This window comes from Zonotrichia leucophrys, chromosome 2 (genome assembly GCF_028769735.1).
Source record: "Zonotrichia leucophrys gambelii isolate GWCS_2022_RI chromosome 2, RI_Zleu_2.0, whole genome shotgun sequence".
Taxonomy (NCBI): Eukaryota; Metazoa; Chordata; class Aves; order Passeriformes; family Passerellidae; genus Zonotrichia; species Zonotrichia leucophrys.
The window spans coordinates 139,715,340-139,787,428 of NC_088171.1; the positions used below are offsets into that span (position 1 = coordinate 139,715,340).

Consider the following 72,089-nt stretch of genomic DNA (forward strand, 5'->3'; position numbering starts at 1 on the left):
AATAGTGTCAGATCATTAATTGGGACCACCTGATGTTGTCATGCTGTTATGTGTTGTCCACTATTTAGGTCAAGGCCAAAAAATACCAAAAGAATTCCAAGCCCTTGTAGTTTTGATAACTGAAAAACCAACTCAGACTGTCTTGCTTAAACTTTGTTGGATTTTTTTTATCTGTTTGAGTTTGTTGGTTCTACAGCTTGTCTGCAATTTTTAGAGGGGCTATAGATCAGTGGCTGGAACACACTATTTTGTTCTTTTACCGACCTGCATTCTTCCATGATGACCTTTTCATTTCTCTGTTGAGTAGGTGAGAGGCAATGGCCTACATGCTATCTTTTAATCTCAACCTCTGTTTCTGGAAAGACTAGCATTTCTTAAAGACACTCATGCTCACTGAAGAATTATGTTTTAGGTGTCTCCAAGATGCATCTCAATTTCCTTTTGACTGTGAGCCCAGAGAAAATGTAATATACCCTTTCTAAATTCCTGGCCTAAGGGTTAATTTAGTTGTGAAAAACCACTGGCACTTACAGGAATCATTGAAATAGATCTTTATTTTTTAATGATGGCATTTGTATTTCAGATAAAGGGTATGATTTTTAACTGAAAACTTGGATTAGGCAGGCCAACCATATTCAAAGTGCTATGGTAATGCTGTAGATTTTGGAGTGGGATCTTAAATGTGGATTTATGATCAAGGACTGTCTCTAGGAACAGTTCTCAGGAGATAAATTGATAGATCTGTGGTGCTTAGGAAAGGGGGAAAGACACCTTCCCTTAGGTGAATATATTTTTCCTTTAACGCACTGCATGCTAGAACTGCATCAAAAATTTGATATCATGCATGGGAGGATACAGAGCAGTATCTTACACCCCTGTAATGAATGCAGAAATTATAAATTTGCTTTTCCATGTAACACCAGCTTCCATGCCAGTGTTATTTAGACAGAGAATACACATCAGTTCATCAAAAACTTTCCTGAAAGGCAATAGCCTTCTCAAAATTATCATTTCACAGCAAAGAGATTAGCAAAAAATGAGTGCAAGAGCTGTATACTCTTTCCAGTATACAGCATTAAAATATATGGGAAAGAGATGAAAAAACCAAGCCTTAAAACTTACCTAATCTTATCAGCCCTTTTATTTCTAGGTGATATGAGGACTTAGAGTCTAATTTCCTATCCAACCACTTGAAAAGTTTCAATTACTGTTTCTTTCTATAGTGTGGTTCAGGTTTAGAAATAATCTCTTTTGTTTTGGTTTGGTTTTCATTCCATTTCAGCACTATATTCTATGCATTAACAATTTGCTCCTTCTTTTTCTCTGAACTTGTAAAAATCTCTCGTGGTGCTAATTGGTGCTCCTGACAATTTTTTCTGTAGCTTTTATTTCACCCTGAAGAGGCATATGTAATAGGAAAATGCTGCTGATATTAGTTGCAGAAGTGGCTGGTTATTCTTAGCAAATTTTCCATTGTGGTCTATTATGATCTTTTTGATTGGCTAGAAGATTCACAATGAGTGCTATCGTGAACAGGAGAAAAAAACTGCATCAATTAACACAAATTAGCATTCCTGATGGAAGTTTGCAAAAAACACAGACGTGAATGGGAAGGAACACAGCAAACTGAATCCCCAGACTTCATTTCAATTTGTACTGGTAGAATTAAACCTTACATAGCCTAGAAATTTACACTGAGATCAGCTGCTGCACAGATTTGGTCTTGGATTTTGTAACAGATAAACAATAAACTAAGGATGCACTGATCTATGTCTCATCTGTACAAAGCACTGTACGGTCCCTTGCTTTTACTTATTTTTCTGTATTCTGGGATCATACCACAGAGGACAGAAGCATAAAATTAATTACAAGCTGAATCCAAATTATTTTCTCCAGAGGATACAAACAAATGATTTTGTCCAGACAGACATCCTGATAAGTTTCTGACACCTTTGTCTGCACAGCTCTCTATTTTCCCCCATAACTCTCAGTATAAATGGTTTCCAATATAATTTCCTGTATTTATTCTAAAAAAGTAACATTAAAAAAAAACTACTTTATGGTCAGAGATACATTTACTGGTGCCACTGCTACATGTTGTTCAAAGAACTATTTTGTGCAAATCTCCACTTCCCAGGATTACTACTCTTCTCCTGACACTGGTGTCAAAAGAAACAGGCATAACTAAGAGTGTCACATGAAGAGAGGAGGAAGTTTCACTATCTTTTCCAAATGTGTTTTAAGGAAAAAGCCACCTGTGTTTAGAACTTGGAACCTCAAAGGAGAAAAAGGAAAACAGATACTTTAAGAGAAGAAGCTGGGAAGATTCAGCCTATGCTCAATATTGAGGGAATATGTCAATATATGGAACTGATCTCCTTGGCTGCTTAATTGATGAAATAGATGGATAATAAACACAATCTGGGATATTGCAATTGCTGGAATGAAGGTCCAAGCCAAGGCACACCAGGAGAATCCTTGCATTTAGCCCTTCCTATAGATACCACAGAGGGTCACACAGTAATTTATATGCTGGATGGATAGTGGTAGCAGTAAAGCAACCATGCATTCATCAGAGGCTAAAAAAAGGAAAGTTTCTCTTTCTGTAAATTAAAGTTATACCTCTTTCTCATTTTAGTAATTTCAAGTAGGTATAAGTAGCTGCTGAACCCATCTGTTCACCATTAAATAAAGCACCATGTAGCATTAATTTAACCCTTTAAGTTGTTTTAATTCAATGAAGACCAGTAGACCATCATGAAAATCAGAGTCCATTTCTTGAATACTGTCCACAAATAGAATTGTCTTATAAGAAAAAAAAAATTAACCAAATTTGAAAAATAAAATGACAGACAGGATAATCAAATATCCAGCTTTTTCTCAGAAATAGCTGAGCAGACCATGATTCTTCCACATTACAAAGTGACATAAGGAGAAAGTCATGCTGGTATGTATAAAACATTGTGTTACATGGAGACACAAAGCAATTAGTGAGAAATCAAATATCACTAAGAGGTGACAAGTTCAAAGCAAGAAAAATGAAATGCTTTTTTGCATTTTTTGGGATACTTTTGCATACATTTTTGGGAATTTTCCCACAGAACTCCGAAAATTTGATTAATCAGAAAAATTCATGGATAAAAATCCATGAAGGGCCATTTATCTCAAAGCTAAAATAGCTGAATGAAGATGCTGATCTGGGAAATTTAAAATGCTTTTCTTCAAAGCTGTGAATTTGTGGAAAAGGGAAAACACCCAAGATTTCTGAAAATAGGTACACAATTGGGAGATAGTAGTAAAAACATTTGGTTTGTTTTATTATTTCTGTCTTCCATGCTCTAGACTGTGCTAAAAAACCATACTCATCAAAGTCATTTTCTTTAGGGTATCATCTGAACAATAGGAAAATACCTGATTTCCTGAAGGACTGAAAGGCAGTGTGTGCTCCCCAACAACTGAGCAAAGTGGCTTTGGGTAAGGGATGAATTTCACTGCATCATCCAGCCCCTCCAAAGTGTGCCAGTCAATCAATGTGCTACAGCTGGTAGATTAACCCTGCTCACCAGCTCCTGGAAGGAGAACCAGTCAGCCCCTGCACTTCTGTTTCACAGAGCAGTGCAAGGAAATTGCATCTGTGCCATGTGCTGGGCATGTTTTTCATTGGTTTCTGTTTTGATGAAAAAAAGGAGAAGTCAGAGAATTTTGCAACTGGGAAATGTTGCTGTACAAAGAAAGAATTCAGGAAAAAGAGTATTGGTTTCAGGGGGTTAAGTAGAAAGATTGGTTGAGGGACTACCATAATAGGATAAAGAATATGTTTGACTTTTTGGTATTTTGTTGCTTTATTGAATTACGTGGCCCTTGTAAAATATTTTCTAACTGTGGAAAAACTAAAATCTCTTTCAGAAAAAAAAGTATATTCAATATAGAATTTAAATAGTTTAATTGGAGAAGAACAGAAAATCCTTTCTTTGTTTTTTTATTATTATCTCTTTATATTTTTCAATTTCCTCTCAATTAAAATTACTAGAGGTGTAAAAACTTTCACAAACATTTCAGTGAACTACATGGCCTTTTATGTCATCAGTTTGTTTCTCATCAATAATTTATGAGGCCTAAGTCTTACTATGTTCATAGAAAATCAGTTTTGGGCTAATAGGACTTTTAAATCTTTTCATGAAACAAGTTTAGTTGATTAAATTATATTTCAGCAGTGAATTATATAGAAGAAAGGCCATCCTGTCAACCAATAGATAAAATTACTTAGATAACAATTGGCTACATGAACAGTAGGTTTTAGAAACAGAATGCATTCTTCTTGCAATGAGTTTGCAGACATGTAATTATTACAATGCTTAGGTTCATAGAAAAACTCTAAGGAAAGTTTAAGCAGGAAAAAACAGTGAAGAGAATGATCTGTTCAAAAGAAATTAATGAATTGTAAATGAGAATTTTAACGCAGAATAGTTCAGCTTCTTATTTGAATCTCAGTCTCTTACCTTGCTACATTGGTCTTCAATTTGTGAATAAATATTACATATTCACAAATGAAAAATTACGATGTAAAAATATTGTAAAGAATAAATTATTGTAACACTCACTAACTAATATTTGTGTTAGCCAAAATAATTAAATGCTTTTGGAAAAAATACAGCATTGAAACAAATGTATAAAGAAAGACTAAGAGGACTTCAATTATGAACCCTGCAAGTCAATAATTCTTCATAGTGGTTCATGAACAAGCAATTTTCTAGAAAATCAAAACTCTAATTTTTTTTCTTATTTTTAAGAGTACTTAGCCCTTTTGAGGTCACAATTCAAATTTTATCAATGTAGCTGAGTGTTTTAATAAATCTTATGCAAAACTTACATGCAAGCAATATAAATTTTTATACAGTCACGACAAATACTAATTTGCAATGTTGATCATGCAGGGAGTGCAATCAGAGGTTAAAATTATTAACTTGTCAAGTGGCATAACAAAGCCTATCATATCTCTAATAAGTAGGTAGCACTGGATTTTCTTTATTTTTTGACAATGTCAGATGAAACAATGTGCTTTGAAAACATAGCAATATTAACACATAAATTCAATGTTCAAGGAGCATTTTTCTCTTGTTTTCGCTCATAATATAAAACAAAATCTATTCTCTGGTAAAATACAAAATTATGAGAATGAATATTCTGTATCACAACTGATATTTTCTGTAAAAATATAACAGACATTGCAGGAACCTTACCCCACTGGGGCCCAGCTCACAGCACTGTCATAATATTGTTAACTCATTTCACCCAAATTTACCAATGCTTAATATGCTGCAGTAAAGAAAATAATTATAGAATTCACTTAATTTACATAAATGTAGACTGTTATTTTTTTCCCACAAGTCTTAGCCACTTTCAGTGCATAGAGGAAAGGTAAAAGAAGCCTGAAATTTCCAACAAAAAGAAGTACATTCTTATCCCCTAAGGACAGAAGGGTGCTGTTTTAATACAGAGGCATCACTGGAATTGCAAATACTTTAAAAAAATGAAAAAAAGCAACACATTAATTCATTTATGCTGGATGTGTAGAATCTTTTTGGTGCCTGACACAAAATCAGAAGGCCCCTCATTTACGATGTGTACTTGCCATTAATGTCTGTTATTCTTGGTGCTTTGTTAAAAACCACCTCAGTCACTGTCTCCTAGACTAGGACAATGGTCTTTCTGCACTGACATTTACAGCTGTAATTTTTTTGGTGCTTCAGAGAGGATTCGTTTTCTGTGATGGTTCCTTCTCTCTGGTTCCTTTGTCCATTTATCCTTTCCACAGGACAACAGAGTCCCGTTGAACTTTTTCTATATCAGTGGTTGATAATTAAAATCAGTCCAAAGGCACATAACGTAACCAAATTGCCAACATCTTCTTACCTGATTCTTGTGAAAAGGAGAGTCAAACCACAGGTTCAAGTGCCTCAAAATAGTTGGATGATTGTATGTAAAATTTATTTTCCTTTGTATCCAAATGAAAATATAATTTTATTTTGTTGTTTCTTATCTTTTAAAAATCTAATGGAAGCTCTTTTACTTGTTGCTACAAGAAGCTGCCTAATTCTGTCTAAATTTCTCAAGTGTTGTTCATAAAACTAAATGGAATAGAAAGTGTTCCTGGTACTTCTAATTATAGGCTAATTTGAATGTCGTTGAAGGGAAAAGGAATGTCAAAATAGTGAATGACAAAAGAGAACAAGAAAGGTAGGCATATGACCTTGATTGCAATCTAGAGTTGTCACTAAACATTACACAAATCCTTAGGAGCTGTTGTTTCATATATCATTTGTGACAGTCTCAATAAATATTGAATTAGATGTCCTGTGGTGTACTTAAAACAAAATGAAAGTGCATTTAAAGTACCAAGATAAAATAGTACTTATTATGGCGCTAATAAAACCTCATGTAGCTTTAATATGATACCTGAACTCTGTATACCTGAACGCAGAATTCCCATGGCTCATGTGCTGTGTATTCACATGTACTGTCTATTCACTTCACAAGGGGTTGGGTTTGTTCACTTTTTGGGATTGCCATAATGTGCCCATTTATAAACTTGGAGCTTTTATGAGTTTCTCTTGAGTCTTACCTGTCTTCAGATGTTTATAGCTTCACTCATGCTTTTAGTTCAATATTTTTTTTATTTTGTTCAATATCTTCTAGAAAATCAGAAAATTTCTATAATGTGCTTTTTATGTAGCTTCAGAAATAATCTCCTAGTTGATGTAGTGCTACAGGTTGACCTGAATATATAGACACCATGTGTTTATTCCTATGTTGATCCATTTTTGAGAAGAAATTGACAAGAGAAAGATTCCTCTCTAGGTATTCCCAGAATCCCTACTATGGGTACTGTAGAAGTCTTGCTAAAAAATTTTTTTGGAGAATAAATTTACTACAATTTTCATGGATGGAACATTCTGATAAATGACTAAAATTTCAATTTTTCATCTGTTCTTCATTGTGATTATTTGTTTCACACCAGGTTTTGTCACCTTATAATCTTCTGTCATGGTTTGAGCCTGGCACAGAGCCAGTGCCCCCATGAAAATGCCCTCACCCTGGTGTCTGCTGTGAGATGTGACCAGGAATAAGCAAAACAGGCTCCAGCTTAAACATAAAGAACACTTTATTACCTAAACTACAGGAAAATAGGGAAAAACTATAAGGAAAAGAAAAAAAAAATTGAAAACCTTACAAAAAAAAACACTTTCCTCCTCCCCACTACCTGAATTTCCCAATCCGATACATTCTCCTAAAACACCAACTGCCCAGCCCGGCACGACACTTTAGTATACTCAAACTTCAGTTCATGAAGAGGAAAGGAGTCTTTCTTGTTCTATAGGCTTCCCCTGGAAACACACTGAAACCTCGTGTGCTTCCATGTCACTTCGGCACCGCCCGGAAAGTCCTTTTGCCGCTTGTGACAGCTTCCTTCCATGCCCAGTGCTCTCACCACTGTGCATGGACCAGAGCTGCTTTTAGGGTTTTCTTTTATGGATGCCTTGTCTCACTCCAAAAAGGCACAGTCTCTGCTTTGGGACATCTGTCTCCCCCATATTTTTCCAACCCCCTGGGGCCGAGGGGTCCCCACGATGAACCCTCCTGGTTCTGAGGCACTGCCTCCCCTAAGTGCAGTCTCTGTGTCACAGGAACAAACTGAGTCCATGGCCACAAGAAAAGTCCAGCCAAAAGGCCACTCCAAGCATCTCTCTCTTCACTCAGCCAGTCTTCTCTCCGTCCTTCGGGCCAGGTCCTTGTTTCATCTTATCTCTTATCTCCCTTCTTAGTCAGCTCCGAGGAGGATCAGCATTCTTGCAAGGCCCCAATCATGAAAGAAAGGGGGTTAAAAATCTCAGTCTCTGCCTGTCTCAGAACGACGATACTCCCACACGCGCTGCTGCTGCGGCCGGCTGGGCTGCACCCTTCTCCCCCCTTTCTCCTCCTGGGCCGGCTGCTATCACATTTCGTCTCGCCGACTCTCCTCTCTCTCTCTCTCTCTCCTGGGGGGGGGATGGCTGCCCGATGTCTCTTGGGGCTCCTCCACCCTTCCATCCTTGAGGGCCTTCTCACCCCCATCTCTGTCCAGGCCCCGGGCCTACCGCATGGCTGCCCCTCCCCCCGCCCAGCAGCAGCGGCTGGACAGGGGAGGGAGATCTGACCTCTTCGCCTCGACGTCCCAAGAGAGCTTCCCAGGGCCGAAGCTCTGCTTTTTAACCCCTGTGTATTCTCGGAGGTGTGTCCAAACCCCACTGGCTACACCAGGTGTCAGTATCAAACTCCGAACATCCATTGGTTTGACCACAGCATCCCAGAATTCCCACTTCTTCCTGGTCAAACCACCACATCTTCTAAAGTTCTTTTAATATTTGGTACAAATCACCTCTCTTAGAAGGCTAAAACTGTGATATTTCCATGTCTCTTTCCTGTTTTGTGGGAAAATCTTTGGTTTGTATTCAGCCTTTCATCACTTTGACATCTTTTACCATGGGAAAATAGGAGTTTTACAAAATAGCTCTGTAAAATGAACATTTTGCAGCATCTGGTCCAACAAATTGCTATAATTGCTGTAATTGATCATATCTAGTTTTTGGTCCATTTCAGGAAACTTCTAGCTATTGTCCTAAGCTTTGCTCCAATAACACCTATAGAATAATCAGGTTTTGTGTTGAACTTTATTTTTCAAGTTTTTTTTCCATACTATGAAATTTCTGGTGTTCTTCCAAAACTTCTCTCTTCTTTCAATGGCAACACAAACTTGGAGTTTCTCCATTAAAGCTTGTGACTAAAACACGGGCTTAGTCTTGCTACCGAAATTTTGAGTACAAAAGCTATTTTGGATATATATATTCTCATTCAAAACAAAAACAAAATCAAACAAACAAAACCAACAATTAAATTTATTTTCCAAATCCTGTTTTCTTGGTTAAAAATTTCAGACAAGGGAGATGTCTACTTTATAGTAGCCTTATACCTACCTCTTCCAGTCAGCATCTCATATGTACTACTGTTTTCTGCTTTCTTAAGTTTCCTTGAGGTTGCCTTTCATCTCCATCTTTCTTCACTACAGGCCTTCTTTTTAAAAAAAAACAAAGGATGACAGTGTCTTGTGGAGGGATAGAATGTAAGAAAATAAAGATAGTGCAGAAAGTAGTCTCAAACCTGAGGAGCTGCAGCTGCACAAATCACCAAAGATTAGGAACAGGCCTGCCCTTAATAGGCCACAGCTGTGTTCAATAAGAAGAGTACTACAAAAGAGTGGGTTAGCTGGATGAGGTGGGAGTTTGAGTTTGTTGGTTGTGTTGTGAAGAAGAAGTTGGAGTCAGTGCTGTGAGGAGCTGTCTGTGAGAAATCACCAAGAAGGTATGGGAGCTTTGCTATAAAATGACAACAGTGTCCTTTTTCACCCTCACCTCTAAAGGCTGGGAGACATCTCTGTCACTGAGACTGTAATTTCCTTCTGTCTAAATTCAGGGGAAATCCCTTTTCAGGATTGTAGCACTAGATCTAAATGTGAATTTCCCCTTTATGAGGGCCCCTCTCCAACACACTGTTTTGCACATTGAACAGATGGCATGTGAGGATGTAAAGGTAAAAGAACCCCTAAACATTTTGGTTTATACTGTTGCCAGGAACGTGGCATAATTTGTGTGGTTTTTTGGCTGACTGCTGATAACTGGAAAGTGTTTTAGCAGTAGACATAGCAGGTGTGGTGCTGGCATACTTTGAACTCCAGCTGAATTGTTAAAGTAAACCAGAAATACTGAACAGATATTTTCCATGTAATCAAGCAGGAGGAAATGTGCAGGTAGTGTATTATTCACCACTGACTTGAATGTCTTGAGCATAATTGAAATTATTTCTTTTTCTACTGCTGTTCCACATCTATCTGGTCACAGAGATATGTTTTAAATTTTTTGACAGGGAGGATTGTTTGACAGGATGGACTGTGTTATTTTGAGGTTTAACTCTGAAGACATGAAGGCGCACTGGGCTAGAAATAGTTAGTGGGTTTGTCATTAAATGAGTAAAAGTGCAAGTTTCCGATATCTTCAAACAAAATAAATACATGTTCCCATTGTGTCAGTTGCAAAAATTATGAGTGATCCAGAAAGAGAATGAAAAAAGTCTTCTTTTGAGTCAGTGAAATAAGTAAACATCAGAATGTCAGATGAGTTGCCACTTATGTAAATTTTGATATTTATAAATTAGGCTTGCTGAAACAAACCTTATTGAAACAAAGGGACTTTGACCTCCATCCATCATTGAACAGACACAAATTTACTGCTGCATTTCAGACATTGGCAGAAGGGCAAAAACTCTTCTCATGGAGGATAGATGAGCTGTATTCAGCAAGAGAAAGGCCAGAGCAACTCCTGCTTTATCAACCCTCTGCACCCTGGTGTGTGGGAAGCTCCACACCATGAACCTTCTCCCACCACATCCGAGTGGGCAGAATAGTAATTGCAGCACCCTGTTCCATGGGACCATTTCTTTGTTTGCATTCAAGGTCCCCATAAGTTGCTGAAGAATGAAGAATAAAACAAAACTGATAAATGCTGTAAATTGCTGTAAATGCTGTGGGGCAGTGGAACTTCCATTTTTTAATGCTGAAGGCTGCTGGGGAATGTGTTTGTGGAAGGAGGAGATACATGTGTGAAAGCCTCAGAAGAAGTTGTGAAAATTAGTTTTAAATCAGTTTTAAAATCTAGGTTTTGTTTTTAAAGGTGAGGCTCAAAATAGGAAAATTGTTTTTAATGCTTTTCTGCTTGAGAAAAAGAGTTGTAGAAATTCACTGATAAAATCACAGTCACATCAATTTTTTCATTGGGTTGTTTGGGCTTTTTGTTTAGCAACTGGATCAAATAGGACAATGGAGAACTAGCATATTAGAAAAACCTTCTTATATATGATTTTTAAAGGTTCTAGACTTTAAAGCAACAACAGAAATCATTCTGTTACTACTTCTGTGTAGTGGTTTTGCACATTTTTAAAGTATCTGCCTTAAAATATCCATATATCAGAAAAGTCAGAGACCGTGGTAGTCTTGATTGTCTCATCTCTCTTGTTCTGCTCCTCCCTCTTGCAAATAAGAAGGGGGGAGAGGGGGAAATGAAATAATTTTTCTGCAAAAACTGAACTCTCAGTGGTGTCAGAAGCTTCAGTCTTCTAATGGTTTTACATGCTAATGTTTAAGTTTAGAAAGGGATGAGAATGCATGTTCAGAGTATTATTAAAATAACTGAGCAGAATAAAGTGAAAGATATGGTATCCACAGTTCTCATAAATTTGAGGTTTCTCTTATACATATTCTCCGCTTAGGCTAGGAGACAAAAAGCATTGTCAATTTTATCAGAACATTTAGATCTTTGCCTTTTTTATTTTCCTTTCTGTGTAAGTACTTTGTAATGTTTATGTGATGCTCAAGAGAAAGAGCTAGATGTTTTTGACTTATGTTATCAGTATGAGGGGGTGCTCTTAAAGTCCAAAATTCTTGGAAAAGCAAAATGAAGATTCAGGCCCAGGTTTTAGTAATTTGCGTAGAAGTTATCTTTTCATTTTAAAAGCTTATTTTCCTGTGAATTTTTACTTCCCCATTTTAAGGTGTTGTTCTTTAATACAATTAACAAGTTTTTTAAACACAATCTTTTATGATATATTGTCTGTGATCTTTATCATACACTATTTCAGATGTAATAGGGACATCAGCTTCCCATAGGAAATTTATTTTCCAGTTTTACATTATTCATTTTGTGTTTTCCTAGCAAGAGCAGTTTCTGTGCAGAAAATATTTTCATTTTTTCTTTAATTGTAGCACATAGTTACTTGAATGGGTTACTTCATTCTTTGAGGTCTACGGGGACTGAGTAGTGTTTAGAGCCCTGGCTGAATAAAGAAAACACTTGGTACACCGATGAAAAAATCTTTGCTAATTTTGTAGTTTCTTCAATATGTTCCTTTATTTGAGATATATTTCTTTTATTATATTAGTATTCAAAGAAGAGCTTTTCTCTCTGAAAGGCCTGTTCTGGGTTTTTTCAGTTTTCATGGGTTTTTTTGACAGCATTTTAAGATCATTAACCAATCTGTGCAGAGATATCCCCTCTTTCTATTGGAATTGTTGCACTTGCTTTAAAATGAATAACACTCAGGTTGCCTTCCCAACTCTCCAATTAGGCCTCCTGTCTTATTTCCCTGGCCTAGAAATATTTTTGTCGCCCATATCATAAAAAAAGATATGAATGAGGTCTTAGTAGGAAAATCAATTTTCCTACTAAGACCTCATTCATATCTTTTTTTCTATTCTGGCTTTTTTTGGGGTGTTTTTTTTGTTTTTTTTCTTCTCTGTATTTGCCAGTCACATATTATTGAGATGTGGGATGGGCAGCAGATCTCCCTCAGATTTAAGTGATTTCTCAGAGCACCTTCATTACTGAATGAAGCATAATTCCCCACAGAAGCATATCACTGCACAAAAATGATAAAACAGCAAAGATAAAAATACACACCCCAGTGAAAATCAGGATGGAGAGAAAAGAGTATAACAGCAAAGCAATAAATCTATTGGCACTTTACATGAGTGGGGAATAAGGAACGTCACCACTACACTAAAAGGAATGCATTAGGCCACTCAGTTTGGATGTAGAATAACTTAGCTTTTATTTGGTCATTATTTTAATAAATAGTGAAGTTTTAGTACCTTAAACCAGAAGAAAGAAAAGTCTCTTGAGTTAAGAAAGCTAAGCATCTAAGTTAGAAAATGTACAGTTTTGATTTTAATTTAAGGTATGTAAAGGAAGTTTATTTTGAATTTTTGGCATTTTGAAGACTTCAATAATTCATGACTGTTTTTATTGTAAAAGAGGCTTTTTGTGATTGAAAAGTATTCCTTAATCATCTTTTTCAACCAAATCAGTGTTTATCTTCTAACCCCATGTCCTGTAATGCAGTAGTAAAATTGAAAGACAAATAAATTTGCTATTAAAAAAATGGGGTTTTTTTCTTAAAAACCAATTGAAAGGTAGAAGCAGAAAAAAAAATATTTGTGTTGAGAAGATCAGCCTTCTGACTAATGTTAATATTATTTTTTCATCTCTCTTTGTCTTCTGACTTTTTCCCTGCATTTGATCACTGTGCTGTGACAGCAATGATTTTTTTGTTCAAATAGCTTTACTATAACCTTTGACCATATCCAAGAGAGGTCTAGGTATCCAAAATAAAGACTTGATTTTTTACAGAAGGAGTTGACCTTGTGGAAATATGTACACACAACCTCAAACAAACCCCAGTATTCCACTGGCCTGCTGTGGATCAAAATTCTTTTCTTGGTTTAAATTTGTATGAAATTGTCCATGTAACAACAATCTGCACAAGAAAAAAATGTTGGGGAAAAAAAAGCAATAAAATGGGTTTCAAATAGTGAACAATGTTGTTGTAACACACACAGAGATTTCTATTTCTTCTCCCTAAACTCACTAAGATGTTATTATTTTAGTTCAGGAAGGAAAACAGATGTCAATATCTAATATCCTTGAAAATCACTTTCCCACTGTGCACGACTATATTACTCTCTTCTACTCTCCCATTTTCCCTTTACTGGATAGATTTTATTCTCTTTTTCCTCTCCTGCCCTTATTACATGTCCTTATATACTTAATATTCTTTGAAGATGTCTCAATTTTTTCCTGACTACAGTTTATCTTTTAGGCCTTTCACAGACTGCTATTTCTGGTTCTTTATATTTGGTGTACTCACAACTCTGATAAATTTCTCATTTTACTTATTATCTATATATTAGGGATATGAAATCTGATTCTGAGTTATAACATCATAGGCTATATGTTACTCATTTCAGCAGGGGCAGGATTTAAATCATGTTTCCCTTCTTTCCTAAGAGAGAGGGGATTATATGTTTAGATATGCATTTGAAAAAACAAGTTGTTCGGACCATTCTGTTCTTCAGCTGGAATGCAATGCTTAGCTTCATTCAAATTTATTTGAACTTAAGTGTTATGGTTTCCATGGAAACACGTCAGTCTTCCTGAGCATCAAATATTTTCCTTGTTGTAGACGTTAGCTCAGCAAAGTGAGCCCATGGTTTAGTGGTGGGCTTGGCTGTGCTGGGTTAATTGTTGGACTTGATGAACTCGACAGTCTTTTCCAGCGTAAGTGATTCTACTACTCTAAGATGACCCTGGATACACTGAAAATCCAGTCTGGTGAGGAAAATGAAGGAGGGAAGGGTTGCTTATTTTTCCCTGGTAAACAGCTTTGTAACAATATTGGTTTTAGAATAGAGGAGAAAGGTTTAGGTAATTGTGTGGCCTGTGCTTCAGCCTGTCTGTAGTCACAAAAATGAATTTAAAAAAATCAGTAGTGATCTTATCTTACATGTGTGATCACCAACTTGATGTACCATGACTTTCTGTCAAATATGAAGAGGAAGATATTCTAATATTTCAGTCATGATGCATTATTATTACTTCACAGCTATCTGAAGGGGTGATAGCACTTCTTTTCATTCATCAAATATTGAATGCAGTCTGAGCTTGAATGCAAAGTTCCTCTCTCTCACAAAGCTGGAGCTCCACAGCCTGACTTCATGTCATGCACGTCTATCCTGCCTCTACAGTTCTGTTAGAAAATCAGACAAGTCAAACTACAGCAACACAACACACTGGGCATAGCACTGCACAGCTTCAGTAAAATTTCCAGTGAAGTTAGGAATTAATTCCTTAGTCTGTAGAAGTCCATATTACTATCTAACTACATGAAAGGCCCCAGAAAGTGTAGCCACCACAACTATTTCAACACCACTTGACCAGGTGGGTGCATCTCTAAGAGCAGGTGCAATGACAAAGCATCATGCAAGACAGTGGGTACCTGCTTCTGTTACTGGTGTTCATTAGGAAATATTAGAGAAAACAATAATTCCATTTTAAGCTGATGTTTTACACAAATATAAAGTTATATTTACTGATCAGGTCCAAGAATATGCCCTGAGTATTTTGACTAACTATACTGAGCAGCTGCCAGTTATCTTGTCCAGCTAAACAGTCATGATTTAACAGTAGATTCTTTGCAAATTCCCTTTCTCTCAGTGGGAAAATAAATTAAAAAAAAAACAACAAACAAAAAAAAAACCCTGTGGTTGCATAGATGTCCATATTTCTATGCACTTTTTACAAACTAGATATTGTGTAACCAGTTTTAACATGAGTTGTATTCACAACACTCCCTTGAGAAAGGCTTCCACAAACTGAATTTTTTTTAAAAACTGGGAAATGTTACTATCTTAAACTGCTGCTATTTAAATTTTTTTAGAAAGGCATTACTTTCTTAGGCGCCTTATCAATACAATCAACCCACTCCATGAGCAGTACACGTACAAAGTTGTGTTATTGTACAGAAAAATGCATTCTTTGAAGATACTGTTGGTTTGATAGCTAATAGTGAAGACAGGGAATGAGAACTTTTTTCTAAGGTGGAATAAATATTTCAAATATATATATTTAGAATATCCAGGAAAGAAGAAGAAATGCCTGACAAGAATATGCGTCTGTAAAAAATCAGCAGTGTCTAGACAGGTATTCCCTACTAAGTTCAACTTTGAGGATGAATATGATTTTAATAATTGAATGTGTGATTTGGCATGAATTTAACTTACCAAAATGGAAAGAGGTAGTTCAAGAACTTTTCTGATCTTACTGTATTCCAATGCATCTGTCCAGGGAATCCCAAATAGAGCAGAAATCATCTATTAGTTGTATAACTAGCTGCTTTAGCCCAAGATAACCCAAATGCAAGAAACTCAGAATTTCACACTCAAATACCTCAGAGTCAGGCCTCTCTTGTAAATCTAAAATATCTGTGTTTACTGAAGTTTGTAATTCCACTAGAGTAGGAAAATCAGACTTAAAGTGGTCTTAGGATGGCTATAGTTTCCAGATATAGTTAAGAGATTTGGTGGTTTGATTTTAGTGTTTTTTTCTAAACTGATATGTGTGAACACGGCCTTCCACTGCTTAAGTCATTGATAGTACTGAGGATTAGAATGAAATGCAGGGAAAGGCTCCTAATTATACAGTCTGGTACAAGCTGCTGAAGAGGAGTTAGAAGCAAAACTCTAAAAGGAGAAATAATAAATTTGGCATAGAATACCTTGATAAAAGTCTGATTTACATTTGAAAGCCAGCTGACTACTGCTAGAAGGATCCTTTTTTACAAAAGAGAATAAACAAGAATGACATTAAAGGTAATAGAATTTTAAGCCATGCAGAAAGAGTCAAATCAGAGAAAGAATTATTTTTAACATAATTATTTTCATTTCCTTCAAAGTCTACTGAACCCACTGACAATATTTTTATGCAGCCATGCTTACATTTTAACTCAAATTACTTTGAACTACCAGTGTGTCCATAAGTAAAAAAGCAGTGTTATTTCCACTGCTAAGAGGAGAGGTTATTTTCTGTAGCTCAATGTACTTTTATTAATCTGTGACTTACTTTATCATGGGTTAACAATACGTTTCCTTTCTTGACAAGACGGCTTTCTCAGCATGCACACTGCAAGTTCAGTCATCCTTGCCTCACTTGGTTCATACCTTCCAGTCAGGAGCTCAGTCAACCAACTCTTTTTGCTGGTAAGATTTTTTTGGCAACTCCAACATCCAATTTTTTTTCATTTTTTTCCTAGTGTGGACGTTCATTGCTGAGTGAAGTTTTCACACCTTTGTTATGCAACTACCACATTACTAATTTTTAGGAAATGGGTTCTCTGTCCAAAGCACATATAAGTTCCATTAATTTTTGTAGCATGGATATATCAGTCAAAACACTTAAAACAGGAAATTAATCCATGTGATTAATTACGTAGTCCTGATAACTAAAGTATGCTGACATTTGTAATAGAATTAGGATTTAATCATAAAGGCTGTGAGTAGTCAACTTCAACTATTTGTAGGAAAACTTACTCTGTGGTTCTGAATGGTGAGAACAGTTTTGGGAGTGGTTGTTGTCTATGATTAATTTTTCTTCTATGTGTTGGAAGGTTATGTTGTGATGTGATATACTGTGCAATCACACTCATAGGATAATAGGCAGGCTGGAAGGAGAGAGGAGGAAGATATTCATTCATTAGAGGAGGGTTACAAGAGCAGAGACTGAGAGGACTAAGAAAAACACGAAGAAGGTAGTCATGATACTGAACAAGTAAAAAGAAAAAAGATGATAATTTCTTTCAGGTGTTCCCTAATGTTTAGTGCAAGCATGAAAAACCCACTGACAGTTGCTGGCTTGAACGTAAACTTGAAGAAAAACCCACTCTGAAAGACTGCTGGAGAGGGAAGACATTTGCTTGCATAACTCTGACCTCTATTCTGTTCAGATACTCTGAGTTTTCTCCATCTAAATTAACTCATTTTGAAGATAAAATTCCAATAAAACACAACTTTGATATTTTCCATGTCCTGTTCTGAAGTAAATGTGCAGGGTGTTGTATCTTAGAACTGTGTACACTAAAGGTCTTGTCTCAACACATCACTAGCCTGATCAGTACATATCCAAGAGAAGAAGAGATTAATAGATTTTGACAGGTTACATGCTGAAAATCAGAACTCATAATCTGGCAGCTGGCAAATACCTCTTCTGGTAGCTGTTTATCTAGAAATGCCCCAATACTCTCCTGCATGCCAGAGTAACAATTACAGTTCAAGTTCCAGTCAGGACCACTGAAGTCCTGACTGGAAAGGTCAGGCTCTTCCACCTAGTGACAGAAAAAGGTCATAATGTTATTTTTGCTGAGGATATTCTATTCCAAGTGTCTTTTCTGCAGTTTCTTGGGACATATCCTTAGTTTGTTGAACTAGGAGACCATTCTGCAGCGTGTCTGAATTATTTTAGCCTACATTTTATATATATATGCATTCAGAAAATTTGTTTTCCTTTCAGAACGTGTAAAAATATCAATAAATCACAAGCACATCAATCAATATGAATAAATAGTTAGAGTTAAATTTGTAAAGCTTTTAACTTTGACATAAGTCTAGTTCTCCTTTTATAGAAATTTTTTAAATCTTACAAAATTTTAGACTAAAATTTTTTAACTTAAAATTTTGATGTGCTGATCCTTTTTAGTCAATCAGTAAACAAGCAAATATGTAAAATAACCCCATATCAACAGGGTTCTATATAATATTTTGATGCTATATATAACACCTTATAGGGGAGGGTTTGGATTTTTTCTTACATTATGGCTGAAAAACACCATAAAGTGATGCATCCTATTTTGTGGAAAGCTTTCATTATGATCTTCCTACACTCTAACCTCAAAAACTAGTCACTTTATGCAACTGTCATCCTGCGTATTTTTATCTTTAATTTTGAACATGATTGCATGCTATTTGTGAGTTATTATATCTGTTTAGTTCATGAATCATTTGCCTTCCAGAAACAATCTCTATATGAATATTTCTGCAAAATCTCAATTCAAAAGTTATCTTCTGTTACATGATAGAAAGACCTTTAGGGGAAAGTGTTGCATTTTTTTCCCCTCTTCCAATAATCTGCCTTGGACTCATTGCATTTGTTTATATTTTAGTATGTCATATTTTATAGATTTTTTTCTTAGTGCATCAACAAAATCTAATATTAATGAAATTTAGAAGGGAAATAATATTATTGAAAGGCAAGAAAGGAAAAGAATATCTTCATCCAATCTAATTTTTAACTGAAAGTTTCATATTACTTTTATCCTCAGTATGTTATTCATTTTTCCTTGATTTAATTTCAGTCTGGTTTTACTGCATGTTTAGTCTTAAAAAATTTCTTTGCATTTGAAATCCAACAATCAACATCTTTTGTATTTTAGAAAAGCATTGATATGTGTTTAGAACATAAAATTTATGCATATAATAGCCATGATGATGACAAAGATCATAATCAGCAAGGATATATTTGTTTTATTTATCCCATATTAAAATTGTAAAAAAAAAGCACTATACCAGATTATTAAAACTTTTAATTGAGAAGTCATTATAAATCTCCTTCTAATCCCGTGTTATATTTACCATGACTTGGAAATTACATAAAACTGTGATGAAAAGCTTCAGAAAATCATGATTGTTTGGTTAATAAAGAATATTCAAAAATTGTTCTGAACTACTCATTAAAATATTTTTTTCTTAATAATCTGTGCTTTAAGACAGCAGAGGTTTCTTTCACTAAAGCTGAAAGGTCATACATGGGAAAAAAACCCTGTAAGTACATTTTTGAGATGGTTAATCGTAATGTCAATGTACAGACAGTGAAAAAGACTTAGGGGTAATTAACATTCTGAAAGGGAGTTGCTTGTTCCTTGTATTTAGTTTTGGAATGTACTAAATTAGTTTATTGCATTAGAAAGACTGACAAGAACAGAAGGTTGGTGAGCCACTGCAACAGGATGCCCAGAGAAATCATGTCTGCCCCATCCCTGGAGGGTCCAAGGATGAGTTGGGTGGGACTTGTGGCCACCTGGTCCACTGGAAGGTGTCCCTGCCCATGGCAGGGGGCTGAACTGGATCATCAGAGACCATGCCTTCCATCCAGACCATGCTATGATTCTGTGAATCTGAAATATTCATTGTCATAAAGAAGTAGTTGTTTTGTATGACGATGTGAGAAGCACCATCTATGTGAATTCCTATCAGACTGAAGTTGAAGTAAGTGGACAGTAATTCAGTATTTTCTTCTGTAATTATTAACCAGGGATTAATGATGTTCAAGCAAAAAGAGTTTTTTTCTCTTCTGCAAATATCATTTGATCCTTCTCTTATCTCCAAATAATAAGTAGAACCACAAGGGAGAGCAATTTAAGAGTTTAAGAGATATCGCCTCAGTATTGTCTAAATAACTCTGTTGTTATTCCTTTGAGAATATTAGAGATAGTCCTACTCAAGGACTATCAAGTTATTAAATTTAAATCTAGTTTTAAAGGAAATTTTAATGGTAATTAAAATATTAAATCAAGTTTTAAAAGAAATGCTTAATGTTAATTAAGAGCATTTTAAAAAAGTAATTATGCTGAAAAGTTCTTTATTAAAAAACCTTAAAGTAAAGTTACTGGGGAAAAAAAATCTCGAAGGAAGTCCTGAATTCCTAAATATACCATCTTTACATAATACCCCAGCACAGTAAGTGCAAATCTCTCTGAGGTAGTCCATTTGGATCTTCCTATATCAGGTTACAGTCAAGAAGACAGCTGTATTGCTGTTTTCTCTATCTGGACTCTTGCTCACTTACTCACAAAAACCTGTATTCCTGCTTTCTCAGCCTATACTAAATAATGATTGATACCTTTATTTATTTTTATTGTGTACCAATCTCCTCAGTCTTCACTTTGCAGCACATATCTGCCTTCTTTATTTGGATTTTTTGTTCTAATATGAAAGAGCTAGGAAATATGACTTTATAATCAGATGAAACGGTATGAAAGCCACTATTTCCCTGGCTGTATAATCAGGGTAGGATTAAATACAGCAATCACCTCCTGTAACATGTTGTAAAATTAGGTCATTTTCAATGACACAAGAAGTGAGTGTCCATTCCTAAAGTGGTCTCGGCTAAGTTGAGTTATTTACAAGCGCAGTTCAGTTTAAAGGACTATGTTCAACTTCATAATCTGTTTTTTCTAGATATGAACTGGGACCTGTAAGAATTAATTTTTTTATTGACATAGACAAAGACTTTTCAGAGGATAGGCTGAGTACATTCAGAGGTCAGTTGCTTTTGGAATTTTATGTTTTACAGTGTGACAAATCAATACTAAGAAATGCAAAGAGGATGGAAATATTTTGGCTGGCTTTATAAATTAGATAAACAAAGTAATAGCTTTGAGGAGCACAGGATTCTCTGATCTTTCTCAGTGTGTGCTGCCTGTATTCTTATTAAACAATCAGTGGTAAACAGATGGCTTTGGAAAAGCAGCTCTTCCATGAGTATGAAAGTTTGTGCTCAACACTGTGTCTGTGCGTGTGTGTGTGCACTCACGTGTGTGTTTTAGCTGACTTTTATTTAACTGAATACTGAAAAATATTTTTTTTTTTAGTCAGGTTGGGTTGATCAACACTAGTGCATCTCCACTCTGAAGGAACCTGAGTTATAAAAGTTGCTACTGTTCTTTCTGAATTTACTAACAAAAAAGGCAAACTAAACAACCACAGTCAATAACATGTGACTTAACCTTCCCAAATAATCTGTTTTACCATATCTAAAGCTAACAATTTACAAAGATTTTCTTACTTCTGTACAATTTCTGAGCAGTTCCTTGTGAAATCAGATAAAATGCAAAAATTTTGCTTTGAAAAATTCACATGCACTAAAGCTATTATCTTGAAAATTTTTGATTTGATTGACTTTTAAAGAAAACATTTTTTGTGTGAATTTTCTTACCATGATTTAAAAAACCTGTAATAGGAAGCAGTAGTAGAATTTCTAACAGTCTAAATTTCTGTATTGCTGTGTGTGAAAGGTACAATTATTGACAATGTGAAGGGTGGGGAAATGGTATTTAAAGGCAACAATTTTGTCTTTTCTGTTTTCTTCTACATGATTTTACAATATATTATTCAGAGTGTAAAGGCAAGTGCTCAGAAGCTGGAAAGCCACAGTAGAGTTGCTCTTATGCATCTAACTGGGAATTTTACAAGTGAATTATTAAGAGGATTTTTTATAAAGGATTTCCAACTTCTGAAAAACATACTGAAGAGGAAGGAATTGGGGTGGGTCAAAATTAAAGAGTAAGGCAATTAGGAATAAATTATATTTATAGTATAATCTGACTAATTTCAGCTTTACAATGATCTGAAACTCAAGAAGGAATCAATCAAGAAATAATGATATTCCTAAGGATTAAGAAAAACTGCTATAGCATGAGAGGAGAAAATCTGGAGGGATAAGGAACAAAATAAACCACTGGAAGAAGAGGGACAAGAATGAAAAAAAAGGCATATCTAAATTAGTAGAATACAACCAAGAAATGCCTATGTGAGGTGATCAGCGAAAACAGAAGGTTGGTGATGAATGAGAAGACCTGCAATTTTTTGAAGATTTTCTCAGCTTATACTATTAACATAAGTAGTATCAGAAACTCAGTACCACTAAGGACATGTATAATTGTGGGAGCTAATGTGAGGACAGGAATGTTTGGATGCTGGAATATTGGTAAAAGTCTCAGATAAAGCAGACCTACAGCTATTCTTATGAGCAACATAAGGAACTGTGTGTTCTTGAGCATTAAAAAATATCAGAAATTGTGAAGGAAGGGAAGAGTTACAGAGGATTAGAAAGTTATAAATGTATTTGTTTTCTTTGAAGAAAAAACAATAAGAAAAAAATAAAATGGTCAGGGACTTGTAGCTCATTCAGGCTACCTTCAGTATACAAAAAATGCTCAGAAATCTGGAACAAAAACATAAGCCATCTATTTTTAACAGTCAACGTTCATCTGTCAACAGCAAAACAAATCAAAACAGCTTAATGTCTTTTTTTGACGGGAAAAAAGTTTGCATGAGAGAAGAGTAGGAAATGTCACAGAATTAGAGATAAGAATACCTACAAAATTTTCATAGGGAAGTCAGGCAAACATTGTCTAGATGAAACCATAATAGAAGGGTACATAGACAGTTGAACAATGTTGAATAGTTCTTGAAAGTTTTATCAAGCAAGGCATTCAAAAAGTCTGTTCCAGGTTTCCTACTATTCAGTTTTGTAATTAAACATTTAGACACTGTATGAGAAAAATGTTAACCAGTTTGTAAAGTACATGAAAATTCAAGGAAAAGCACTGAGCATTTTAATACATTAAATTACTTAGAAACAATCCAGTGGATAGTAACAGAGCTGTTCAAAAAATAATTGGGATTGTTTAAAGCAGAGAACTGAGAGGATGACATGATAATGCTATGTTAAAGGCTGTCAGTAGGAAGAAATTACACTGCTGTGTCCACAAGATATAGGACAAAAAGTAATGGTCACAGACCAATCCAAGCACATACACTTCAAATGATTATATTGATCCCTGCAGTTACAGGCATGCACAGCCAGAATTTAGAGCTCTCTATTTTTCTCACTAATTGAGGAATATGGCATGACACCTATAAATTGGGTCTGTAACCATTAGTTACACCACTGTACTGAAAGTTGGAAAGAATTGCCCTGAACTGGGATATTATCTCATCTGTGAGATCATTCCCCCTGTTTTACTCTTTTGGGGTTCTCTAACTCATACAGATACAACAAAAACTGCAGCAAAGGAAAACATGAGAAATTTGTGGTTTATGGTGTCATGGTTTTAAGATTTATTTTGCAAGTCATTTATGTACATGCCTCCATGTATTTCAGAGCAGCTGGTTATTTCCAATATGTTTTAATGTATAGGTTTATTCGTTCTGATGTGCAAGTGAATGTCAAGAAACCCTTATTCTTTCTGGTAGCTCTCACAAATGTAGAAACCATCAATCAGTAGCACTCACTTAATTCCTCATCTAACAGACTGTTTACCATGGAATGTTTGTGATGTTGCCTGTCAGTTCTCATTACCTTTAGATCATCAGCATTTCAGGAATGGCACTGCCAGAAGCAGTTGACTTTGACAATAGAGTGCATTTAATAGAGCACTCTTATGTGTAAGTTAGCCATTTCACAGAGACATAATAAATTATGTTAACATTTAGAGACAATTAAAGCTAGGCAACCTCTAGGGTTCTGTGGTTTAAACTAGATTTGACCAAAGATAATGAGCATTTAGTATCAAGCAAGCCTCAAATGTTGTCAAATGTTATATTCCAAATGAAAAAAGTATCCTTGTGGTTTAAAAAAATGACATACCCTTTCTTTTAAACTTTCTTTAAACCCCAACAATAAAAATATTATTTTTCTTTGAATACATTCTTTCTGCTAGATGCTAAGGTCTAATCATGGTATCTACACTACTTTTTAGTCAAGATAGATACTTTATTGTGCAGAAATTTTGCATTTCTCTCTTCACTGTTGTCTTCTCTTTTTAAAGTGGTTTGTCACTGGAAAGATCCTCTCACATCATGTTCCTCTTTAACTTCTTGGAAGTTCATATACATTATTTAAAAAAAAATCTAGTTTTCCAAAATATTATTATTTTTTGAGAAAATTTGCAGACCACTTACACCAGAGATACAATGAGATCTGTGTCAAAGTAGAAGCTTCAAGTGTCTGTTGAGTTAACAGGGAAATTCTTCCATAAATTTTCTGTTAAATGGCTATTCCTGAGGGTAAATATTGTTGCACAGACCCTCTGCACACTCTCTGGTGTGTCTCAACCAAGACTGAGAGCACATTACATATATAGTGGCTTAAATATGGGAATTTCAGCTTCCTGAGTCACTCCAGCAAATCAACTTATGCCAGTCTTTGTCAACATTTTTGCCTGTTTTTATTAATAGTGCTTTGTTTATACCATCCTCCCTTGCATTTAAATTTTTTGTGACTATGCACTTATTTATTAAATTTTGGTAGTCTTTTGCAAAATATCATGCAGTGGTAGAAGTTAAGAGAGAAATGTTACTTGCATGCTTTTGAGAAAATAAGATTAAATTAGTGATGTCAGAAAAGAACCAACTTGCACCTTAAGGAGATATTAATAACCCATTTAGTTGTTAAATATGGGAGTCACTGAAACCAGTATCACAACGGTACTTATACAAGGAATTACTTGTTTTATTTTCCAGGTAGTTTACTTCACATTATATTGAAATTTCACCCAGATGTTTCTTTGTCTAGAAGTAACTTTCCTTTACTTTTTTGATTCCAAGTATGGTACAGAAGTAAAAAAAATTCTGAGAATTTATACCCTTGTTTAAAAAAGAAGAAAAAGCATAAAGAACTTTCCTGAAATTTTCTCTCAGCTTATGGGACATGCACACTGGAGCTAACCAGTAGTTATCTGACAGAATACTCCAATAGCACACAGTTTAGAGTACTCTGGTGAAGTGTAGTATACTTGTTGGGTTGGCTTTCAAATAACCTGGGATTACCAAAATTGAAGCACTCCAAGTAACTGTTTTGCAAAGTGGTTCTGGATGCAACTGAAAGTGAGTTTATGTCCATGGTCTCATGATTTAAATGGATTTTGGATTTTGCATTTTTTTCCTTAGAAAGGCATTTCATATAATTCAGCACGTGATTAACATCTGCATTGTGCATCTTGTGGGTTTCCCTTTTATTATAATTTTCATTCACCATTATTACTGTATTTTTACATGATTTTTGGTTATTAAAATATTCCTATCTCAGTCTACAGGTTTTACCTTGATTCTCCTCTCCATTCTGCCAGGGTGGCAGGCAGAGAGGGGTGTTAAGCAAGTGGCTACATGGAGTTTAATTTCCAGCTCAATTTAAATCATTACATGGTCATTTAAAGAAACACAAACCCGGAGTTGGTGAAAGTTGATTTTATGGATAGCAGAACAAATGAATAGGATATAACATGCATTTCTGACGTATAATGGTCGGTAAATTGCTTATCCTAGAAACATGAAAAAGCACAAAAGCTGTGTTTATTATGAAAGGCCCAGGCTTACAGCAACACTATAACATGTTCCCACCAATATCTAAGAATTGAATTCACATACTGTTGCCCTATATCTAACAAACTAGATTCTAGGCAATCTGTCTTGATTTTTGCAGAAAATACACCTGGATAGTTTATAATAACAAAAATAGACAGAAAAGCATATTTTTATGAAGATTTTAATAAACTTTCAAACATAGATAAATGCAGTAGCACGAGTACAAAGAAAGAAGGTAGTAACATTCAGTGCTGCAGTAGAATAATGCTGTATACAAAAGTCTATCTATCTTTACTGTTGTCCCCTGTTCTGAGTATTTTGTTATCACAAAACAATATAAATTTTGCAACAAATAACCACTTAAGAGTACTTTGTGCCCTATGTGATGTTTCACTGCAAAAGTGCAGGGTATGATATCACCACTAAAAGAATACAGTCCTTAATATTTTTGTGAATATGCTCATTTAACGTGAATGGAATATCCTAGTATAGTCCTATAGAAATGGCACTGAGGTATGTTTAGATATTTTAAATATATAAACTCCTGAGCTGTGTACAGCTGTTTGCAGCACTGCTGGGATATTCTTGCTTAGATGACCTTGGTGAGCAGACAATTACTTCAAACCATTAAAACTGTTTGGAGAGAGAAAAACACTTCCATTCATGACAAGCAATAACTTGGACAGAAACATTAACTGAAAGAGTCAAATAGAGCCTGCCAACAGATTGCCAGATGTCCAGATTAGTTAAAATATGATGACAAAACCTAGATATATTCTGTCAGCCAAATCCTGGGGTCAAAACCATTTCCCTTGGAAGATAGAATTTCACATTCAAAGGTAATATTCTCTCAATCCTGGTACTGTTTCTTTGCAGATGTGGGTTTTGTGTAGAGTTACAGCAGCCTAAATCTCTCTTTAAATTGCTTGGAATAGTAAAAATGAGAGAAATTCTTAACTGCAATAGAAGTAACAACTCTGTAGAGGGTCAATGTAACAGTAAAATAGAAAAGGCATATTTAGGCCACTCTTATATATGTATACTTAAACCTTTCTGATCTGCTTTTGATGCTGATCTGTGAGACACAGCTATTTTCACAGTGCAATTTCCAGCCATTGCAGGTAGCAGCCAGCTATACTGTGAAGCAATCTGGATTTCATCTCTGTTGCCTAGGATGGCTCAAGAATTGAAATGAATGTTGAGACAGATAAACTCTGAGATAATGGTGTATTTCTGAGAGCCTGAAATATTCTTCCCAACTTAGAAAATGCTGGGTCAGGTTTTTAAATGCAAGTGTATGTTTTAATCATTGGGAAAGTAGCAAATGAATTAATAACATCAGAGGAAAGAAAGAATTCAGCATGGAATATTAGCTAAACACTCCAGTCATCTCAGAAAGAGTAGAGAGGTGTCACAGTGTGCCCACAAGTGTATGCTCATTTCTTTGTCTTGGTCTAGAAAAATCACTTCAGTGGAGAATATTTTTGACTGTATCAAAGAAGAAAATACTTCTTGCATCCTGTAAAAGTTTGAATAACAAACTTCAAGAAGATTAGAATAGTCATACCAGAATTGTCTGTCTGTCCCAAAGCACATCTTCAACAAGACAGCAGAAAGTGCTTGAGAAAGGAGAGGAATAAGGCAAATGTGTCTTGACTGCTCACTTCCCTCAAATACCTTTCCAGCCACTCTGTGGCCATGAGACTTTCAGAATGATATAAGTGAGATTCTTTCTTTAATACTTTCCAATTTTACATTGTCAGTTATGCCTGAATAGCAATTGTTGATGAAAAGAAAATTGTTCAAGGTATCTAAAGAATGTGTACATGATTTTGTCCCTTCCTAAACATACATCACTTGGCAGTGATAGCATCATCTTTTATTTTCCATGAAATGCCCCCAGAAACGTTCATCATTCCTGCTTCATGTGTTTGTTGTATAACTAATTTTTAGAATCACAGAATATCCTGATTTGGAAGGAACTTCCAGGGATCATCAAAGTCCAGCTGCTGGCCCTGCACTGAACAATCCCAATAATCACATAATGTGCCTGAGTGTTGACCAAATGCTGTGTGAACATGTCAGGCTTGGTGCTGTGACCACTTCCATGGGGAGCCTGTTACAATGCTTGACCACCCTCCAGATAAAGAACTTTTTCCTAATATCTAGCCTAAATCTCACCTGGCACAGTTCCCTGCCATTCCCTTGGGTCTTATCTCGGTTCACCAAAGAGATTTATGCCTTCCCTGCCACTTCCCCTGGAATCTTTAGACCATGATGGGGTCTCCCCTCAGTATCCCCTCAAGCCAAGTGACCTCACACACAAGTGCTGTTCCTCACACAGCACCTGCTGCTCATATGGTTTCCTACTCCTCAGGCACCTGCAATAAGGTAGGTACAGTTTGATCTTTTTGATACGTTTTTTCTGGTAAAAATGACTTGTAAGCACCCTAAATTTTCATTACATTTGCATGACAATCACTCCCTGCACATATTAGCACTTTTGTCAGTGTGAAAATGTTCTCCCCAAGTGCTTTCATGAGGTTGATAACTCTCCAGAGACATTGCCTAGGTATTCATGATTGTAAAGCTACATTAACTACGTGCTGAATTTTCAGTTCCAGTCTCAGTCACCATTTTAAAATTTTCCAAAGTATTCTGTAAAAGAGGCTGAAATTCCAAGATGGGGAAAAAATAGTGCTTCCATTATAATGTGAAGTTGCCTAATGTGTTCAATTTTGTACTAGGTATTCTGGAAAGATGGAGTCTTCCATAGTCCATGATTTGTTTTGGCACAATCCAATTTGTCATTTAGGGTTTAACCTGTTCATTCATCTCGTATTTCTTTTTTTCCCTTCCTGCTGGAAATAAAAAACAACTAGAGAGGAAAGGCATTAAAGATTTGCTTAAGAAGATCAATTGCACTTTGATGCACTTCCTTTGCTGATTAAATTGAAAGTTCACATTTTATCAGTTTGACATATGCATAAAAATGAGGTATTCAAAAAAAACAAATAAGAAAACCCAAAAGCTCATAGAAGCATCACACTTCTTTTTCAGATTATTACACAAGGGTAGACAAAAAGTAGCAATGGCAATTTTTTTTCCAATGACAGAATATGTGGCAGATTAATGATTGTTATTTGAATCTACATTTTAGTTCATTTTCCTTCAGGACAAAAGTTAATAGGATATTGATGCCATTTGAACTCAGAACTACGTGTTCTGTAAACAAAGATTGTGTAAATTCTAATAGGTCATTTTGCCACCTGATCTCTGTACCCTCAAAATGTGGGTATATTTTCTGAGAACTGTTATAGAAAATAGAAATATCTAAAAAAGGCACATGCACTACTGCATGCTTTTTCCACTTCCCAAAGATGAAGTTTCACTCCCTTGTTTAGAGAAATTCTGCCTCAGGTTCTGTAAGGACTTAAGTTTAACAGTATGTTATACTTAATATAGCATTGCTTTAGTAGATGTTGATTTTTTGAGCTTATTTAACTTATTTTTCAAGTGGACATCTTCATTATAAAAATATTGCTGTTCAGCCAACCAGAGTGTCAAGATGACAACTAGTTAGTTAGTTGGTCCTTTCCTTCTTGGAAAAGACTAAAACTGAAAAATCAAACAAGCAAACCCAAAATATATATATTCTTATATAATACAGAGCTGTATTTTAATTAATAAAATCTAGATTCTGGATATTGGATCACAGTGTCTTCATTTGCAGGGCATATTATCTTCCTTCTGACAGTCAATACATAGGATAAATTACTAATAGTTGCCTGTAACTTTTTATGCTCTTAACTTTGGGTTTGTTCTGTGCAGTTAAAAACAAGTCAAATGACATTATTATTTTTAGTGACATAATTTACAGAATGAATTATTATGCTATATGAAAATAAATATTTTATTTGTAAAAAAAAAGATAATTCCTTTATTTTAAATACTGGTTTCATTTTTTTTTAAGCTGAATATGATTTAGCAAAACTATCATACTTTTTCAAGGCATAGAAAAGTTCATTTATTCAATTTGAAAAAGTCTTAGCTGTGGTGTGTATGAGATCCTATTAAGAAAAAATCCCTAGTAAATCCTTACATTTAAGAAAACATCAGCTTTTAGCCTTTTCCAAAAGGGCTTCCATTAATGCTTCCTTTACTCTCTTGTATGTCTTTATTTGGTTTGTTATCTCAATCAAAATCAGTTTAAGAAGTCTTATTCTGTTAATAAGTTTCTCTATTTTTTTCAAATGATTGCAATACTAAACCTCATTATTACTTTAACAAATCTTATTTTTCTGAGTTTGTTCATCTTGTTGGAGAACTTTTATTATCACATTATTATATCACATTATATAGTAAATCACATTATATAGTAAAGAAAATAGAGTATAAGTGCGAGCCACTGCAACGTCGTTTATTACAAAACACTTTCTCACATATTTAGGATTCATTGATTTTTCCAAAACTCAAGAGTGCCATTTCCAGTCCTGTTGACTTTGTGGGTCCTAGATTCATGTGTCTTTTATTATCCATAAATTAAAATAAAAATCTTATAAAAATATTTTATCTATATGTCTTGTGGCCCCATAATGGCTGATATAGGCTATCCCTGCAATAATATTGCTTATTTATGCTGTACCCAGGGAAGGACTCTGTGCAAAAGAAAAATACTAAATCATGGAATTGTTTGAGAATAGAACTCTTTGGCATCACCAAAGCTCGCCATCTTCCTGCTGTGCCAAATCAGGAAACACCTCAAAAAAAAAAAAACTCCCCCCAAAAAAACCCCACAAAAATCAAAACAAACAAAAATTCCCGACATACAAGCAAATAAACAACTACAAACAAACCATATGTCAATGTAAATACAGAATACAGGAATATGTTACTCTTTCAAGATAAAATGTTTTAGTATTTTTGAAAAGTAAAATTCAGAGCTTGAAATTATAAATGCAGTTGCTTAGTGTTTAGAGGTGAAGAACAGAACAGAAATTAGTAATGGTGGTGTCAGAATGCAAAGTTTCAGGTTCAGTCCTTTAGAAAGAAGTGTAAAAAGGATCAAATGATGATATAAAGTGATTTATCTGCTGATTCTCTGAGTATAAACAAAAAACAAGTCAGCTAAATCAGTTTTGTGGGGATCTCAAGAGCACTAATGGGATGACAAAGACTGAAACACCAGCTTAGGCCTGCTTAGAGATCAGACTAGTGATTTTCACATTCTGAGTTGCTTCTGTTTTTCCAGAGGATTTTTCTGTTTTGTGTCAAACCTTGTGAAAACACAGTGAATTCTAATTACTTGAGCTAATGGATGATGCAAAATGGAAACAGTTTTTGATCGCGCTAGGGAGTCATAAAAGGCCTAAATTCAACATGTTAATTCAGCATTGCTGCAAGAAGGTTCTTAGCTGCCTGTGAAAAATATTGAAACACTTCTGGCCCAAAGGCAGCAGGACAAAATGTTCTAGGAAGTTATCAATCGGTAATTTCTCAGACTATCTGTGGTAATGCCTGCACAAACACAGGAACAGGCTAGAAGTACTTCTCAGTTTCTATTTTCAAAATATAAAGAAATATTTACTTGATAATTTATCATGGAAATACGTTGGTGTCTTCAGTCTTTAGGAGTTATCTGCCTCTTGGACTACCACATATTATCAATTAGTCTACAAAAAAAACTAAACAATCCTTTCCCCTACATAAATTGTGCCCAGTATTTAAATGATCTAAAAATATCTTTTTAAAATTGTTTAATTCAAATTCTCATTAGTGCTTGCATTTTATCTATGACAGTATGTTTATAATGTGTTAAAAGGGCATTTTTAAGGGACGATAATAAGGTTATCTCTCTGGTTTATAGCACTCTATAATATAGAGTGGTTGATCATTTTAAAATGAACTAGCAACATGATTTTCAATATTTTTTGCTTTGTTGCTTTTTTGTTGTTTTTCTGAATAGGACTGACAGTGCCTTAACAATTTTATGCAAAACTGCTCTGTCTGAAAACTAAGACACTAGTGAGTTCATTCAGCACTGCAGATGGTAAAGAACACTTTTTGGCTAACATTGCTTCCCATATTATAGTAGAGTAGGGGGACAAAAGGGGAGAAAGGCTCTCTCTATGTTTTGATTACACTTTCAGCATGTGCAGATTCCTTAAAGATTCAGGAGTTGTAGTTTAAAAATACACTTACTTCAATTATTCCTCCTTTTGAGAAAAAAAATAGCTTTTTGCATTGCTACTAACATTCTTGATTTAGCCAGGTTGCGCAAAAAACCATTGTTTATATAGATTTAGCTCTTAAAAAATAAATAGAGTTTGTCTCTTTTAAATTGAAAATCTGAACTAAAATGTGTTGCGGTACTTCAATCCAAAGAATAGATGTCTATAATGAGTCTTTTTTTCAACCTTATTAGGTTGAAAATTAGGTAGAGATAAATTAGGTACATTATTAGGTAGAGATAAATTTATCCTAAATTGTTTTGTTTAAAATTAACTTGACACTTGTAAAGATCACAAAACTAATCTCACTCAGTTCTCTTTGTATCTCCTTATATGTTCAGTATAAATCCCATGAAATTTTGATGTCAATGAATTTCTTTATTTTGTTTAACCATGATGTGATCAAAATCCATCTTATTTTGATTTATTTTAATTACTAGCTCTGAGTAGATGCATCTATTGAAGTCTCTGGTGAAATTTCCTTTTTCTAATTTGTGCAGAGATTAGATTTTACTTCTTAAAACAAGAAGCTTGCAAGTTGCTTGTTTTGCTTTACATTTCTTTTATTTGGAATCTGGTATTCTATCCAGACAAAGATGGGTGCAAAAGGTTAGTGATACCCATGGGGCAGACTTTTCATAGAATTCATGAGATGATCTCAGAATAAATCCATTGAGTTCATATATTTGCCTGAATTTTTTAAATCCAGGGGTTTTCTTCTCAGGCAGCTCCCTCTTTCCAAGGTTCCGGGGTGGACCTTGGCTCTCTATCAGACCCCTACTCAACTGCTTTCTCATTTGCCCTCATTACTGAAACAGTAAAAAAAAAAAAAAAATTAAAACCCCATGTCTTGAGATACAGGCACTTTACTATGTAAAGTAAAGGTGTGCAGAAGCAAAGCTAAAAGAGGAATTAGTTCATTAAGTCCTGTTTATGGACAGGTGTCCAGACATGTCCTGGGAAGCAGGTTCTGAGTATGCATTTGGGTAGTTTTGGATGACAAATGCCATTACCTCAAATGCTCACACTCCTTCTCATTTCCTTCAGCTTTTATTGCTGAGTGAGACATCATATGATTTGGGACACCCTTTAGGTCAGTTGGTGTTGCAGTGTGTTGCGATTTCCTGTTTTACTCCCTAGTCCTTTCCCAGGTGTGGCAATACCTCTCTCCCTTCCCCCTCGCCCCCTTGCTGAGTGAGTTCTGTCAATCAGGCTTAATATTCCAGCAAGGCCTCGTGTGGTTGGTCGGGTTCAAAGGATGCCCTTCAGGCCTGGGGTCATTGGCCTGTCTGGGTGTCCCTTGTCCCCTGGGACCCTGCCCCTCCCACCTGGTTGGTTCTCACCTGTCCCTTCCCTCCCCCTGTCCCTGAGCTTAAAAAGTCACTCAGGCCATGTGCTCGGGATTCTGTTGGAGCTGTTACTAAGATTCAGTCGTCTGTGACCATGGAATAAACTCTTGATATAAACCCTCCGGCAGAATCCATCTCCTTTTCCTCCTCACCATCGCCTGAAGCCTTTCCACCAGAGGTAAACTGAGTTTCTAACCTTGCCTGGACTTGTTCCAGTGCCTGCTGCCACATCCAGCCAGCCAAAGGTGTCTCTGAGGTGAAACACCACAGTTGCCGCCTTTGGCCAGCAGCAAGGGTCAGATGAGCCCAGGCACAATATACCTGGTAATATTGGGATCGTATTCCAATAAGTTGGGGTCAGCTGTCCCAGTTGTGTCACCTGCACACATCCAGCCTGCCAGCCATTAGGGAAGGGGCTGCAGGGAAAGCCTTGATGCTGAGAACCCAGCTCAGCAGTAGCCAAAACACTGGTGTGGAACCAGCCCAGGTTTAGGCACAAAGGCAAAGCACACACTGTGCAGGAAAGTTAACCCCAATACAGCCAGACTCAGTGCACCAAGGAATGCTGATACGTATTATTCATGTGTTACATGCTCGACCTTTGTGAGATGTCCTCCGTTCTTTCAAGTTCAGATGAATTTCAAACTGAGGTTGTGGAACTGAAAAAGCTTCAGGGTATAAATTTGCACAGTAAAATATTAAGCTTTCCCTAATTAGATGCATTAATGATCAGGCTTTTTGTAAAAAAGCAGTAGGGATTGTTTTGCTAATTTTCATCACGCAAACAAAATACCAAAGAACTTGGAAACAATTCAGAGGAGAACTTATTAGGGGAAAATGAAAAACATTAAAGAAGTACAAGGAGAATGGAAGAATTAAAAAGAAAAAAAGTTATTGCCTGCTTACTAGCAGACTTATTTATTTTTTGGATTTTGCATTTTAATTTAATTATTATAATCCCATTTGAAGTGCAGCATTTTACATGAGAAAAAATCCTAATGACTGAGCCTTAAAGAGAGAGAAGGGAAGGCATTAAACTAAATTGTATTACAGAAGGTTTAGTATTGTAAGTTTACTGGCTTTCCAGTGAGCTAAATAATGCGATTAATATTTAATTAATACACATTAAGGAACAACTAGCTACTTGTCACTTGGTGGCTGTGTCTGTATTCAATGTACTTGATTTTTTTTCTTTCCTCATTGAAAAGTGAAAACAGGCCTCTGTTACAATGTTAAAGTGGCTGATTCTTGAGAAGATGCTGCCCTGGTTGAGGCATTTTTTCAGCCTCAATGTGATCTTCAGTGTTCAAGATCAAGAGACACATCTACCAACTGATTTTTTTTTTTCTCACCTTATTGAATGCAACACATGCCAGCAGACTTTTGTTTCACTCTATTCCCAGTGTAGAGCAGCAATGGCTCAGATTGATTTTGTATTTTCTGAAACAAGGGAATGTATGGATGTTCTTGTATACAAGCATTTACTTGCTTTAAAGATTTTCTCTGAGGTAGTTATTTCTTACATTAACCACTATGTTTCTATATTTATCTTTCTACAAAAATTTGGTTTCTCCTAAAAGGTGTTTTAATGGAAGAAGTGAAAGAAAAACTTAAGGTCCTTTGAAAATTCAAACATTCAAAAATTATCCTCCTAGGAACAGGAAATTTAATTTACAGATATCAGTTTTTAAATGCAACTGTTGAAAATCTCCACAACCTGTAGTCATTATTTCTGTATTTGTTTAAAATGCATCTGTTTAAAAATTGTTTTCTAAAACAAGAGCACTTAGATTACTCTTTCATGAAAGCTTAGATTTGTATCTAATTTTCCAGAATCAGAATGCACAATAGGTAAAACAAGAAAATAGTCTTAACCTGAGAACTCACAATAAAATTATGAGAATTTTGAAGAAGTACCTCCTTATGTTGGTTCCTGGGGATTTTTTCCTCAGAATGGCTCCAACAAAGGACACCCAAATTCATCCAGGGGCTGTCAAGTTCTCTTTGAAAAATGCTACAATCAGTCATGCATAATCTTCCAGTTAATATCAGAATCAGAAGAGACAAGGATCAGGTGCTTAATACTGAGTAACTCATGGTAACATATTCTCCAGTACTACAGCTAGATTAAATATTGCAATATTAAATTACCCTAAAATAATATAAAAGCAGAGGAATTGAGAATATTGCGTAAAGGTGTATAACTAATGCAAAACGGCAAAAAACTAATGAATGTTGTTCATTATTGTCTGTGATATTTTGGAGTTCCTAAGTGACATACAAGAAGAATTACTTTATCAAATTAGTAATACAATATAAACATCAGCTTAGAAAAAGCCAAATCTTTCAGATTTGGAAATACAAAACTTTGTCTGTGACTTACGTGACCTATTTTTATCTGTCACATGTTCAGAAAGGTGTTCCTTTCCTGAAAAAATAAACAAAACAAATTATCAAAATCTACAAATATTACAGTATCCCACCCTCTAGGAAATGTTTTTTTAAAAATATTCCCAGTGCTAGGCATCTATATTATTAGTGTCTTGAGTATTTTTGACTTGTTCTCCATCTGCAAATACTTCGTTTCACACTATGGTATTTCATTCAGCAATTTGTAAAGCTGCACTAATTTGGGAACAAGGGAAAGGAAGGGGAGGTTACAATCTAAATCTATGCTTTTAAAGCCAAGACCCTTCTTTCTTTTCCACCTTCTGAATGTGACCACACTGATGGTAGAGCCTTATGATTTCTGCAGGATGTCTGCACAGGAAAGCAGCATGCAATGGGCGATGCACAGGCATTGGTGCTGGGATGCCCTCAAATCTTGTGCCATCATGGTGACAATCTTCAGAGCTGTCTTGTACAGGACAGCATAAAAGGATATGACATAATTTTTCCAGTCATGAGAAGAGTTTAACATGGCTTTTAAAGTTCTAATGGTTCAAAAGCTGCAACTTCTAAAACCGCATTCCTGAAGGGAAGTTTAAAAGGGTCTCCATTCACTATTGTTGGGAGACATACTGTCAAGGCATTAGTGGGTCTAGGGTCTTCAGTGAGACATGAGCAGTTGTGGGTTGCAGTAAGGTTGGTTATTGCATGAATACATCAGTCTCGAAGCAAAGAGTTCAGGAAGTTAAAGTCCATGCAAAATCTTTCTGGCACAGAGCTCCAGGTCCCGTGCAAGAGCAACAGCAACACTTGTTGTTCCCTGATGCAGAGTGTGATTGATGTTCCAAGCAGCAGCAGGGACCTGTATTTGTCCAGGTTTAGAGCAAATTTGGGGAAGAATCCCCCCAAAGGAGCTCCGGTGGGAAAAGCAGATCCAATCGGCCCCTCCCCCCAACTGGTCCGGGAGGAAAGAAAAATACCTCCTTGGAGAAAGGTGGAAAAAAAACCCTGTTTATTAAACAATAAGACCAAAACAGTATCAAAACAATGAGACCCCTTGCCACTCTAAAAGAAATGACAAACTGAGAAAACCCCGGGTTCAAGCAGCAGCTCACTCAGTCTCTGATCAGTCTCTCAGTGCTGGAATTGTCGCGGGCCAGGGCCGGCCCAGTGGGCCACAGCTGCAGCTGCCGGTGCTCTCCTGGGTGTTCAGTCCAGAGCAGTTCCAAGAGGTCCAAAGAAAAGGGGAAAAAAACAGTCCAGGGAACTTCTTTGCCCCAGCTAGCTAACACTAACTAAAAAGCAAAAGAAGAGCTCTCTGTCCCGCTGTCTGTCCGCAGACAGCACAGTCAGGAGCAGGAATGTGGAGGAGTGCAGTGTCTGAAAACAAACTGCGCGCTTCTTCTCTCTCCCCCTTCACTCTCTGTAACACTCTTAAAGGTACAAAACTTATTATTATTCAACATAAACAAAATGAGACGATTGGGGATAAAAGCATCATATAGTCAACCCAGGACAGGACCACAGCCTGCCTTCCTTCTTCTTGTGTCCTTCTTGTTGTCTTCTCCTTCTTGCTGTTGTGGTTGTTGATAGTCGTGGTTGTGGTGGTCATTGATGATCATTGCACCCATTGCAGGCATTTTATTTATAAAACATCCAATCAGCTAAAACCGCAATTTTAAAATGTTCTTTCTAAACTAATCTAAACTGGATTCTAATGTGTGAAAGTAGAACAAAAGTAGTGTCTGTCCTTACCTAAAAAGCTATGTATATAATACTATCTATTTATACAAATGTATTCTCTGTTTTCTTACTTAAAATTTATGTGTATAAGTTTATTTATCTACATGAATAGTTCTATTTATTTACACATCTAATTTTATCTTTTTTATGTCAATAATTCTATCTAGTCTAGTGGCAAGGTTCTGCTATGATATTGTTAAGTCTATAGCTAAGTTGTTGAACTTTAAGCAAGGCCTTAGTGCCTTTACTAGCTAGCACAGTTTCTTAAGGCATTTAAAATGTATCTCTGCTTACTTAAAACTATAACACACTTCTACTTACTTAAAGCTTAAACCCATACTTCAATTTCCTATCCATGTGGCTTAATATATATTAATTTCTATACATTTCTATAAAAAATTCAACCCCCTATATTCATCACCTTCTCTGAGGAACTGAGAGAGGCATACATTCCAAAAATATTCTACTTCTTTAGAGATACCTTGAGAGAAATATATTATTTCCCTAGTCCTTCCACATTTCACCCCCACAGAGTTCTGTTATCATTACTCCCTTTCTAATATTTTTATTCACCTTTCTATTTCAAGTATATGTATGAACACATTCACAGGGTGTCATTTGAGGATTGACATGTCATTAACAAAGCTTCATTCATATTCATCTACATATTCAGTATTTGCTCAGTGTTATGAAGCTGACAGGAAAGGCACGTATTTCACTGGAGATGAAATCTGGGTTCATATTAATTAATTCATCACTATAAATCATTGGAAGAGAGCATGTCTTGTTAGCTTCAGTTGCTCAGATAGCAATCAGTGGCTCATTAGCTTTAAAAATATCAACCTGGTTGAGGTATCATTGCTCTGCACTGTAGACTGATGAGGCACATTAGGACAAATGCTACATGGCACACAGAAAAATTGCTTTTACCCATTATTCCAGCTACATGCACAAAATCAGATTGGAATATCACTGGTAAAGACACTCAGTCAATGACCAAAAAAGCACTGCAACTGACCACAGTTTTTGGCCTTAATTTGCTGCTAAGCGCTACTTAGCCCCAGTCCTGCATGCCTTGTGAGTGCAATGCTCTGATTTGACCTGATCAAGGGGATTCAGATTAGTTCAGAAGTGAAGAGTTCAGCCCCGTCTATTTTTAAAGTTAGTGAAAGACATTTTCATTCATTACCAAAGCTATTTTTATGATATGAGATGCATAAAATTAACCAAAAATCCATTAATGTAATACAAAAATTTAAAAAGCATATATACTTAAAAGAGCATTTTTGAAGTGTGAACAATAGTATCTTCAATGTTAAACGAGTCTCTTGTAATTAATATGGTCAACATAAATGTAAGCATTAGCTAGTTTGAGCAGCTTTTTGCCCTCCCAAAGGACTACACTTTTACAAAGAGATAATTATTCAGTCATTTCTGCAGAGGTTTTCAGGTATCCAAATAAAATGAAAGGGAAGAGCACAAGCAGAGTTAAGCAGGGGCTCGGCATACATAAACGGTACTCTGAAGTGTCAGTATGCTCAGCCAAAGGCAATAGATGTAGTTTCTGAAAGACATAATTATGCCAAGACTGCAAGGGTAGGCGTGAGAGCAACAAGCCTTCACTAGTTTCTCAACACTGAGCATCAAGTCGATTTTAACAGCAAACATGTAAAAGAAGCATACACTTGTAAATTCGGGGGGTTTTACACAGTGAAAGATGTAATTAAATGTCTATCTCTGTTCTCACCATTTGCTGACTTGTCAAGCCACAAATTAAGAATGCTTTCTGAGCCTCTACCTCCTGTTTCTTCATGTAGTACCTGGAGTGAAAGGCAGCCTGGAACATGTCATTTGCAACAGAGGAAAAAGAAAGCAGCCAGCAGAAATAGAATCTCTGGGAGCAACTTGGTACTGTACACATGTGTGAGTGACATAGCATGTCCCCAGGCTCAGCCATCAGAAAACTATGTGTACAGTCTCATCCATCAATTCCTATCTGCAAAATGTCCTTTAAGGCATGAATTTCTCATGTTATGCTTCCATTAACTTAAAGGTCTGTATCTTATAATCAGTATTATTTATACTGCTATCTTTAGGCTGTTATGGATAAATTTTAATGTTCAAACAATTTTACCTGAGCTATTACAAATTTGAAAACATTCAGTGATTTAAGTAGTCACCTTTGCAGTGAAAATCTTAGTGCATCTAGTCTTAGAGAAACATTGAAATTTTTCAAGGTAATTATGGCTTATATTTAACAGCTTAAACTATTTTCAAATTAAATGTAAAGCCGCCATCGTAAAAAACAGATATATCTGCTGACCTGTCTTAGAATGCATGCCAGCAGACTATCACTACTCATTCTTAATTATTAGATTGATTTTAATTACTAAAATAGAGAATCAATTTATTTTATAAGTGGCAGAGTGTGATGGTATCCAGAGCAGTTTCTAAGAAAAATTGCAATAGTCATGGATATTCACATATAGGTTAGCTCTTTCTCTTCTGATTGCGTTTTAAAATTCTAAATGTGTTTTATTTTGATTAGCTCAATTTGGTGGTGTGCTTCTTTGATCCCAAATATTCAACACTGACCTGGGAAACCTGAACATAAAAAATGTCTGGGTTAACCTTCTGCAAGGTCAGGGTGCAGGCTGAATGGAGAGTGACAGAGACCTTCAGTTTAATGCTTCATGCAAAAGCTGACCTTTTCCTTCTGTAATTCTTTGTTTCCCTGTTTCACTATCAGACTAACAGTACTGGCCATTTTTCTCCTAGACTGCTGCCTGGCTTTGGATGAAGAGAGACACCTGACACTCTTGCTCTTTCTTCTGAGGATTTTTCAATCTGTAATCATGGCATTGGATGTCACACAAATTTCAGGAATTCTACTCTTACTGGCAAAGACTGTCTGTTCTGTGCTTCAGAAATTGTCCCTCTGTGTCTGACATCCTATGTGATGTGAACTCAGCCCTCACAAGAAATGTAAGAGAAGTGAAACCAACAGCCATGCAACGATCTCACACCACTGGAAGCATATGAATCACAGCAAGTAGTGGCACCTACCACCTCAATTACTAAAAAATATATGTAGCTTTTCTTTGGGTGACTTTAGTTTCCAGTACTTTGATGTGATTTATGTTTTGAAATGCAGCTCACAATTTTCATGTCATTGCTATATCTGCCAACTAGAGAAGAGATGAAAAAATGGAAGAAGAAATGTAGATTAATCCTACTTGGACAGCTCTGAAGCATAGCTTTTATCTGAATGTTTTTTAAAGATTTTGTATCTTATCCCAATTTGGGAAAAAATTAATATTGTGAAGGCACAAAAAGCTCATCTCTCATGCACACAGAGGAAGGCAGAGGGCAGTAGGGGAGGCCCAGTGCCCCAGTCAGAGACATGAGCCCCTGCCCTGCCTCTCCTCCTCTCAGGGATATCTTGGGGAGCACCATCACCATAGGTCTTGCAGGGCGAGGTCATTGTTAGATGCAGGAGAAGAGAAACCTAGGGTTGTGCAAGACTTATTATGGAAGAAATCAAAGGTGGGGAAAGGGAGGCATTAAAATCAAATGGGGCTGAGGAAGAGTGAGACAACAAAAGGAAAAGGATATAAAAGGTGTCAGTTGCCTGTAAACAGCTTGCAGATCAGCATGTTGGTCAGGCCATGTCCTGTGCCTGAGCAGAATAGTCTGTCCTGTCTTTTCATTAAATTTCACTAATTCAATAATTAAATTGCATTTCTAGATCCCTTCTGTAGGCATGTGTGTTTGAGGTCTGAGTGCAGCAAACTGGAGTCTGCATGTGCTAGGCAGTGAATATCAAGCAGGAATAGCCAGTGAGTAGAGTAAGAGTTTGAGATGGATCCTGGAGAGATCAGAGGGTTCTATGAGCTGGTTACTGGAGATTCAGGAGACTTCAGGCAGCTTCCAGAGAGTTTGTGCAGTCTGGGGATTGATTGTGAGCCCATTTGTGCAGGTGTGCATGAAGCTAGGCCATTCCTGCTGGAGAAGTGCCAGTTTTTGAGCCCAGCTGCCTGTGGCATCCATGTGTGTTTCCATGCCTGTGCTGATGTGTGCCGAGGTCTCTCCCAGCAGCCAAAGTGGGACTGCAGCATTGAGGGCTTCTGTGTGCAAGTGCCCCCCTGGGAAAACTGGGATCCAGGGACTGATGCTGGGCAGTGTCTGAGTCTAGTGCTGCAGGGATCCACATTGTACATGTTTATTGATATTTTCCCAATAATGAGCCTCCATCTTCTCAGCCAGAAAAAAAGGGATCAATCCTTTGGCCCTGTGTGTGATATGAGAGAGCTGCATTTTCTTTCAGTGTTGGTCTGAGCTGCCAGCTGTGTGCATGTGTGTATTAGCACAGTGTGCACTTGTTCCTACTGGGAACATGCTCAGCCTTGCTACTGGGTGGACCTGGGGACGAGCCGCAGAAGCTTCACTTCTATCAGGCTATTGGATTTGGCAGCAGCTAATGTTAAATAAGTCTGACATATGTGGTGGAAAAGGATGAATGTGTCAGTAGGAAAATTTCAGACTTTTCTTTTTCCTGTACCTGTACATTAGGCACAAGCAATAAATCTGATATTCTCCACCTGAAAGACTGAGAGTATCACCTTTGTGAAGTCTCTAGGTCCTAATCAGTGAATATGCCTCATGTGATTGCTTGCCACAGCATAGGGTGCACCTCTAGCAAGCCCAGTGACAGAATCTGGACCTGCCTGCCATCAGCAGTAGTACCACAGTCTCAGAGGAAGCTTGACCTTGGCCCCATTACACTTTTAGAATGTGTGAACATGAAAGTGCCATCCTCTGTACTGAGACTAAATTTGGTAAAACTACTGCAGTATCAAGTTCTATTGCTGCACTTTGCTAGATTAAGTTACTTTGTTTTGCAGTGGAATTATTTGAAATTATAATGATGCAGGAGGCTTTTTTCTGTCTACTCATACGTATTTTCTTATAGAATCATTCTTAATCTTGTCCTTTATTCTTCATGTAAGACACAGATTTTGTTTCCTGCCCACAAACACACTCTCAATCCATGGGAATCCAGGCTAAAAGAGGGAGATTAAGGGATTTGTATATTCAGGTTGAATTAAGATTTCTGTAAAATATGCCTGTTTCATTAGTCTTAGAAGACCAGAGGTGCAGTGATACATTATTATGACATGGAGTTATTCTGTATGATGCTGTCACATCCCCTTCTCCCACTACATTTGGCAAAGAGAAGCAAGAAATACCTGTGTGAATATTATCTCAAATACTTGCCATTTTATCATCTTCATAATATTAGAATTTCTTTAAAGCCAGGCCATGCTCTGTAACTTATCAGACATAAAAAGAAAAACTAGTCTCAATATATAAAAGACGAGTAAATAAAAAGTCACCTCTGAAAATGAAGCCAAAATATATTTAAAAATGTGCTGATGAATAGACTTTAAAATATATGCCATGATTTGCATTAAGTAAGATTTTTAAACTTAAGTAAAAAAGTATAGTAGATAAAAACAGAAAATGAAATGTGTGGTAGAAAGAAAACAGAGCCTTCTGCCTGCTTACTGATGTGAAATAAGCACTTAGAGAGTTAAATGAAATATAACCATTAACCATTTTTCCTTAAGCACTTTGAATCAGGTTTTTCCCTGAGTTCCAGTGGCATCTTATGATCTTTTTAGAACTTTTCTAGCTAGAGTAAAAATTGTGCTTAGCTGGTGGTTTATACAGGAATCTTTATTCCTCTCTAGACAGTGAAATTCGATTTATAGGAAAAATACAGGGAAAAAATTCCAATGCCCAATTAACTAATTATTCCATCAGGTCAGCAATACTATTATACCCCATGCATTTCATGTAGGAGAAAAAATTACCATCCCAACAAAAAAAGTGCTGTTTCTTTAATCACAAGTGTTTGTAGTTAAACTTCGCTTTAAAAAGGTACCTATGAGAACTAAGATCCATAATCACTACTCTGTTACTTCCAGATTAAGGACACCTAATACTGGCACACTGTAGGTCAGCATTAGGTGTCTAAAATTGTATCACACCACCTAACTTTAGACCTCTGCAACAGCAGAGATCTGTAAGGGAGACAGTTGTCCAAACTCCCTTTATAGACAGAGGAATATAAGAGTGCTTCTAGAGTGATTCATCTGGCCTATTTTAGCTGTCAACCTTGGGAGGAGATGAATCACAGTTTGGAAATACTTATTTGTTTCCAGTGACTATAAAGGGAGTTTCTATAATTAGCTCAGATGTGGATGTCTCCACTGTAAATGCACACAATTTGAAGTGATGAAGCCCACCTCGAGTCAGGTGATCAGGAGTATCTTCTTTCCTGAACTGTCCTGTTAAAATCATTGGCAAAGAATAAAACAAAAGTACTAATTTACAGATTTTATTTTTTTTTTACAAGATTTGCAGGATATATAAAAACTTTGAGTAAATGTACTAAAGCTTCAGGAAGTAGGGGAAGAAAACCCTAAGTGCAGTTTCAGGGAAACTAGGGAAATCATGGTAAGTAAACAAAGAGTTCTATTGAAAGTGGAATTAATGAAGCTTAGGTTTCTATGGATTTGTGTTTCATGCTTGATTTATTTTGTAAGTGAATTTTAATACAGCTGCTGTTAAAACTCACTTCTTATTAGACATCCAAGATTCTTCAGAGGTGAGAACCATCCTGACTGCCTCAGCCAGAGGAAAACTTCCAGTGAGAAAACAGGCATTATTGACTCTGGCACAACCATGTTGTAAAAAAGCCTTGCCTAAAAATTGATTCTCTGGTGCCTAGCAAGACATACATGTACTTTGGCTTTGTCCAAGTGTTGTCTCAGCTTTGTTCAAGTGATCTCGCTTCCTTACCTAGGCAGCTACTAACATGAAATGTCTGAGGATTTTGAGAACTCTTCTGCTTTATGCAGTTTGAATAAAATTTGCCAGAGGATATTCATCAAAAGTAATTGGGATAAACTAACAGAAAGATGTAGTGGTTTGCACTGATGCACCTGTGCATTTACATAGAAAATAAAGGGGAAAAATAGGATGTAATTTGTTTAGGCCATTATAAAGATCCTTTCAGAAATCTAATTGCTGAGGACTTCAGATTTTACATCTTTCTGGGAGGTCCCCTTCAATCATTTTATGCCTCTTAAAAACATTCTAAGGCAAATAGTTCAACACTAACAAAGCAAAGTGCCACCTGCTGCTCTTTAGATGTCTCATATCAAAGTTGTGAAATTACCTGACCCAAGATGTTGATCCGTAAAATATTTAACTACTTGATTCCAAAAAGATGTGTGAGAAAATGTCTTTCTTCCATAATTATGCTGTTCTCAAATAAAAATAATTTTTCAACCCAACTCCCATTGGTTCTTCTTTTGAGAATTCAGATATGTATTTGAAATTTGGGGTTTTTTAATATTTACAAGCTGTTTTCACCGCATCTCATTTCATTAACTGCTAGAGAACAGGAATTGATCCATTTTGTCATGGTTTATTCAGTGTTTCTGAGAAAACAGGCTGAATGCAATTTTTTCTCCTCTTCACAGCTCCTCACTCTCCCATTTCTTTATCAGAGAAATGGCATGTGTGACACAATGGTATTTGTGATAGTCTAATTACTGGCATAAATCCAGAATGAAGCTGTTACTGCATGCTGCAGCGCTCAGCCTCTGTCAGACTCTGTGACAGTCTATATGATGGACTCCAAACCACAGGAAATCTCAGGCATCTCTCAGTGCACCTAGATAATGCCACCACCTTCCTCACCAGGGTAGTGCAGCAGTTAGAGAGAAGCAGCAGGGCAAGGAGCAGCCCAGAGATGCACGCATTGAGCAGATTGCTCTCTTGTGATGCACTGAAAGGGAAACAATTTTGAACAAGGAAAAAGTCTGAATCCTGCAAAAGCAGGATGTGGCAAAGTAAATAATTGCCCTTGAAGCTATGCTTATATAAAATGTTATGATTGCTGTATTTGTATGAGCTATGTAAAAGTAGTGAGCAGGAATGCCACATTATGACCTTCCAGGCTTTAGGCTTATTCTTTGATCTTATGTAAAATAACAGAAAGGTCTAGAGCATTTGGAAGAAAGTCACTTTGCACACATTGCTCAGAGTAGCTGGATATAGGTCTCTGGTGACAGGTTCAAAGAATAAAATCAATTTCAACAAATAAAACTCAATACTTCACAGTCCAAAAACCTCTTAGCTATAATGATCCATGCTTATTCCACAACAATGAAAGCATAAAAAATATATAAATGGAAAGCAAGTGCAGATAGGCTGAAGAAAGGAAGGCCTTCTGTAAGTGCAACCTACAATCTACCATTTCCCCTGTCCCTTCCTTCATGGGGGCTATATTATTTTTACATCAGAGTGAAATTGATTAATCTTCTTCATACATTTGTTATTACCTTTACGTAACTTACTGGGTTTGGTCTGGAATTTGTTTTGTGTTCTACCTTCAGAGTTCATCAGTTGCTGCCCTCTTTGACACTAGAACTCTGTGCTTTTCATTTTCACTGAAACCCTTATAATATACTTTACTGAAATGCAATTCAGATTCTTAGGTTTATGGACCAAGACTGGCACCTTCTGGTGAGTGAATTTAAATTCACTGCAGAAATATGATATCCTAACAGACAGTGCTTTTAACAATTTGCTATTTAGAGGTATTCCAGTATCTTAGATGGTTTTGTAACTTAGTTTAAATATATAAAGTCATCATATTTTGCTACACGCATACATAAATACAATTATACATAGATACAGAAGAATTCCCCAATGAGATTATCACATTATAAATTAATGGTCATCAAATGGAACAAATTATTACATATAGATTTTTGATTTTGACACTAGGAAACTGGCAAATATGATGGATTTTTAAAGTGTAATGAAAGTTATTTGAGCTTATGGAACAACAGGAATAGGATTTAAACTTGAGAAATGTCATTAGAGTAGAGGCGCACTGTTTCAGGTATTTTTACTGATATGTTCTAAGACAGTACAGATATGTTTACAAAAACTGGAATGCTGGTCACTGAGGATTACAAAGCAGAGTATATTTTGCACACATTTTGGACTTGTTTGTTTGAACTGGTGTCATGATTAGAGACGTTTCTGTTCACAGATTCTCAGCTACCAACACATCTTAAGATAAACTTTGATATTTAGCTGTCCACACCAGAATAACCCATTAAATCTCTATGACAGCAAACAGAAAGCTTTCTGCAGAGTTATTTGGATAGATTTTTAATATATAAGCTATAAATGTCACAAGGAGGGAAAGAATAAACTTTTCTTGTTTTGGGGTCAGACAGTCTAGCTTTTCATGTGCAGCAGCCATTGAAAATGGGAGCAAGACACACAGCTAGTCTCTTTGAAAAGTGGTATGTGTTGTCCAACAGAGCAGCTTTCTAAAATTTCAGATAGAGATTGATTTATGCCCTCTAATCTGCCTCTACAGTGCTATACTAAAGGCAGAAGATGGCCTGAATTAAAAATACAAAATATATGGGGAAATGTTTGCAGGATTCTTAGATATACTTAATTTCTACCTTTTTGTTTATTTGTTTGTTTTATGGTACTGATATTCCTGCATGACCTAGAATAATGGAAAAGATGCATAGGTAATGTCCATTCACTAATTTGTTAATCAAAATTAAGATAGCAGTCAAAGGACCTGTCTCACTGCGCTCCTTCTACTCTGAGTTTTGCTCTGGTGCTACTTTCCGCTAGCACCAGTATGAGCAACTCACCTTAAAGACAATTTGTATTAACCCAATTCTGATAATTATGTCACTCCCTAAAACCAATTTATTTTTATCCAATGTTAGTGCAAATTCCAGCATTGCTTTTAAACCTCCTGGTAGTTAATTGTACAAAGAAAAGTGTTACCAAGTCCAACAGATTATTTCACATAAGTGAAGGAACAGCCATCACTTGGCAATTCATTAATGCCTACAGACCAAATTAATCAGCCTAAATGGTTTCAGGCCCCATATTCTTATCCCTTGTGCCACCCAGTCCCACTAGATTTCTGCTGAGTTGAATTCCATGCTCACTCAGATGCCCCCTCCTAGCACTTCACATTCCTGCTGTGCCTGCTCCCCACATCTCCTCCTAACTAGGTCAGAACAGAGAGAGAAAGAAAACAGTACACCAATTTGTAGTTTTTCAGTCTCAGACAGCACCTGGCTGGATGCCATTCACTTCAGGAGTAAGGCAACTTGCTGTCCTTGAAATAATAGCATAAGAGCTGCCAACCAATTGTGCTTGATGGGACATTATCGCTGGATAAATTGCTTTCCTACAGCAGTACCATTCACTTTAAGGATTTACTGCAGATAACTATAATGGGAAAGTTGTGATAGTATAGGGGAAGAAGAGTCTCATAGTTCTAATCTGAAATATTTCTGTTTTACTAACAAAAAATGCTTGATAGAGATCATACCCTGGAGTATGCCATATACTTCAATGTCAAGAACTCTAGTAAAATCAAGCTATGTTTCTGCAGGTGATGAGCTGGGAGAAACAGTTTTGTCCACTGTCCTCTTTACCTTTGTCTGATATTTTTATTATTATTACTGTTATGAAAACTTACATTTTGTGACAAATATTGTGGAATAGTACACAAAACTTACTGTATTTTACTATCTTAAGAGTTGTCTACATTTTTTTTTATTTTTGAATTATTATAGACCCATCATTCCCAAGAAGGCATCATTTCAATGTGAAAATACAACTTTGCAAATCTTTTTGTGTGTTTTATTAAGGAAGCTTCTAGAAATTAAAAAAAAAAAAAAAAAGTCTCCAGAAAGATTTAATGTTCTTAGAAGATGAAATGACACTGAGTGGTAAGATTTGTTTCCTTCCTATACTTTGCTTAAGAACTTTGTGCTGTAATTAGCTCCAGCAAGAAAAGCAGGTTGGTTTATATTACTTCAAGCAACAGTCAAACACAGACCCAGACAAGTTGCTAAGAAATTTTCATAACCAATTTACATTTGTCTTCCTACTTAACAAATGTTTTAACATTCATAATGTGCAAAGTGGGATGTTTTCAAGATCAATATCTGTTTTGAATATTTCAGACAATTAACACACATGCTGGAACATTCTGGCTGCTACGCAGTATCACAATGCTTTTTAAAAATACTAAAGGAAACAGAATTTGCTTCATGTGTTTCCTCCTTAATTCTGCCACACAATTAAGAATCCATGTGCAGCCCAGAATATTATGGTTCTCTGTCCTCAGATCAAATGCACCAGACAGAACCTGGTTTTTGCATCCTCCCTTGGAGACTCCACACAGTGGAGAGAGTAGGAGAGCTCTCGTTGGGTGAGACAACATGAGCCAGTGCACAGGGCATGGCACTGCCCGGCCTGAAGCTCATCCTCACTTGATATAAATTTATTGCAACTCCATTAGACCTTTTCTGTCTCATGTGAGACTACACAAATTTAATTGAAAGTTGATCCAAGAGACCTAATTTTTTTCCTGGAAATACTTCTGAGCTGCTGTTTGTGAATTTGGGTGGTTCAGTTTTCTATCTAAAAGGAAGATACAGCACTGCTTGAAAAATATGAAAATATATGAAAGGAACTGTGAAAGAAAGAGATTAGCGTTGCTAGCTAAAGTAAAATGCATTCCCGTCTAAACTGTGGATATCTGACATTTTTGTTATCAAGGAAAAATTAGAGCTGCAAAGTGAACTTACTTGTACTCCCCTCACACAAATCTAATGAAACCTCAGTGGTAAGTAGAAAGTCTGGAAGAGATATTTTGTGCATTTTCCTGAGCAAAATATATTTTTAAAAGTCTTTGGTAGTTATGGAAGTGGACTGGATTTGATGGCTCAGCAAGTCCTCCTTCAAAACCATGTTTTTATTTTGCAAAGTACATCTTTATGACTCAGAATCAGATGCTTTGCACATGACAGTTCTGTGACTGTTGTGGAAAAGTGAAAAAAATTTCATTTAAATAATCACAGTATAGATTTTTTAAACTCTGAGCTAATTTTCTTACAGATCAGAAATTCTATCTAAAAAAAGGTATGAAATATCATTAACAGTGGAAAGCTGAGGACATTTCTTGGGCAGAAACAGAATTTTTGTGGTAGACATGTTTTCTGCTCCACGAACTCAGAGTTGATTTTATGACAGTAAAAACATGAAAAGTAATAGAAAGCTGTCAAAATGCTAACAAAATCACTTTAATTTAAACAACAGATTCATTTTGATAGTGTCTGATTAGTTTGTTTTACAGAGGTAATTTCATAGACTGACACACCACCGTCACTTATTTATGCCAGTGTGATTTAGAATATAAACATGAATTATAGGCCTCTTAAACCACTCAGTCTACATCTGTGCCAGACTGTTCTCCATTGTCTATACACTAGCAGGTTTTTTCACTTTCATTAAAATTTTCTTTGTTATAGATCTTCTATTGCTTTTCTTGTGAGATCATATTCAAAGAAAATAAATCTCTCTGTCAAGAACTCTTTCTTTGATTTCTCCTCTCATAATTTCATCCTTCTGCTTCTTTTTACACCTCTTTTTATTAAGATATAAAATTAGACTGTGCTCCTGGTTGACTCCACCCCTCAGTACCAGTCTGTCATCACGTTCCCTGCTGGCCACTCTTTGCCAAGCTATAGAACTCAGCCCTTCCCATAAACTACTTCCTCACTGCTATTACTGCCCAGCACTGAACATTCTTGAGTTTGTCTGTATTTTATGGTAATTTGGTGCCTTGAGATATATCCCGTAATACAGATATTGCACTATGTGAATATATTTGAATACTTAGCAGAAGTCCTCAAAAAAGGAAATGTTCACCATATTCTGGTAATATTTCTCTACCTGTAATGCTCACTATTCCTTGGCCTATGCCTGAATTGCCTCTAGGGTTTTGGTGACACAACAGTTCCTAGGTATCTCCCATCAGCATGTTGGACTATATAATCTACCAAAGTAATTAATTTGAGCCTCCTTACTTCTAATGCACACTGATCTTTTACATTTTCTGTTGCTATTTCTGCTTACAATACCAAGCCCAACATTATAATCTTTCCTTTATCTGTTATTTCATAATGAGATAGCTTCTACTATCCCCACAATGGTCTCTATCTTGCCTATCAGGGAAATTCTGTAGTGTGATTTTGCAGTATTTATCCCACAAGAGTCCACTTATATGTCATTTAATTTGAATTTTGTCTAAGGTAGTAAAATCTATCAAATACATTATTTTGATCATTTATTGCATTTATTTCCTTTTGTTATACACTTGTTTAAAAAAAAAATTTGTGCTGTAAAAAGCCAAGTACTTTTTTTCTCCAGTTCCTCTTTAAAAAAAATTATTGTTTATCCAAGACAGAAAAACTTTTTCAGGAGCTTGAAAGTGTGATGTCTGTTGGGAGAGCAGCAAGTCTCTTCCCACAATGACAACAGTCAACCACATGTGCTATATGCAAATTCTCTTGGTACCTAGAATTCTTGGTAGAATTTGCTTTGAGGTCTCAGGGACCTATGGTGAAGTAAGTATTTACTATTTACCAGTACTCAGTCATTCACCCTTAGGAACAATCCAAGAGCAAGATGTGATCATGAGTTAAGTATTACCAGAAAATGTATTGATATTATGCTAAGCATTATCATTATTCTATAATTGATATACCATGGAATAAAAAAAAAAATATAATCAATTTTTTACTACATTGAAGGAAGAGCTTCATGAAAAAATTGAATTGCACAGCAATTCATATGGATTATATGATCTGTTTGCTAACACAGTTATTCTGAATTTATGGATAGAGTTGAGCGTTTTCACACATTATCAGACCTACTCTGATATGAAAACTTTGTAAAAAGATTCTTCACAGCATCTGAAATTTGGAACAGTTGAGATAAAGACTGTGAGAATTTTGAATCACGAAGTACCAACATGACATTTCATAGTTAATATTGTCCACATAAGGCCGTTTGTTATTTTCATCAGCAGAATCTGTCCTTTATCAGGTGCCTCTGAAAGTCAACGTGCACATCCTCTGCTGGATCAGTCATCCTGACTTCAGTCAGGCAGTCAATATCAAACATATCATTCCAACGAAAATATTCCACTTCCTACTGCAATGGATCAATAGATCAATACCATAGTTAATAGGTGAGTACATTACACTTGGAGCCAAAATTAAAAACAAATCTTATCATTAAAAAATATATGGGATCATCAATGCATGAGGATTTGTTGTCAGTAATAGTATTGACAAATCTTCCTTCACTCCACTTTACTTCCCATTAATGTAGGTGTGGAAGACTTGCTGTTATTTGTAAGTTGTTGTTCTTTCATTTCCAGGTAAAAAATGCAGGGGGTATTTACAATGAAAAGTTTTAAAATGTAGTTCATTCCAGCCAGCAATTTCAGCAGGAGAAACTAGAGTGTCAAATAAAGTTGAAATTCAGATGAACTCTTTCAATTCACTTGAGAATAAATGGCCCAAATACAAATGAAAATCTATTTACTGCTTTGCCAGTGTAATCAATCTGCTGCTTTGTGATGGTAGAGCTCTTCTTCCCAGTCCTTTAGTAGGAAGTAGAAATGCAGCCTACAGCTATCTGCAACAGAGTCAGTCACTTCAATTTAACTTTAAAAAAATCTGGCTGGCAGACAGGGAGCTGGTCTCCACAGTGGCAATTTTATAACAAAACACAAGTGTCAGGTAAAATTATATCTTGCAACTAGACTTCTACCACCTTATTCATCCAGTCAGACAAATAGAAATAATCCCTTCATTAGAGATTATTCATCTGAAACATACAGTAATTTTTCATTTGTTTCATGTAGTTTACAACATTCTTTCATATACTGTGGTATTTCTATGCTTCTAATTTCAAAACCCTGTTTAAAAAAAAAAAAAACTTGTTTCAATTTCTTTTTATTCCTTTGTTAGAGCGACTTTTAAAATTATCATAGCTATTATTCCAAAATATAAAAATGCCACCTGAATGAACTGAAATGCTTGAACACTTCGCTCATCTCCTCTATGCCTGGATGGTCCAGCTGCACCTCCCAAGCTTAGTCATAAACAGGACCACAGCATATTCTAAGACATGAGATGGCTACTTGCTTTGTAGAGCTCCAAAGAATCCCACCAGAGACAGCAGGATGTTCAAAACTAATGAAAGATAAAGCACTTAGCAAACAATATCTACATTCTCAACCTGCAGTGGGTTTCATCTCACCAAATTTAGAAATCTGAAACTGTACATTCAAATCAAATATGGTGACCTAGAGTGCCTTTAGAGTCAATAAAGAGAAACAGGCTTCTTACCAAAAAAGGAATAGGTATGTCTGTCTCCAGTCAGAGATTTCTGAGAATGCCAGATAATTGTCCAAAGTAAGTGTTTTCTTATTATTCGATCAGAGGGATGTTTTTTTGCTTCTCTTGGCAAGAAGAAGTCTTCAGTGAGAGCCTAAGAGTAATCTGTCAGGAGAAAGATTGAAGAGAATTGTGAAGAGTGCCTTTTAAAGTGTTAGGAGAGTAACAGTTAGGAAGCACCAGTAATAGGAATATCTAATTACCATGCTGGGATATTGATATAAACACAAAGCAAAAAAAATCTGTAAACTAAGTATTGCAATAGTTCTGCTGCTTAGGGAACAAGAAACATCAAAATGATCTCAACAGAGATTCCCCCTATACTTCTGAATATTCAACAGATCGATAAGGTATTTACAGACTTCACAGAAATTAATTCTTTCAGTAGTACAATGTAGTATGTCAATCTTTCTGTACTTGGCACTGACTTTTCCAAAACCCAGCTGTCAGAAGCCCTGAAGCAGCACTGAATCAATGGCAAAGAGCCTTGGTGAACAGAACAGACACAGCTGCCCCTACTGACACTCTCAGCTTTTTCCACCTTCATTTCCCTTCTCATTGTTCTCACAGCATGCAGGTAGGGTCACATGCTCTTGGATCACCTCTGCTGGGTTAATAAGTTCCCTTTACCTCTATCCCATCTGATTAAACTCTTGAAAGAACGTGTCAGAGAAACTGACAGAGCAATGACCTGGTCAACAACTGAAAGAACAACCACAGTTTTCTCAAGCTTTTGAAGCAGCAATAAAGAAAAACAGCAAAAAATCTCACGTGACCCAAGTCTATATATGCTAGTAAACACATCTCAGGTATGGGAAAAAAAAATGAGGCTGTATATGTAGGGGCAGCTGGCATTCCCCATCCCCCCGTACTGCTTAGTGGAAGGAAGTAGACAAGTGGAGTCTCTAACTCTCAGGAGTTAGGTTGAGCCCAGGAAGAAGGGAGGTGAAGGAAGAAGGTGTTTTAAGATTTCTTCGTATTTCTAGTTATTCTACCCTGATTTGACTGGCAATAAGTGAAAATAATTCCCTCAAGTCAAGCTAGTTCCACCAGTAATGGCAATGATCTTCCTGTCCTTATCTTGATCCACAAGCTTTTTGTGGTGTTTACCTCCCCTGTTTACTTCCCTGAGGGATGGAATGATGAGTGGCTTGGTGGGGACCTGCCATTCCACCAAGGTCAACTCAACCTAGCTACCATTTACCACAAAGTGCTATTTGTGATATATCCCATGGGAGTCCTCTCTAATAATCTGTTTTCTTACACACAGGTATTCTGGACAGCTCTGGTCTGATGCTAATTGAAACGTCCTTCAGGGAATTCTACAATGATCAACTTTTAGATTAAGATGTGATCAGAAAAATACAAAATAGCTGCTCTGTAAACCCCAAATGCCTATCCACTTGCTACAGGATTATTTGAATAGTAAATATTTGAACTACTTGAACTATTAACTGCTCATAAAATCCTATGAAAGCAAGAAAATTATCTTCCCTTCATTTGATCCTCTAGCAGCATTAGTAAGTTCCCCATTTTCCTGCTTTTCATCTTGAAATCCTCTTCAGAATTTGATTACAGCACCATATCAATTCATCTAAGCTTTCTGGTATTTTCTTGGAGCTGCTGTGTCACACTGTCAAGGGGCCTCCATGGAATTGATATAACATAATCATCCCTCAGAAAGATGTATATGTTAGGAAGCTATATCTGAGTCCTTCTGAGTTTGCCAGCACTTGACACTACCAAAATGTCAAGCCATGCCAAAGTGGCACAGTCATGATCCTGGCCAATATCTGGGAAGAAAAGTAGTAAGACACAATCTGAATAAAACAACATTTCATGACCTCAGCATTAGGATAAGAATGAAGACCTTGATTCTGAGGTGCACCTAGTGCAACATGGTCACTTTAACCCATGTCAGCAAATGAATGGTCCTGGGACATTGTCCATATTCCAGCCAGGACAAGTGACAGTGCTGAACCCTAAAAGCTGCAGACACACATAGTGTTCTTGCCTACTTTTACATAAATATTTTTCTGTTTGGGCCATAAAGCATGCAATAGGAGAATGAGTTAGAGCAAGATATGTACTAGGGAGGCTTGTGCTGTTGAGATGCCAAGGGCTGTGGGATACTCTCCTGCCATTGTGTGTATCTGCTCTGTTCAATATAGACAGAGCATAAATACCCTGATAAATGATCAGCTTAAGCATGAGCTTGTGGGTCTGCTTGATCTGACACTTCAGAATAATTACCAAACACAATTATCACAGAAGTACAGTCTCAGAGTGCCATAGGAGCACTTCTGTTCCAATAAGTAGCACATCCCTTTTTTCATATTTTTACATTAAAAGTCACATATCTTGTTTAATTCCCTTTTACCTTCCAATCTTTCCAAACTCTTCTATTTGTTTCCAAAATTTCTCTGTAATTAATTTGTCAGATTAATTTTATTTCTGACTGCCTTCTCTCCCAGATTTGATGTCTGTCTCTTTTTGTCATTCTAAAATAAAATTTCCTCTTATTTCCTCCTTTCACCATTCCCTCAGCCAAATTCCTTGGGGAATTTATGGGACATTGGTAAAATATCACAGTTTATGGTTTGGTTATATTTTATATCTTTCTCAACATTTGTCCTTGTTTCATTATTTAGATCACAGATTCATAGAATTGTTAAGGATGGTAAAAGCCTTTAAGTCCAACTACAAAACTTAACAGTTCCAAGTCCACCAAGAATACACTTATGGGACAGCAGCTTCCCAAATTTTATCTGTTCCTACCTTAATGGCGTCCTGTTCTCCATTTATTCTTCATGTAAAAGTTTATGAACAATAAATAACATCTTTGAGAAGCTTAGATCTGAATAATAATAAAAAAAAAAACCATGAAAAAATCCTACCTATCAGACAATGAAAAACACAGTACAGTTCTGCCATCTACCACAGACCTCTGTGTTTGTATGACCAAGCTACAGAGTCTGGCAAAGTAGCCATTTCTCAAACTCTATCTGTCCAGACACTGAGAAAAAAGCTTTTCTGAAGATGGTCAGAAGTGATGTTACAGAAAGCCAAAGAAGAAAAAAGTCCCTCAGCGTGGTTTTTATTTGAATAACTTCAGAGAGTCAGCTGTGAGAATTTAAAAATTAGAAAAACAGCATTTAAATTTGTACTTACTATTTAATAAGTTACTAGAGGAGAAGAAATAGATAAATTCAATTTGGGGGCTTCAGGAGAACAGGTAGGCTGGTCAGCTCAGCAAAAGTTAAAGAATGTTGGTTGAATTAAACTCGGCAGAGGTTTACTGACACAAAGAAAATTACCGTGTTTAAGACAGAAATTACAAATATCATTTAAAGGAAAGATCTGACATGATTTGATGATGACATCATTTGATTTCTAAAATGTTCTGCTTTGTTTCTGGCTCTTCATCAATAGGTAACAAGAAGTGGCAAGGAATCAATAGTGCTGCTAGGGTAGCAAACTGTATTAACAATTTGCCAGATGTCTTCAGTGGAGGGAAGTAGAAAAATGACAAGTTCTCCCATCATCATTCATGTTTAATCTAAAATTTTTGTGCAGATACTGGTTGCATGCCAGTGGGATCTTTTTTAACCAGTAGAAGTTACAATAATCAAAACTCAGACTAGATAGTACACTATAAATATGCATAATGTACAAAATTTCATCCCTACAGTGGGTCAGTGCTTTTTTTCCAAACAAAAGATATGAACACAGATCATTCAAACTCTAGAGCAAAATTTTCATGGAAAGCTATATTGTTCTGTCTGGATAAAATGTCATACTTGCTCTAAGGAGGTCCTGATTTCCCTTTATTTAACATTTATCAACCATAGTTATAACCATATAATATTTTGGCTTGGTAGAGACCTTTAAAGATCATCTAGGCCAAACCCCCAGCAATGAGAGTGACATCTTCAACTAGATCAAGTTGCTCCAATCCACCTTGAATGTTTCTAGGGACAGAATATCTACCCCTATTCTATTCAATTTGTTACAGTGTTTCACCAGTCTCATGGTCAAAATTTTGTCATTATAACTAGTCTAAAATTACCCTCTTTTCTAAAGTGCTTCTAAAACCATTCTTCCTTTCCTCTCACAAGAGGACCTGCTAAAATGCTTGTCCCCATCTTAAGATACCTTTATGTATTTAAAGGCTGTAATAAAGTCTCCACAGAGCATTTTCTTCTCCAGGCTGAACAACCTGGAGAAGCTCTCTCAGCTTCTCCTCTTGGAGAGGATCATCTTTGTGGCCCTTATGGATGCACTTAACCAGTCTATGTCTTTTCTGTGCTGGAGGTTTCAGAGCTGAGCACAGCACTCCAGGTGGGCTCTGACGAGGGCAGAGTGGACTGGTACAATCACCTCCCCCGACCTGCTGACCATGCTGCTTTTGATAGCACCCAGAATATGGCTGGCTTTTGGAGAGGTGAGTGTACATTGATGGATCATGTCCAGCCTTTTACCCACCAGTACCCCCAAGTCCTTTTCCTCAGGGCTGCTCTCAACAACTTCCCTTCCTAGATTGTATTGAATTAGGGGATATCACTTCATATTTGAAATAACTTAGCATCATTGTGCTTATAAGGACAGAAGTGAATCCAAAATATCTCTCTGATTTTGCAACAGAAGTTGCTCTTTAAAGCTTTCTGACTTAAATGAGAGCAATGACAGAATTAGTTTTGCTTCTATTGATGTGTATAAGCCATGGTCTATAGTGTTGAAAGGCTTATGTGGAGTCAGGAAGCTGCACAGTTGTACTCACAGATGAATGCAAGATGCCTGAGGCGAATAAGGGCTTTGGTGCATGTTCTTTAGGGATACACCAAGGCAGAGGTGTTAGAATGTGCCTGAAGGTGAAACTGAAAGAGGTGGGAAACAGAAGGAAGCTGGATATCTGGACTTGAAATAAAATATGCAACTGTTACCATTCAGGAGGAAAATTAACATGGTGAGCAATTTTTTGATGGCACTTAAAAGTGAAATGCCTTTCCACATTAAATGAAACATGCTAAGTCTTATCTGCATCTTAGGTACAATGATACAGCCACTGAAATGCTACATGTGCCTACTTAAAAAAGAAGAAAAAAGCCTGCTAATGCCATTATAATTAGAACGTAAGAGTGCATGATTATAGCACACAAGAGAAACACACCAATCAAAACTGAAAACCTGAGAAATACATTAGTGGTGTCTGATAAGTGTTTCAGACATCTGGAGGTATCTCATAAAATCTTATTATTTGGGTATTACACAACCTCATTCCAATAGTTCTTCTCAGTATGAGAAGTATATCATATACACAATCTTCTGGGGAATCTGAAAAGAGAAATAGACAAGAAAATGATTAAACAGATGCATGCTTTTTTCATTTATATTTAGTGGCAAATCCTCACCTTTCTTTGCTTTCATATGTTTCCATTAATAGGCCTGGCTTAGAATAAGCATAACAAAACCACACAAAAATTGCCTTTCAAGTCTGTGAGTTACAATTTTCTTGGCTCAAAATTATTAATGTGAAATGCAGCTTCACCTTATGTATACAAAAATAAGTGTTCTGCTATTATTTTTTTTACAAGCACCATCATACAATCCCCAAAGTGGCACTGGAATCAGTCAGCTCCTTCTCTCCAGCTCTCTCCAAGTCAACCTTTTTCTCTGATATAAAATGTAATTATTTTAAAGGAAGTTCAAATAAGAATATGAACTCCTGCAATTCCCAGTCACCACAATTTTAATGCCTTCCTTGGCCACAAGCATTTTTAGCTTCCCCTCTAAAAAAAAACATAATTAAAAAATTTGTAAGGCAAATTTAAGATTACATTAGATTAAATTTGAGTTCATGAATTTTAAATCTGATCCTGATGGATAAAGAACTTGAACATGAGATAGCAGTGTACATCAAAAGCAGAATGACAAACAGATTCTTACCCTGTACTCTGTTCTTGTGAGTCCACACCTGGAGTACTGCATCCAGCTCTGAGGATCTCAACACAAGAAGGACAGTAACCTATTAGGGTAGGTTCAGAGCAGGGCCACAGAAATATTCAGAGAGATGAAACACCTCTCTGACGAAGAAAGGTTGAGAGATGGAGTTATTCAACTTGGAGAAGCGAGGCTCTGGAGAGAACCTTATTGTTTATAGAAGGGATTTACAAGATGAAGAAAGAATTTTTGTGTAATGAGTGCTTACAAAAGAGATAAAGTGTTTTTACCAGAGTCTGTAGTGACAGGGCAAAGGGAAATGGTTTAAAACTGAAAGAGGGTAGTTTTAGACAAGTCTTCTGGTTCCATCTGGACGGGGTTAATTTTTTGGAGTAGCTGGGAGGGAGCATAGCTAGGACCCAGAGATTACTCTATACCACCTCACAACATTGCTGGGCAGGGCAAAGGGACTCTTTTCCAGGGAGCACAGACTCCTTCCTGCCAAGTAAGCGTGGCAGACAGAGCTCAGAGCGGCATGGCTGCGGTCAGGTGTTGTGTATTGTTGGGGGCTCCCAATTGTTGGGTGAGCAGTAACGGTTCCTTCTTCTTGCACCACCTCTCATTGGTTTTGCTAGTGTTACTGTTTGTTTTCTTATCTCATTGTTGTTTCCAGTAAATTGTTCTTATCTCAACCCGTGATCTTCCTCTTCTGCGCCTCCAATGCTCCTCTCCAGCCCTCCACAAGGGGGAATGGGAAGAGGAGAGAGGGAGCAAGCAAGTGGCAGGATGGTGGTCTGGAGTTTCAGTGGGAACGCTGAATTAGGGGGTAACATTAAAAAAAAATCCACAACAATTTGAAATAAGGAAGAAATTTTTTACAAAGTCAGTGAGACACTGGAACAGGTTGCACAGAGAACCTGTGAATGCTCAGTCACTGGAAGTGTTCAAGGCCAAGTTGCATGAAGCTTTGAGAAACCTGAGCTAGGGATAGTTGTCACTGTCTGTGGCAGAGGTATTTAACTAGATGATCCATAAGATCCTTTCCAAACCAAATCACTCAATAATTCTATAATATTTAAAGTCACTTGCTCCAGATGGAGATTATTCATTTGTTTATTATTCACTCCACTGACAAAATGTAAGTCACAATTTTTTTTTAGACACCAGAAAAAATGTAAGATACCTTACACAAGTCCACAGCAAATTAACATTTCAACAAAAACTTAATCATAGTAAAAAGGAAGCTTTCTCTGTAAAGTTACAGGAAATTAGCAATCTCAAATAGTGTTTAATAAAACTCACAGAAATTCAAAATTATGGTCAGTCTGCAAAGGCAAATAAAACAAAGGATGAAACTAAAATGCTATGTGACACAAAATTCTTTCTTGATCTCTTACTTTTATTTCAGAATTGTCACAGAGAGTCTGAAAAGGCCTTTGTAGTGCCAATCTAAAAGTAATTTTTTTGTGACATATATATAAGTTGTATTTGTTAATTAATTAGGGAATATAAATAGAAGTTGTCCAGAGATCTCATAATTGAATACAAGTGGTAATATTTTAAGAGTAATATTGTTTCCAAAATCTTGTCAAATATTTTTAATCTGGATATTTTAATTATCTATTAGAGGTGTGTTTTAAGATTCATGCTCCAGATTCCAGTCTCAGTGATGTTGGGGTTTGTGGTAGGGAAGAAGACTCTGCAAAGCAAGCAAGCAAGTAAGCAACAAAAGCCTTAAAAAAAAAGCCCACATGATTTTATTCCCTGAGAAATCATAAATAAAAAAAAACATAAATAATTTACCAAAGTTAATTGGCTTAGAATGGGCATATCCTGATTAACTTTGACCATTAAAAAGGACAACAGATAACATAGCCAATATAGATGAGCCTAACTGAGACACTAAGATTATCTTTAAAAATAGAAAAATAGAAACAATACCAAATAAAAAATAAAAATCATTAGAAATTACATTATAAATGTAAGCAATCTTAAAAAGAACTTCTGCTGTCATGTCATGCTGAAAACAGAGATGACAATGCACCAGTATTGTAATTATGGCTGAACAGTGCTTACACAGCATAATTTCTGCATCTCACTTCACCCCATGAGCAAGGAGGCTGATAGAACTGTCGGCATTTTAATTCAGAAAAAACTGGACCAGAGAAATGGACCAAATGAAACCAACAAAACAAAAAACCCAGCTGAATCACCCACAGACTCAAGGGCCTGGTTTCTCTTTTAAGATGAATATTCTGATCACTGGATAGCAAAATCAACTTCTTGCTTTCTTAGTTTTCGTATGCTTTTTCTTATGTCTTAGTTTTCTTTCTTGCTTTCTTAGTTTTCTGTCTTATGCCAGAGGAAAATTTATAGCTAATAAGCTAATAAATCCTCTACCCTCTCTCAGTCTGTCCTCCTTCTTCATTATTGCATGGTCTTTTGAGGACATTCCAGATATCATTCTCAGAATCACCTGAGAACTCAGAAGAGGGATTAAGCAAGACCTAGTGAGAGTCTATATACTTTATATAATATAATTTAGATAAAACAGTGGTTTACCTAAGGAAAAAACGATAAACAGTAGCAGAAGCTAGAGGACACTGGGCATATCTTAAACATTCTTCTGCCTCATCTGGCAATCCTTCCCTACATTAGTTGGGCAGCTGGCAGCCAGCTTTACATTCTGAAACACTTCCTTTATGCATGCAGTTGTCAAGAGAAATTTCTCTCTGGAAGGAGAATATTTAGTGAATATGAGGTAAATTTTCTCATCACTTTCTGCTCTAACAGAGCCAGTCTCTTCAAGTCCCATTTTAACTAACACAGCAGGCACTCTGAATCTCATCATGCATCTTCTAAGAATATACTGCATTATATTTTGTAAAAACAAGTTCCAATTAACTTTCATTTACTTCATTTATAGGATAATTACGATTCTGTGATTTAGTATTTGTTTTCATATTTTGGCCCATGGGAAAAAATTGAACTGTTTAAATTAAGGGAAAGAGGAATACAAACTTCACAAATTCATAATGATATAATGCAGTAGCTAAGTGAGGACATGATTAATTTATTAATTTAGCAACTATTCCTAGGCATCACGACATCCCTGAGAGATCTGTGTGCTGGAAAACTACAATGCCATGGATGACTAATTTCACTTACAAACCCTCAGATTATAATTGAAGTATGTAGCTTGGAGCACAATCTTTTCTAACTCACACAAAAAACTACTTTCTTTAATGCAAGCTGAAAGAAATTCTTGACTGTGAATATTACAGAAAAGCATCTCCACTTCTAAATTATGGTTTTCACTGAGTATGCCCTAAGGCTTGAGTAGTAAAAGAAATATTGTCTTCAGTGGCTAGTATGTCAATCCAGAGTGTGAAAGAGCTTTGCACTTCTAGAGGTCCTATGCAGAGTAGCTGTGTTAATTACTCTGCTTTCCACTGTCCTTAAGATGCTAGAAGAGCAGGTTATGCATTGGCAAAAATTACTGTAGCTTGTAGAGCACACTGTATTAAAACAGGTGCTAACAAGACAGAATTGTATTGGGAAGCAGCCTTATTCCCATTTTTATCATGTCCAAAAGCATTGTAACAATTTGAGCTGTGGAATAAGCATTTTGCCCCAAACAAGCATGTACTGATCAAAACTTAAAACTCTCGATGAGAGGGAAGAAAATCTGCTCAGAAAATTAAGTGCCATATATATACTACAAATGTATTTGCTGCTGTATGTGCAAATGTAACAGAAATAAAATAATCCATATGTGTAAATGCTATTATTTTTATCTAACAGTTTTTGAGAGAAATCTAATTTGAACTGTTCCTTAAACAGCACCTGAGAGTGACAAGCTCAGCATGAAGAGAAGTTGACTATTGGGGAAAGACAGCTCTTTCAGGAGTGCTTTTACTTCCTCATTGCTGATCTACAGTTTCATTAAAACTAGCATGGCCAGGTAATAACCATCATTGTGTCACCTGTCTTTGGGATGACATGGTTAAACTCCGGTTTTATTTTTCTCTGTTGCAGGTTGACCAAATTAGGTTAATTTTTCAGCTTTTCTTTTTCAGAACTGAGCAGTACAGGCAATTTTACAGGTACTGAACAGTGCAGATATGCAGAGAGCAGAACTGTGAAAAGTATTATTTTATAATTGAAAAAGTGGCTAAGGTGTTTAATTTTTTTATTCACTGAACAAGAAGGCACTGAGCAGAGCTATAGCAGCATGAATAGAGGATATTTCCTTTTAAAAATAATAAACTTTTGAACTTTTCCTTTCCTACTCAACTGCATGGCCTTGGTCTGAGTGGTCAGCATTATTATGTTAGCACATAAATAGCTAGAACAATATAACAGATAATATAAAAGAGGAGGATCAAGTTTAAAATCCTTGTAAACATATCAGTTTCATTTGACCATGACCTGAAACTTCAGTTCTTACACTGAGAAAACATAGAAAATAACTGCAAAGAATACAGTTATTTCTCTTTTTCTGTCTTGCACCATCATTCCTAGTTACAGGCTAATGGCACTGAGATGCCCTTGTGAAGCCATATTAAGGAGATATAGATAATTTAAACATGAGGTAATTTCTTGAAATTGTGGTTTAGTTTTATGTTTTTTTTCCTTTTATCAGAAGCTTTCAGCTTTTTTATTTAGTTATTTTAATGGTGAGAAAAAATAATCCAACAGTTAAATTGTTTTAAATCCCTGGATAATAGATGGCACTTTTCTACCAGCACAGGACTCCAACCCTATCACTAAAGTAGCATTAGGACAACTAGGAAATTAGTATCCATCTCAATAAAGACTCTCATAGGTTAATAGTATTACCATATCACAGACAAGTGTCCTACTTAAAAGACACTAGGATTCTTTTTTTTCTTTTCCTTTTGCAAGTTCTAAACATCAATTAACCCTAGGGGACTATCAGATTCTTGCTTTGCCTATGTTGTGTTGTATCCAATACATTTTTAAGTTGGGATTTTTTTTTAAAGCTGTTGCTTGTAGAGATAAAAACTTTATTCAGATCTCTATGAAGACCCCTGTTGGGAACACATCTGAAGCTGATTTTTGAAATGTAGCAAAGAGCCTAAAATCACCCTCAGCAGACTCTAAATTGGATATGGTTGAGAGCTGTGGGACGAAAAACCTAATAGAAAGATTCTAGTGGATAATGAAACATTTTTACCTGAATCAGCTTTCATAGCTGGTTTTATTGCCTGTAATATTTTTTGGTTTTACAGTTCAGTCTTTATGTGTTATTTACTGAAATGTTCTGTATGGTACATATATAATACCTTGCTGTGTAATTACTCACACCTCACCATAAAGAATTCAGATTAATTCTGCTGGCATTTCAGGGTATAGTGTATATAGAAAATTAGCTTCATCTCCTCACTACCATGATATCACAGGGAAATTTTCTTGAAGTATTTATTAGAATTAAATTCTTATGGTATCGTTTTCTGATGTCAATGAAAAATGAAATGTTCATTCCAATTTATGGATTGGTGAACAAAGATGCATTAGTGCTTAAATTCTTCCAACAACAGTGCGAATGGAACATCTACATGGTTTTGTGGGGATGGGTTTCAGTTTCTGAGTAGGGCACAAAGATTTACTATTCCACACAGAATCTTAAGACACAAGTAATTAGATTCCCCAGGAGCCTAGACTGATGCAATATCTTGTCTTGAACATAAACCAGAACAAGGTAACCCAGGAGGATAAAGAGATAAAAACAAGTACTTGGGTGTCCAAATTATACAGTATTTGTCATGGCACACAGAAATGATGGAGTCTGAGTGGTATCCGAAATAAAATGTGTCGTACTTCAGACATTTGAGCAGAAGTATTGTCTCAAGGACCAAAAAAAGGTGTGGAAAGAACAAAATACTTTTGGATCTGGACTGAAATCACTAGGGTGCTTTACAACTACACATACATCCTGGCTGGTGTGAGAGAAGAAGCAGATAACAGGTCAGGGACAGAGACATTTTTTTGCCTTACACGTTCCAGCTAGATCCCACCTTTATCTGGCACCAAAAAGCTTTCTTGCTTGGAATGAGAAGTCAGCAGCTCAGGAGCTGAGCAAGCATCCCTTGAAGTAAGTGTAACTCCACTGGTGTCATTGAGTTTGGGACCAATAGCAGCTACCAGAAGTGCTGAGTGAGTAAAATCTGTGTGCTGCACAATTAATTAATGCAATGTGCATGAATTGCATGTTAACATTTACACTGCAGCAAACAGAAATGGTGGTTAGAAGGGAGGCCACAGTGCGACTTGGATTTTATGTTTTTGAAGGTTTCCTTATCATTCTACACACTGAATCCTTTAAAACTATATACCTGTCTTCATAATTTCACAAAATCTATACTCTTGTACCAAAAATAAAATAAAGAATAAGTATAATGAAATTTAAAAAAATATTTTGCTCTCACAATTTTGTTTTTATTCTTGAGGAGCAAGATGTCTTTGTAATGAAGAATACTTGTAAATTGACAAGTCTCATACAGCTTTCTTTTACCCATTTATCTACAGGCTACGACTTCACTGAAGTAATTTCATTTAAAAATATCCATTTTTCCAGTACACAGTGTCTGTGCAGGTAGGTCAGTGACTTACCTCTGTGCTATTGAATTTCAGCATAATGCCTCATTTACCTTCAACAACCCACGCACATACACAGAACGCCAGCTTATACACATTTTGTAGCACCACCCTTTGTTCTCCAAGCTTTCATCCAGGAAGCGAACTGACCCTACAAACTTTAATTTATCATTTTCTTATTGTGCCTGGTGAGATAAAGTCCCTTGAGAAGGTAAAAATAGATGAGGGTAATGATCTGGGGAGATGGATATTGTGAGGAAGTTTCAAAACTCGTGGCAAATAAAAATGTGTCAATATTTTGTTATTTAGAAGAATTCTTTCCCGCATACTTCACACAATTCTCTCAAGCTGAGTTAACGTTTTAATAAAATTGAGACCACCATTTTTTCACTTAAATTGAAATTTTTCTACAGGTAATATTCCAGCTCAGTTTTTAGAGCCTAAACCTTCTGTCCTTATTAACTCTCTTTGAAATAGAAAGGGGGGGGGGGGGGGGGGGTAGAATTTTGACCCTAGTTGAGTGAGTGGAAGCCAGAAGGGCCAAATTTCATGTCCCTAGATTTGTGCTGATAATGATGCCACAAAAAAGGGTGAAAATTTATATAAAGGAGGCATGACTAACCATGACAAAAATATAATGCATTATAAAGTTTATATAAATACCAATTTGTGCATTTCCCGTAATTATGTTAGTATATTACCTGTAAACAATGCTCAGATTTTGCTTTGAAATTGCAAAAAGTCACTGCATGAAGTTATAGAACAACTTACTGCTACAGTATTCTCTACAAAATCAAATAAATTTTATTTCTCCATTCTATTTATGTGAATCATCTGCCTTCCATTTAGAAATATTTGTTGATGGTATAGCAATCCTCATAAAACTTTATTTCCTTACTTTACTCCTGGTATTTTTGTTGCCACGTTAGGCACCATTATTTACTTCAGTTTACAGAGCATCTCTTTTTATAAGAGTCAAAGCAGTTGATTAGCAGATCCTTAGAGCATGTCCTTTTCACTTTAACTTTTTTTTTTTTCTAGTAAGGGGAGAATGGGATGTAGTACTAGTACTTTCTAGTACTTTTCATGCCCTTTCTCACAATCAGCTAATGTTTACTAACACAGTTTTAATATTCTGTTTGGCTTTATTATTAGAAGAAAACTTCAGGCAAGAACATCTTGTCTTCTGCCAGAACTCAAGAGATATAACAAGAAATGGGGCAAAGAAGCCCCTGGACCAACTCCAAAGGGTTGGGTTGCTAGGGCAACTCATCTCCTATTGGATATACCTGTCAGACATACTAATTAATTAACCTGATAAAAAATGCCGAAAATCCTTTGTCGTGCATGTGCAGAGCCATATTTGTGCACCTGGAAGCTTTCATTGAAGAGTTTATTTTTAAATTATCACTCTTAATACAATTTGGAGATTTATGTGTCTTTATTCCAGGATACACTGGCACTGTAGGAAATACTTCCCAGCAAGGACTATGGCCCATGGAGCACCTGTGCCAGACCATAGGTAAAGAGTGAGAAGGAAGGAGCAGCAGAGAGAATCTGCTGATCCTGACCTTCTGCACCACTGCTGCCTCTCTGAAGGGGTAGGAGAGGTGTCCAGAGTGATGCAGTGAACTGGATAGCTATTGGGAAGGGGAGAAGAGAGAAGTCTGAAGTGAAGTTGAGGTCAGGAAAGGGGGAAGAAAAGATGCTTTTTCTTAAGAGTTTTAAAAGATTGTCTCTTTATATAGTCTGTTCATTTCCCAATACCCAAATTATTAAGTAATTATTTATGCTACTTAGCTGCATGAAGTTAAATTTTCAAAGTCAAATCTGGTTTATTCATGACAGTATGGAATAACAAAAACATTAAGGGGTTGCAATAGATCATTTCCATGCACCCAAGCCTCCTTGCAAGTACAAGAAGCAAAAAAGGCCTTGACATGGTGCAGGAGCTGCTCAGCAAGAACAAAAATACATCTATACTTCAGTTATGCTGTTTTGAGCACAAATCCAAAGCATAGCTTACTACTACCTCATAAGTGGCATTTGGATGATAAACTGAATTTTAAACATAGCCTATTTACTAACAGTCTGTAGGCTGTTAGGCTGTGTTCAAAGATAAATGAAAAAATATGCACATGAGGTATATTTCTAATTATATGAACCTCTACATCAGTCTAAAAAGAAACCTGTAATGCAAGAATCCACTGAAAAAATAGCAGTGATGGTTTTCAGTTATTCTGAGGTAATACTTGAATCATCTTGTTCTGAAACTATATAAAATCATCAGAAATACTTATCTCATATCCTGCCTTTAGGAAGAAATTAACTTCACATAGTACAGACTGAACAGATGCATATTTCCTAGAACATGCTGCATCATTCAGCTGTTATTTGCCTCTCTATCACAGAAATCACTCCCTGGTTTATTTTGCAAGTAGACTTTTCTAGACATCATTCTGTAAAAAATGCTCATGTATCTACTCATTATATGCACTCAAGTCTAGTGTAGTAGTACTTAGCAGTGTGTACTAAGGTGTAATGGGTTTAGTCTTTAGGCTTGTTAATTTAATTTCACTTAATAGCATATGCAATTCTATACAATTCTTTAAGTCAATCAAAAGATGCTCATTTAGAAGATCTATCTCCTGGCCAGAGGAGAATACTTTAACATGGCATCAGTCTCATGCTTGTCCCTGCAGGCGCAGTAGAGACACAAAGACATGAACAAGGACAGTTTTAAGGCAGCCAGCAGGAGAGCACTGATAACACAAGACCCTAAGGTTACTTCACCTGTTTCTCCCTAAAGCCTTGAAAGTATTTGTTAAGTGGGAACCAGCAGAATGTAACCCATAAAGATCTCCCACCCAACCTGCATTATACACATCTTAACAACATCTTTTCCTCTCTGAAGCACTATCAAAATCACATTTTTGCACATAAAGACATTGACTATAGCCACCTATCTCACTAACTCTCTCATTAGAGATTATTAAAAATCTGGATATTTTTACTCCTCAGAAAAAACACTTCTGAATATTATGGACATGAAATGGCAATCCAGTTCTTCCAAAGACATCCACTTAGCCACTCTGATTAGCTTGCAATATTGTCTTTCATACAGTAAATTTATATTTTTTTTAATAATGAAAGTACAAGAATAAAATAGTTTTCAAATAATTTCTGGCTGTGTTTTGAGGTAGATTAGATTTAAATTGAATATATGTTAGAAAAGTAATATCAGTGGGTTTACTAAGTGGTTACACAAGACTCATAACACTGACCCCAGCAGACAGAATTCTCATTATCAATCTGTTGCTAATGTGAATGCAAGGAGGACAACATTCAATTCTGCATTCATTTGTTATTTATCTTGTTCATTTAGATTGCAAACCCATAAGGGTAAGGCTGTCCATCTCTTTATACATTGTGGTAGAGTGGGATTTTTCTTGGGACAAGATAACTTGTAGAGGTATCTAGACAGATAGGAGCCTTTGGCAATCCTCAATGGCAAGAACAAATGGTGGACTCTGCACCTAAGGTAGAATAGCATCAAGCACAAGTATAAATTCAGAGAGGTGTGGCTGGAGAGCTGCCCTGCAGAAAGGAATGTGGGAGTGCTGGATCTGGGGCAGCTGGCAGTGGGAGCCAGCTGTGTGCCCTGGCAGCCCAGAGGGCAAACTGCATCCTGTGCATCAAACACAGCATCACCAGCTGGGCTAAAGAGGAGATCTTCCCTCTGTATTTAAAGTTGGTGCAGCCTCACCTTGATCAGTGTTGTGCAGTTCTGGGCCCCACAATTTAAGATGGATGTGAAAGTCCTTGAAAGCATCCAGAGGAGGACAACAAAGCCAGTGAGTGGACTGGAAGAAATGTCCTGTAAGGAGCAGCTGAGGACTTTGAGCTCATCCAGTTTGCAGCAAAGGAGACTCAGAAATATGAAGAGGGAAGTTATAAGCAATTCTCCCTGGTATCCAGTGCAGTGGATATGTGCTCTAGGATGAGTGGGAATGGTTCAAAGATGAACCATTCTGAATCTCAGGGGAAGTTCAGACTGAACATTAGTAAATATTTCTTTACCAAGAGGGTGGTAAGCACTCAAACAGATTTCCTATAAAGGTGGTTAAATCCCTAGACTGGTCAGTGTTTAAGAAACATTTTAAGAGTGCCCTTAATAATATTCTTTTTTTATAGACTTTTATAGATTTTGGTCTGCCATGAAGTGGTCAGGCAGCTGATGATCACTGTAGGTCCCTGCCAACTCAACTCTTCTCTTCTCTTCTCTTCTCTTCTCTTCTCTTCTCTTCTCTTCTCTTCTCTTCTCTTCTCTTCTCTTCTCTTCTCTTCTCTTCATTTTCTATTCTAGTCTATCCTATTATTTTCTGCCTAAAATATAAGCAACTATTCTAAGCTCATCACCTTCATCTAATGCTAAAGTTCAGTTTGAAGACTGGTAGAGGGAATCAGCCTCTGGATATTTTTTGGGTCTCTTCATTGGCTTATAGTGTAGGGGGACATCTACAGCTAGCCTTAGACTAGATGGTGAACATTAGGGGAGGAGAAAGTCATCATCAGTAAGCAGGTTGGCGAAAGAGTCTGAATTCCTATGTAATAATAATGGCTATTACAATTTCTAATTTAGGATCATGCTATCATATATGGCAATTCAGTTTCCACAAGGGTGTATATTTCAAAATATCTTATTATTATCTTGAGCATTTCTTCAGTTTTTGTCTGTGTTTTTACTTCTCTAATCTATCCAAATCTTTCTGCTCTGTCTCTCCTGGCTCTCTCTTTCTCTGTCTCTCTTATGATCTGAAGCAAGCTGAATGATTCCTCACAAAAAGAACTGCCTTGCACAGTAATTACTATTACTTTATAACCTTTGCCAGCTTCACATTTCAGTCTCAATAGGTAATTAGATCCAAGCTCAGCAAACTTTAACATTTATATATGAGTTACTTTTTCTGACGGGAGAAATCCAGCAACTATTATTTGTAGTTCCTTTCTCTGTTTTAACATGAAAATACAGAAAATGTTTGAGAACTTTGAAAGAGGAAATTCAGCTGTGCCTGTGTCCAGCTGCTCCACAGAAATCAAACCTGTGGAGTTATGCCAGCTCAGACATCTGTCTCCAATTACAATTAAAAATAGTTTTGGATATAATTTTTAATATAAACCATTTACAGTTTCTTCCTGTTGCTTTCTTGTGTTTATGCAATATGCTATTTAGAATCATTATGGAAGTTCTAATTATTGACCTGTAAATAATGTATAATGAGAATAATTATCTATATGTCTCTGCAGTGAACTCGTAACCTAGAAAATTATGTAAAAAAAATAAAGGGTTTTGGAAGGATTAGTTTATGGATTGAATATGTGTGCTTTTTAGGGGGATTGTTATTTTTTCTGGGTTTTTGCCTGGGACTTTCTTGTCTGGAGTTTTCTCTTGATTTCGTAGCAATTTGTGATTTGAATGTGCGCTTTTAGACCACAATAGAGTGGCTTTCCAAGTGTCATTTTATCTGTTCTGATCTTTCTAATCTTTCTCTGCTTTGTGTTCCTCCCTAACAATTTCAGATGATCTACCCAGAAAGGTATGTGAGAAACATGAGAAATACTGGCAATTTATGTTAGACAGAAGAATCATTCCACTTATCTCTCATTAAGCTTTGATTCTGCAAATCAAATTCATGGGCTGTGCAGGACACCTGCCCAGTCATAACCCGTTACAGGATCAGAATGAAAATAGAGACTGAGAAAGACTTGCTGAGGCCTGTCAGTCAGTAAAAGAACTCAAGTGTTTTTCACAGAAAGCAGATGAAATATATTCTGCTTGATAAAATCAGAGAGCTGTCCATTCATTTAGTCATTTAATAGGATGGAAAATGAGGCTCATGTAATGTTTTATTACAGGCATAGAAGAAAAACACTATAATTACCTTTTCTATAAAATTAATTCCACTGTAAGGAGAAATAATTTCATCATTTTGAGACCTTCTCTGACTATCTCTGTATTAAAACATAAACCACTATGTATTATAAATGTCAAATTCTATAAGACACCAGTTTACTAAATGCAGAACTTAGATTTGCTGAAGTTAATTAAATCTAAGAAATCTAAAAATGCTCATGGAAGAGAACCTGAGGTCTGCCATCTTTCTCTGAAAATTTACAAAGAAAAAATTTATTCCCTTGCTGGATGCATTTTCAACTTTTATTTATTTTTTACAGCATATGATAAAGAATGCACATCTTTCAAGTATCATTAGAGAAAGGAGAAAGTAATTAATTTTTATTTTTTTCTTGCATTGCACAATGTCTAGAAATTAGGTCACATTCCAAAATATGTTGGTTTTAGTGCTACATCAAACAAAATTATGTAGATTGGAAGCTTCTAGATAGTTGAAAGCAAGTGATTCAGTAAGAGATCATACAAGAGATTTCAACATGTCAGGCACAACCTGTCTCATCAGGGAATAAATATGCAAAGCCTTAGGCCTCTCCCATTCAAATATGTCTTCAAATCAGATGTCAAAGTGTTTTTGTGGTACTATTCTGCCTGATAAAGGGTTTATTGCCATTAACAGGTCAAGATTCTCTCATTCCTATTTATAGTGACCACACTTACAGACCAGTTGCACTGAATTTATTTTCATGTCTAAGAAAAACAAGATGGAAAACTCCACCAGAAATTAATAGTTTGCTCTCAGTGACAATGACTGAGCAATAAAATCTGGTTCACTGTTAACAGGCCTAGAAATGTACAGAATAAGGAGGAAGTTGCTTGAAAGATCCTTAAGGAGCACATGGTACT

The 72,089-nt window shown here is 36.2% G+C and overlaps 1 long non-coding RNA gene across 3 annotated transcripts; it reads left to right on the forward strand.

Moving 5' to 3' along the window:
* The first annotated feature begins 9,311 nt into the window (after window positions 1-9,311).
* LOC135443387 (uncharacterized) lies at window positions 9,312-41,928 on the forward strand. Of its 3 annotated transcripts, XR_010438991.1 has the most exons (5): window positions 9,330-9,396; window positions 15,550-15,620; window positions 16,578-16,675; window positions 39,140-39,375; window positions 40,101-41,908. It is a non-coding gene; the product is annotated as an uncharacterized LOC135443387 (long non-coding RNA). The 3 variants fall into 3 exon arrangements; XR_010438992.1 differs by lacking the exon at window positions 15,550-15,620 and having other exon boundaries at window positions 9,312-9,396; XR_010438990.1 differs by lacking the exons at window positions 15,550-15,620; window positions 16,578-16,675 and having other exon boundaries at window positions 9,312-9,396; window positions 40,101-41,928.
* Window positions 41,929-72,089: the final 30,161 nt, after the last annotated feature.